Source organism: Heterodontus francisci, chromosome 12, assembly GCF_036365525.1.
Source record: "Heterodontus francisci isolate sHetFra1 chromosome 12, sHetFra1.hap1, whole genome shotgun sequence".
Classification (NCBI taxonomy): Eukaryota; Metazoa; Chordata; class Chondrichthyes; order Heterodontiformes; family Heterodontidae; genus Heterodontus; species Heterodontus francisci.
In genome coordinates, this window is record NC_090382.1 from 108,630,004 (window position 1) to 108,702,092 (window position 72,089).

The following is a 72,089-nucleotide window of genomic DNA, read 5'->3' on the forward strand; positions in this document are numbered from 1 at the left end:
ACTGCCTGTGTGGAGTTTGCAAGTTCTCCCTGTGACTGCGTGGGTTTTCGCCGGGTGCTCCAGTTTCCTCCCACAGCCGAAGACTTGCAGGTGGTCGGTAAATTGGCTGTTGTAAAGTGCCCTGAGTGTAGGTCGGTGGTAGGGAATATGGGATTACTGTAGGGTTAGTATAAATGGGTGGTTCTAGGTCGGCACAGACCCGAAGGGCCTGTTTCAGTGCTGTATCTCTAAATAAATAAAATACACTTCTCTGCTTTAAATTTCTTCTGCCGTGTGTCTTCCCATTTCACCAGTCTGTTTATATACTCCTGCAGTCTGTTACTATCCTCCTCACTGTTTATTGCAATTCTGAGTTTCATGCCATCCGCAAACTTTGAAATTATGCCTGTATACCCAAATCCAGTTCATTAATATTTATTGGAAAGAGCAGTTGTCCCAATACGGCCCCCTGGGGAAAACCACTGTATACTTCCCTCCAGTCTGATATATAACTGTTCATGAATACTCTTTCCCTGGGGTCCTGGTCAATATTTATCCCTCAACCAACATCACTAAAATGGATTATTGTCATTTGGTAGTACAGACTAACAATCAGAGTTCACAGCACTCTCTGCTCATACAGTTGTTGTTGTTGTTTTCCCTTACATTGGTTATTCTTGCAGTTTGTCCTGATGAGTGCAAGATGAAAAGCTCTGACAATATGTCTCTATTTTCAGCAATACTCAAAACAGGCTATCTGGTCATTATGATGTTTCTATTTTAGGGAGCTTGCTGTGTGCAAATTGCTGCTGTATTTCCTATTTACAACAGTGACTACACTTCAAAAATTGCTTCCTTGGCTTAAAGCGCTTTGGGTAATCCTGAGGCAGTGCAAGGTGCTATAGAAATGCAAATGATTTCCTTTCTCATATAAAGGTCTGAATAGAACCCAAACAGCTCCAGGCAGTGTTACCCGCTCGTTTTGTACACTTTACACATCTCTCGGCGATATCCTGAGTCCCCTGCACTCGCCCCTGACCTCAGGGTTTGTGGTCTCACCACAGTGCGGTGGCTCATCTTGGATATCAGAGAATCAGCACAGACGTGCGGGAGTCCTCCCAGGGAGATCGACATGCTGGTGAGGTGTACTTTCAGGGAAATGAAAATTCAAACAGAAATTTTAACCCGAAGCACTTTGAGGCAACAAAAACTTGCATTTATATAGCACCTTTTTAGATTAGAGATACAGCACTGAAACAGGCCCTTCGGCCCACCGAGTCTGTGCCGAACATCAACCACCCATTTATTCTAATCCTACACTAATCCCATATTCCTACCAAACATCCCCACCTGTCCCTATATTTCCCTACCACCTACCTATACTAGTGACAATTTATAATGGCCAATTTACCTATCAACCTGCAAGTCTTTTGGCTTGTGGGAGGAAACCGGAGCACCCGGAGAAAACCCACGCAGACACAGGGAGAACTTGCAAACTCCACACAGGCAGTACCCGGAATCGAACCCGAGTCCCTGGAGCTGTGAGGCTGCGGTGCTAACCACTGCGCCACTGTGCCGCCCTACCTTTAACATAGTAAAATGTCCTAGGGTGCTCCCAAGGAGCGTAATCGGATAAAATTTGACACCGAGCCAAAGAAGGAGATACTGGGACAGATAACCAAAGGCTTGGCCAAAGAGATAGGTTTTAAGGTGAGTCTTAGAGAAGAGCGGGAGGCAGAGAGGTTTAGGGAGGGAATTCCAGAGCTTAGGGCCTGGGCAGCTGAAGGCACGGCCGCCAATGGTGGAGCGATGAAAATCGGCGATGCTCAAGAGGCCAGAATTGGAGAAGTGTAGAGATCGCAGAGGATCTAAGACAGGGTTTGAGAGGCCAGTTAACAGTTCACAACTGATACTGAAACCATAAATAAGAGATTACATGGCCAGGCAGTGATAATAATCAAAAGCACTTGCAGCAAATCCACCGCTAATTGAAGACACACATTGTTTATAAAGAGTTTGATACTGTATATGTGCCGCTCCATTTTGCCCCAATATACTGCAAACAGAAAAAATCCCAGACTGATTGAAAACAGCCGACACAGAGGAAATTTGCTGAATTCGGAAGAAAACTGTTCACAAAAAAAAATCGAGAATAAAGGTTCTTTTTAAAAAGTAAAAACCTGAGAGTTCAGTCGGAGATTGGGAGGATCCCAGAATTTCAGGGTGCCCCCCTCCCCCATCCCCTCACTGCTCCTCTCGGAGTGGGTCACTCACATCGGGAACCCCCATGTTCAATGCCTGAGGCTGGGGTAAGGTGTGGTCCGTTGTGCTCAGCCACTATGGGTTAGGGGAGAGGTTTGTGGTGGGGTGGAGGGAAAATAATCCAGGAACCCCCACTCCTGCTCCTATAAAGGCCTAAGGAACAGCAGAATTCCCCTTAAGCTGTGTCCCTCAGCGGATTTGAGTTCCCATGCAGCTCTGGGAATTAATGGAGCCAAAACCTATGTAAGGAAAGGAGGGAGGGATGGTGAGAGAGGGAGAGGCACAGACAGAGGAAAAGAGAGCTGAGAGAGTGAGTGAGAGACACAGAGAGAGAGAGAGAGACAAAGACAGAGGGAGAGAGAGAGAGGCAGAGAGAGGGAGTGTGGAATTCGAGACAGAAACAGATCAGCCACGATCATATTGAATGGTGGAGCAGGCTCGAGGGGCCGAATGGCCTACTTCTGCTCCTAATTCGTATGGTCGTATTGTAGTATTTAATGTCCATTCCCCAGTTATCCCAAGAGCCAGTATTTATTGTCCATTCTCAGCTACCACAGTGTGGGACTGGAGTCAGGTATAGGCCTAGACTAGATGAGGAAGGCAGATTCCCTTCCCTGAATAACATCAGCGTCAGTTGAGTTTTTACAGCAGTTAAAAAAAAAATTCATTTATATAGTGCTTTTCACGAATACTGGGCGTCCCAAAGCGCTTTACAGCCAATAAAGTACGTTTTGAAGTGTAGTCAGTTGTAATGTAGAAAATGCAGCAGCCAATTTGTGCACAGCAAGCTCCCACAAACAGCAATGCGATATTGACCAGATAATCTACTTTGTGATGTTGATTGAGGGATAAATATTGGCCAGGACACTGGGGAGAGCTCCCCTGCTCTTCTTCAAAATAGTGCCATGGGATCATTTACATCGACATAAGCAGGCAGACAGGGCCTCGGTTTAACGTCTCATCCAAAAGCACTCCCTCAGTACTGCATTATTAACCTTCAGTTTCGTGCTCAAGTTCGTGGAGTCAGTGAGAGAGCTACCAACTGAGATACCGCTGACACTTGCTTAATTTCTTGCGCTAGCTCGCTTAATTAACTTTAAAAAAAAATCAATTTCACACCTGGTATAGTTGAACTTTTGCATTGAAATCTAGATGTACAGAGAAAGGTGAGAAACAGAGAGAAATACAGATGAAGTGAAGGTGACAGAGATAGAGGGACAGGGAGTGCTGCCCTGTCAGAGGTGCCATCTTTAAGATGAGATATTAAACTGAGAACATTCTCTTCAGGTGAACATAAAAGATCCCACAGCACTATTCGAGGGGATGGGTTTTTGTTGCTGGACTAGTAATCCAGGGGCTTGGACTAATCATCACAGTCCCAGGACATCACTGCAGGAGTTCCTCAGGGTAGTGTCCTAGGCCCAATCATCTTCAGCTGCTTCATCAATGATCTTCCATCAATCATAAAGTCAGAAGTGGGGATGTTTGCTGATGATTGCACAATGTTCAGCACCATTCGCAACTCCTCAGATACTGAAGCAGTCCGTGTCCAGATGCAGCAAGACCGGGACAATATTCAGGCTTGGGTTGATAAGTGGCAAGTAACATTCAGACCACACAATTGCCAGGCAATGACCATCTCCAATAAGAGAGAATCGAACCATCTCCCCTTGACATTCAACGGCATTACAATGGCTGAATCCCCCACTATCAACATCCTAGGAGTTACCATTGACCAGAAACGGAACTGGACCAGCCACCTAAATACTGTGGCTACAAGAGCAGGTCAGAGACTGGGAATTCTGTAGTGAGTAACTTACCTCCTGACTCCCCAAAGCATGTCTACCATCTACAAGGCACAAGTCAGGAGTGTGATGGAATACTCTCCACTTGCCTGGATGGGTGCAGCTCCAACAACACTCAAGAAGCTCGACACCATCCAGGACAAAGCAACCCACTTGATTGGCACCCCATACATCACCTTAAACTTTCACTCCCTCCACCATCGACACACAATGGCAGCAGTGTGTACCATCTACAAGACGCACTGCAGCAACTCACCAAGGCTGCTTCAACAGCACCTTCCAAACCCACGGCCCCTACCACCTAGAAGGACAAGGACAGCAGATGCCTGGGAACACCACCACCTGCAAGTTCCCCTCCAAGTCACACACCATCCTGACTTGGAACTATATCGCCGTTCCTTCACTGTCGCTGGGGAAAAATCCCAGAACTCCCTTCCTAACAACACTGTGGGTGTTCCTAAACCCCAAGTACTGCAGCAGTTCAAGAAGGCAGCTCACCACTACCTTCTCAAGGGCAATTAGGGATGGACAATAAATGCTGGCCTGGCCAGCGACGCCCACATCCCATGAATGAATAAAAAATAAACAAAAATATATGATCTGGTCATTGTTACATTTCTGTTTGTGGGAGCTTACTGTGCATAAATTGGCTGCATGTTTCCTACATTACCAACAGTGACTACACTTGAAAAGTACCTCATTGGGTGTAAAGCGCTTTGGGACATCATCAGACCGTGTTAGGTGTGATATAAATCCAATTTTTTTTTCTTGGATTGGATTGGATTATGTTAAAACACAGGCATCTGAAGCAGAAAAGGTTTATGAGGTGGCTCCCTGATCCTGGGCTCTGATTGCGAATAACACATCCATGCAAATCAGTTTGGGGAATTTCGGCTGCAATGTTGGAGGTTTACTCTGAGCCAGGTTTCCATCATGGTTTTCGGGAGTGGGGGAGGTGGGTGCTTTCCATTGACCTTCCACCAGAAGCAGCAGACAATGAGCAAGCCTGCAAAATTTCGGGGCAACTTAAAGCAACACCTCCCCATTCACTGGTCAGAGTCCTTAGGGACACAGAATCCATTAGAATCACAACCATTACCATCCACAGACAGATCCCAAAGGTTGTTAACCACTGAGGGGAGTGGGACCAATTGGAGAGCTTTTTAAGAACGCCAGCAGAGGAACGATGGGCCGAATGGCCTCCTTCTGTGCTGTATAATTCCACCATTCTAAAAGAAAAGCAGGAAAAAGAGAGAGCAAAAAAGTATTTTTTTTCCCACTGCACCTTTCATCTCAGGGTGCCCCCGTTTTCAGCCAATGTATTAATTTTGAAGAGTAGTCACTGTTCTAATTCTGAAATTTAGTCACTGCTGTTATGTTGAGAAATGGGCCTGATTTTAACTCTGCGGAATTGGATGGGTTTTGAATGGATTAAAATTGGGTCCACTGTAGATGAGCACAAGCCAGCACTTCAGGGGAGAAAATAGGGATAGGCAACAAAATACTGGCCTTGCCAGTAAGACCCACATCCCAAGAAACAATTAAAAAAAGACATGAGTGCTGAGCCCACCATGGCAGCTGGGGAATTTACATTCAGTTAATTAAATAAAGCTGCAATAAAAAGCTAGTCTCAGTAATGGTGACCACGAAACTATTGCATTCTCATAAAAACTCATCTGATTCACGAATGGCCTTCAGAGAAGGAAATCTGCTGTCCTTACCCGCTCTGGCCTAGATGTGACTCCACACCCACAGCAATGTGGGTTTCATTCACTCAAAAACTATTTGAGTAAAGTTCGGGGACGCCCAACTCAATAACCACCACAACGAATGGTTCAATTCCAAACTCAACTCATCCGTTTCGCGCTGGCATACAAGAACGTGTTGCGGAGGCTATGGAGATCCACCCAACATTGCACCATCTGCCATGACAGTGGCCCACTCATATCTGGCTACCCCAACTCAAGAAACACATCACCACCTGCAGCTAACATACCCCGACTAGAACAATAGCATGTATCCACTTACCAAGAGACACAGTCGCTGACCAATCATCAACAAGAACAATAGCATGTAACGACCTATCACGGAACACAATTAGCCGACCAATAGCAGCAAGAGCAAGAACATGTAATGACCTATCAGCAATAAGATCCCGCCCACATTCCCATTCTCCCCCACATATAAACTCACTGTTTCCACCTGGTCCAGCTTTTTCTTCAGGCAATTGGCAAGAGTAAGCTGCCTGAAACGTTGAGGTTTGCCTGTTCTTCTATGAGCTCCTTTTTCAAGGCAATGACTGCTCTTTTCAGAGCAAGTTCACATGGTGTAAAGCTGTAAAATCGTCTTACTCAATGTTACTGCTCTCACCATGAAAACCTTCAAACAACTTTTAAAGGTAGGGGAGTTGTCCGAGCCAATATCCCTCCCTAAATCAATAGCACTAAAAGCAAACTAACTGGTTTATCCCATTTTCAGCTTGCTGTGCTCAAATTATCTGTTGCATTTGCCTTTTTCACAACAGTGACCATGGCTAATTGGCTGTGAGATGCTTTCTGCTATAAATAGTCATTTAGTAGTACAGAACTTGAGTATTGCTGAAAATAGAGACATGTTGTCGAAGCTTTTCGCCTTGCATTCATCAGGACAACCCGCAAGACTAACCAATATAAGGGAAAACAACAATTGGTTAGTCTTGCGGGTTGTCCTGATGAGTGCAAGACGAAAAGCTTTGACAACATGTCTCTATTTTCAGCTCTGTGATTTCCGAAGGATGGGAAAGGCACCACAGAAATGCAGCTTAGTTCTAATCTTTGGACAAATGAAATGAACATCACCATATATATATACTGCCCTCTTGCTCTAATGGCACTGACTCCGTGCTGGCAGGAAGCTTTGAAATAGCTTCTCCTCATGTCGTGCTAAACCGTGCCGGTGACAATCCACACTGCTGCTCTAGACCCCAAAGTAAAGCAGGTAACTCCCCCCACTGTCCTCATCTTCCTGTCACATTTCCATCAACAACTTCCACTTAGATAGCATCTTTAACACAGTGAAACATCGCAAGACACAAATATCAGACAAATTCTGACACTGAGCCGCATACGGAGATATTAGGACAGGTGACCAAAAGCTTGGCCAGAGAGGTCAGTTTAAATGAGCATCTTAAAGGAGGAGAGAGAGGTTTAGGGGGGGAATTCCAAAGCTTAGGGCCCAGGCAGCTGAAGGACATGGAGGGATTTGAACACCAGAACACAAATTTTAAATTCGAGGCATTGGGGGACTGGGAGCCAAGATAGGTCAGCGAGCACGGGTGATGAGTGAAATAAACAGGAATTTGTCACTGTCCCAGGACCTTATACCTTCCACCCTCCAGGATCAGTAACACTGATCAGAGTCTCAATCGCAATCCCAGCTGAGATCAGTTACTTCAGTACAGCTTTCACAACGAGTGTCTGTGGACTTACAATAAACCTACAAGGCACAAGTCAGGAGTGTGATGGAATACTCTCCACTTTCCTGGATGGGTACAGCTCCAACAACACTCAAGAAACTCAACACCATCCAGAACAAAGGATTGGCACTTGATTGGCACCCCATCCACCAACTTCAACATTCTATCCCTCCACCATCGACACACAGTGGCAGCAATGTGTACCATCTACAAGATGCACTGCAGCAACGCACCAAGGCTCCTTAGACTGCACCTTCCAAACCTGCGACCTCTACCAACTAGAAGGACAAGGGCAGCAAATGCATGGGAACACCACCACCTGCAAGTTCCCCTGCAAGTCACACACCATCCTGACTTGGAACTATATCGGCCATTCCTTCACTGTCACTGGGTCAAAATCCTGGAACTCCCTTCCTAACAGCACTGTGGGTGTACCTACCTCACATGGACTGCAGCAGTTCAAGAAGGCAGCTCACTACCACCTTCTCAAGGGCAATTAGGGATGTGCAATAAATGCTGGCCTGGCCAGCGATGCCCACATCCCATGAATGACAAATAATGTTTTAACTGTGCTCACACCCCCTGTGATCCTGTGCAGTTATTTTTACTGAGAAATTAAAAGGGCTCACAACCTCTGCTTGACTTAATCAGAGAGAAAATGGTGTCATTATTGACTAAATAAATGTGGCGACAGTGAGAGGATCTTCAGGTTTTATTTTTAAAAACGGTAAGTGAAAAGATACAGAAGGGGAAAAAGAGAGAGAGAGAGGGAGAGAGGAAAGTGAAAGAACAAAAGAGAGGAAAAGAGTGAGAGTGAGAAAGATAGGAAAGAGAGACGAGAAAGAGGGAAAGAGAAAGGCAGGGGAAAGAGAGAGGGAACAGAGCAAGGGAGAGAAAGGGCAAGAGAGATGGAGAGAGAGAGAGATGGAACAAAAGTGAGAGAAGAAGGAGAAAATTAAGGAAAAAGTAGAACTGGTCAATGAGAATGAGGAGAATGTGAGGAAGAAGAAAGGGAGGTAATGGAGGGAGAGTGTGGTAGAAATCTGGAGACTCCAATCAATCCTTCTCTCTGAGATTTTGGTATATTGGAATTTTGAAATCCATTGCCTGTTCCGGGAATGGGTGAAGGTTTAATAAAAAGCAAAATACTGCGGATGCTGGAAATCTGAAATAAAAACAAGAACTCAGCAGGTCTGGCAGCATCTGTGGAAAGAGAAGCAGAGTTAACGTTTCAGGTCAGTGACCCTTCTTCGGAACTGACAAATATTAGAAATGTCAAGGGTTATAAGCAAGTGAGGCGGGGGTGGGGCAAGAGATAACAAAGGATAAGGTGTAGATTGGACAAGGCCACATAGCTGACCAAAAGGTCATGGAGCAAAGGCAAACAATATGTTAATAGTGTGTTGAAAGACAAAGCATTAGTACAGATAGGGTATTAACGGACTGAAGATTGAACAGCAGCAAGTACAAACATGAAAAAAAACAGTGGGTAAGCAAACTGAACAAACTAAGATGAAATGAAATAAACATTTTTTTTAAATTGTAAAAAATGTAAAAAAGAAAAATAGAAAAAATAACTAAAAATAAAAGTAAAATGGGGGGCCTGTCATGCTCTGAAATGATTAAACTCAATGTTCAGTCCAGCAGGCTGTAGTGTGCCTAATCGGGAAATGAGATGCTGTTCCTCGAGCTTGCATTGATGTTCACTGGAACACTGCAGCAAGCCCAGGATAGCGATGTGAGCATGAGAACAGGGGGGTGTGTTGAAATGGCAAGGAACCGGAAGCTCAGGGTCCTGCTTGCGGACTGAGCGGAGATGTTCCGCAAAGCGGTCACCCAGTCTGCGTTTGGTCTCCCCAATGTAGAGGAGACCACATTGTGAGCAGCGAATACAGTATACTACATTGAAAGAAGTACAAGTAAATCGCTGCTTCACCTGAAAGGAGTGTTTGGGGCCTGGGATAGTGAGGAGAGAGGAGGTAAATGGGCAGGTATTACACCACCTGTGATTGCAGGGGAAGGTGCCATGGGACGGGGACGAGGTGGTGGGGGTAATGGAGGAGTGGATCAGGGTGTCACGGAGGGAACGATCCCTTCGGAATGCTGACAGGGGAAGGGAGGGTAAGATGCGTTTGGTAGTGGCATCATGCTGGAGGTGGCGGAAATGGCGGACGATGATCCTTTGGATATGGAGGCTGATGGGGTGGAAAGGGAGGACAAGGGGAACCCTGTCACGGTTCTGGGAGGGAGGGGAAGGGGTGAGGGAAGAGGTGCGGGAAATGGGCTGGACACGGTTGAGGGCCCTGTCAACCACAGTGGGGGGAAATCCTCAGTTGAGGAAAAAGGAGGTCATATCAGAAGCGCCGTCATGGAAGGTAGCATCATCAGAGCAGATGCGTCGGAGACGGAGAAACTGTGAGAATGGAATGGAGTCCTTACAGGAGGCAGGGTGTGAAGAAGTGTAGTCGAGGTAGCTGTGGGAGTCGGTGGGCTTATAATAGATATTAGTAGACAATTATTAGTAGGGTGAAGATTTGGTTGGCAGACGTCTCCATCTAGTGTCCGGGAGAGTCAGTGCAGCACAGGTTGGGCTGGGAGGAAAACTTCACCCATACATCAGCAGCTATAACAACAAAAACTTATATTTATATAGTGCCTTTCATGTAATAAAACATCCCAAGGCGCTTCACAGGAACAAAGTATGACACTGAGCCACAAAAGAAGATATAGGGTTCAGATGACAAAAAGCTTGGTCAAAGAGGTAGGTTTTAAGGACTGCTTTAAAGGAGGAAAGTGAGGTGGAGAGGTGGAGAGGCATAGTGAGGGAATTCCAGAGCTTGGGGCCTGGGCAGCTGAAGGCATGGCTACCAATTGTCGAGCAATTAAAATCAGGGATGCACAAGAGGCCAGAATTAGAGGAGTGCAGATATCTAAGAAGGTTGTGGGGCTGGAGGAGATTACAGAGATAGGGAAGGGCAAGGCCATGGAGGGATTTGAAAACAAGGATGATAATTTTAAAATCAAGACATTGCTTGACTGGGAGCCAATGGAAGTGAGTGAGCACAGGAGTGATGTGGGAATGGGACGTGGTGTGAGTTAAGACGCAGGCAGCAGAGTTTTGTATGGCCAAGAGTTTACAGAGAGTAGAATGTGGGAGACCAGCCAGGAGTGTGCTGGAATTGTCAGGTCTAGAGGAATGAAAACACAAATGAGGGTTTCAGCAGCAGATGAGCTGATACAGGGGTGATGAAGGGCAACGTTCCGGAGGTGGAAATAGATGTTTCAGTGATAGCACGAATATGCAGTCGGAAGCTCATCTCAGGGTCAAAAATGACACTAATGTTGCGACAGACTGGTTCAATGTCAGACTGTTTCCAGGGAGAGGGATGGAATTGGTAGCTTGGTAGATAGGGAACAGATTATAAATTGCTGCTGATCCAGTACTGGATGTTGGATAAGCAGTCTGATAATTTAACAACAGTGGAGGAGTTGAGAGAGGTGGTGGTAAGGTAGAGCTGAATGTGGTCAGCGTACTTGTGAAAACTGATGTCTTTCTGGATGATGTCACCGAGGGACAGCATGTAGATGAGAAACAGGAGGGAACAAAGACTAGATCCGTGGGGGACACCAGAGGTAACAGTGCAGGAGCAGGAAGAGAAGCCATTGCAAGTGATTCTCTGACTATGATTAGATAGACAAGAATGGAACCAGGTGAGATCAGTCCCACCCAGCTGGATGACAGTGGAGAGGCGTTGGAGGAGGATGGTGTGGTCAACCATGTCAAAGGCTGCAGACAGGTCAAGAAGGACGAGGAAGGAAAGTTTATCTTTTTCACACTCACATAGGATGTCATTTGTGACTTGGATAAGAGCTGTTTTGGTATTGTGATAGGGGTGGAAACCTGATTGGAGGCATTCCAACATGGAATTGCGGGTAAGCTGAGTTCTGCAGTAATCTTCCTTTCTGTTCAAGAATAAAAGAAAAAACCTTTCAATTTTACAATGTGTGGTTCAGTGAGTAACACTGGTACCTCTCAGTCAAGAACTTATGAGTTCAAGTCCCATTCCAGAGACTGAAACAGAAAATCCAGGCGCAAACTCCCAGTGCAGTACTGAGGGTGCACTGCACTGTTGGAGGAGCTATACCAAGGGTGTGCTGCACTGTTGGAGGGGCAGTACTGCTGCAGTGTCGGAGGGGCAGTATGGAGCGAGTGCTGCACAGTCGGAGGGGCAGTACTGTGGGAGTGCCATGCTGTCAGGGGTAGTAGTGAGGGAGTGCTGCACTTTCAGATGGGCAGTACTGAGGGAGTTCTACGCTGTCAGGGGTAGCATTGAGGGAGGACTGCGTTGTTGGAGAGGGAGTGCTGCACTGTTGGAGGGGCAGTACTGAGGATGTGCCGCGGTGTTGGAGGTGCTAGTTTTTGGATGTAATGTTAAACCAAGGCCCTGTCTGCCCTTTCAGGTGAGTGTAAAAAAATCCCACAGACACTATTTTGAAAAAGTGCAGGGGAATAGGGTCTTCCTATCCACTCTATATCTAGACTCCCAGCTGAACCCTGATATGGGCGGCACAGTGGCGCAGTGGTTAGAACCGCAGCCTCACAGCTCCAGCGACCTGGGTTCGATTCTGGGTACTTCCTGTGCGGAGTTTGCAAGTTCTCCCTGTGTCTGCGTGAGTTTCTGCCGGGTGCTCCGGTTTCCTCCCACCTCCAAAAGACTTGCAGGTTGATAGGTAAATTGGCCATTGTAAATTGCCCCTAGCGTAGGTAGGTGGTAGGAGAATGGTGGGGATGTGGTAGAAAATATGGGTAGTGTAGGGTTAGTATAAATGGGTGGTTGTTGGTTGGCACAGACTCAGTGGGCCGCAGGGCCTGTTCCAGTGCTGTATCTCTAAATAAATAAAATAGAACAATATAGAGACAGACACATTTCGAGGTTGATACCAGGAAGAGACTGAACTCAAGATACAGTAATGGAGGTGAAATCGCAAGAATCCTATTTTATAAAGACAGCTGCTGTGAGACGGGGAAACTGTGGGATGTTTGCAGATGGCTGAAACCAGGAGGATTTGAATGCCACTGTCCCCACTCTCTGAATCTGTGAGCGCACTGCTTTGCATAAAGTTCAGCATGAATTTGATGGTTAGCATGTAAATTAGACCTAATTTGTTTATGGGCAGGCCATCTTGCAAATACAAAGTTGTTTTAACCAAGTGTAAGTCATCTGGGAATGGTTGCTATGTGTGCTGGGAATTTCAACCTTCCAGCTGGGAATGTCTGCTGCATGTGCTGGGCAATTTCATATTCCAGTTGGGAATGTCTGATGTGTGTGCTGGGGATTCTGATATTCCAGCTGGGAATGTCTGCTGTGTGTGCTGGGGATTTTTGATATTCCAGCTGGGAATGTCTGCTGTGTGTGCTGGGGATTTTTGATATTCCAGCTGGGAATGTCTGCTGTGTGTGCTGCAGATTTCGATGTTCCAGCTGGGAATGGCTGATGTGTGTGCTGGGGATTTTGATATTCCAGCAGAGGAACGTTTGCTGTGTGTGCTGGAGATTTCGATATTCCAGCTGGGAATGTCTGCTGTGTTTGCTGGGGATTTCGATATTCCAGCTGGGAATGTCTGCTGTGTGTGCTGGAGATTTCGATATTCCATGAATGGTGGTGGACAATCGTGAATGGTGGTGGACAATTAAACAACTAATTGGAGGAGGTGGCTCCACAAATATCCCCATCCTGAAAGATGGGGGAGCCCAGCGCATCAGTACGAAAGATAAGGCTGAAGCATTTGCAACAATCTTCAGCCAGAAGTGCCGAGTTGATGATCCATCTCAGCCTCCTCCTGAAGTCCCCAGCATCACAGATGCCAGACTTCAGCAAATTCGATTCACTCCGCGTGATATCAAGAAACGACTGAAGGCACTGGATACTGCAAAGGCTATGGGCCCTGACAATATTCCGGCAATAGTACTGAAGACCTGTGCTCCAAAACTTGCTGTGCCCCTAGCCAAGCTGTTTCAGTACAGCTACAACACTGGCAACTACCCTGCAATGTGGAAAATTGCCCAGGTATGTCCTGTACACAAAAAGCAGGACAAGTCCAACCCGGCCAATTACCGCCCCATCAGCCTACTCTCAATCATCAGTAAAGTGATAGAAGGTGTCATCAACATTGCCATCAAGCGGCACTTGCTTAGCAATAACCTGCTCAGTAATGCTCAGTTTTGGTTCCGCCAGGGCCACTCAGCTCCTGACCTCATTACAGCCTTGGTTCAAACATGGACAAAAGAGCTGAACTCAAGAGGAGAGGTGAGAGTGACTGCCGTTGACATCAAGGCAGCATTTGACCGAGTATGGCATCAAGGAGTCCTAACAAAACTGAGGTCAATGGGAATCAGGGGGAAAACCCTCCGCTGGCTGGAGTCATACCTAGCGCAAAGTAAGATGGTTGTGGTTGCTGGAGGTAAATCATCTGAGCTACAGTACGTCACTGCAGGAGTTCCTCAGGGTAGTGTCCTAGGCCCAACCATCTTCAGCTGCTTCATCAATGACCTTCCTTCAATCATAAGGTCAGAAGTGGGGATGTTCGCTGATGATTGCACAATGTTCAGCACCATTCGTGACTCCTCAGATACTGAAGCAGTCCGTGTAGAAATGCAGCAAGACCTGGACAATATCCAGGCTTGGATTGATAAGTGGCAAGTAACATTTGCGCCACACAAGTGCCAGACAATGACCATCTCCAACAAGAGAGAATCTAACCATCTCCCCTTGACATTCAACGGCATTACCATCACTGAATCCCCCATTATCAACATCCTAGGCGCTACCATTGACAGAAACTGAACTGGAGTAGCCATATAAATACCGTGGCTACAAGAGCAGGTCAGAGGCTAGGAATCCTGAGGCAAGTAACTCACCTCCTGACTCCCCAAAGCCTGTCCACCATCTACAAGGCACAAGTCAGGAGTGTGATGGCATACTCTTGCCTGGATGGGTGCAGCTCCAACAACACTCAAGAAGCTCGACACCATCCAGGACAAAGCAGCCCACTTGATTGGCACCCCATCCACAAGCATTCACTCCCTCCACCACCGACGCACAGCGGCAGCAGTGTGTACCATCTACAAGATGCACTGCAGCAATGCATCAAGGCTCCTTCGACAGCACCTTCCAAACCTCTACCACCTCGAAGGACAAGGGCAGCAAATGCATGGGAACACCACCACCTGCAAGTTCCCTTCCAAGTCACACACCATCCTGACTTGGAACTATATTGCCGTTCCTTCACTGTTGCTGGGTCAAAATCCTGGAACTCCCTTCCTAACAGCACTGTTGGTATACCTACCCCAAATGGACTGCAGCAGTTCAAGAAGGCAGCTCACCACCACCTTCTCAAGGGCAATAAGGGATGGGCAATAAATGCTGGCCTGGTCAGCAACGCCCACATCCCATGAATGAATAATAAAAAAAAAATTCCAGCTGGAAATGTCTGCTGTGTGTGCTGGGGATTTTGATATTCCTGCTGGGAATGGCTGATGTGTGTGCTGGGGATTTCGATATTCCCGCTGGGAATGGCTGATGTGTGTGCTGGGGATTTCGATATTCCAGCTGGGAATGGCTGTTGTGTGTGCTGGGGATTTTGATATTCCCGCTGGGAATGGCTGATGTGTGTGCTGGGGATTTTGATATTCCAGCTGGGAGTGGCTGATGTGTGTGCTGGGGATTTCGATATTCCAGCTGGGAATGGCTGATGTGTGTGCTGGGCTTCACAATGGCAGTGGGCAATGCCACTACGGCTGGAATCACAGTTGAGGCTGATTGTGGCCTTGGCAACATCTGCAAACTGGCACTTTGTCCATCGGCAATGATCAGGGGCTGGGATCCTGCCATATTTACTGCCCTCTGGGCAAATCTAATTGAAACTCCCCTACTGCCACCAAAGCTTAGATCAGGACACCCTGGGGAATATGTTTCCTGGGCTGCGAGAGTCAGATCCACACTGGAATTATTACTTACATAGAATTAAATAACAGCGACAACACAGTATCAGGCCATTCAGCCCATCAGTGTTTATGCTCCACTCAAGCCTTCTCCTATTCGTCTTCATCTCACCCCAGCATCAAATCCTTCTATGTCCTTTCTCCTTCTTGTACTTATCTAGCGCCCACTTAAATGCATCTCTCTGGTGGTGTGGATTGCTGTGTTGTGTGTGCCCATAAAACACTCCTACAGTTTAGGAGAAACCCCTCCAAACTGGCTGATATGAAGGTGGGCATGGCTAAGGAAGGAGTTTTTTTCATTTGTTCATGGGATGTGGGTGTTGCTGGCTAGACCAGCATTTATTGTCCTTAACCTGACTGCCTACTATTTCAGAGTCAACCATGTTGCTGTGTGTCTGGAGTCACATGTAGGCCAGACCAGCTAGGGGCAGCAGATTTCTTTCCTTAAAGGGCATTAGTGAACTAGATGGTTTTATGGTCACTGTTAAACTAATTTTTTTTAAAAATTGCAGATTTTTTCCTTTTGTATTAATTGCATTCCAATTTCATAATTTGCTGTGGTAGGATTTGAACCCATGTTCGCACAGCGCTAGCCTGGGTTTCTGCATTTCTATAACCAATGACATTAGCACTATGCCACTGCCTCATCCGAGTGATCCTGTCATAGGCTGTCAGACTCCTTCCAGTGCTACACCCAATTCCCGAAGGGGAGAGAGTGTGTCGAGCCCAAAACAACATCAGAACTCAGACAAAAAACCTGGAATTATAGAGAAATGCTTACAGAGATGCTGTTGACACCTGGACAACTTACAGTACTGTCAATTTGTGTACAGACGTATAATCCAACGAGTTAAATTTTGCCTGTTTCAGTTTGGCAAAATAACCTGCTGATGCTGGGAACTATAGGCAGAGGAAGGAATGTCAACAAACTCAGCCAGAAAACTATTTCACTGGCATCGGAAGTGGCCTCGGCATGACCCAAAGACCCATGACATTGATAGAAGATGTTGGAAAGGCCCTTGTTAGACATTAGTAAATAAACACATTTCCTCACTGAAGGAGTGCCACACTGTCAGAGGTGACGACTTATAACTGAGATGTTAAACCAAGGCACCGTCTACCCACTCAGGTCAAAGATTTGATGGCCACTATTTTGAAGAAATTCAAGAGGTCCTTCTGGGTTCCTGGCCACTATTTATCTGTCAACCAACATCAGCAGCTGGCTATCTGGTCAGCTGTGGTACATTTGGTAGCAGTCTTACCTCTGACTTATAAAGTTCTGGGATCAAATCCCACTCTAGCAGTTAATTATAAAAATCAAGGCTGATACTACAGAGAGGTGCTGTTTTCTGGATGAGATGATAAACTGAGGCTCCCTCTGTCTGCTTAGGTGAATTCTTTTTTATTCTTTCACGGGATGTGGACATCACTGGCTAGGCCAGCATTTATTGCCCATCCCTAATTGCACTTGAGAAGGTGGTGGTGAGCTGCCTTCTTGAACGGCTGCAGTCCACATGGTGTAGGTACACCCACAGTGCTGTTAGGAAGTTCCAGGATTTTGAGCCATTGACAGTGAAGGAATGGTGATATAATTCCAAGTCAGGATAGTGTGTTACTTGGAGGGGAACTTGCAGGTGGTGGTGTTCCCATGCATCTGCTGCCCTTGTCCTTCTAGGTGGTAAAGGTTGCAGGTTTGGAAGGTGCTGTTGAAGGAGCCTCAGTGAGTTGTTGCAGCGCATCTTGTAGATGGTACACACTGCTAAAAGATCCCATGGCACTATTTGAACAAAGAACAAAGAACAGTACAGCACAGGAACAGGCCATTCGGCCCTCCAAGCCTGCGCCGATCTTTGATGCCTGCCTAAACTAAAACCTTCTGCACTTCCGGGGACCGTATCCCTCTATTCCCATCCTATTCATGTATTTGTCAAGATGCCTCTTAAACGTCATTATCGTACCTGATTCCACCACCTCCCCCAGCAGCAAGTTCCAGGCACTCACCACCCTCTGTCAACATCATAAAAAACAGATTATCTGGTCATTACCACATTGCTGCTTGTGGGAGCTTGCTGTGCACAAACTGGCTGTTGCATTTCCTACATTACAACAGTGACTACACTTCAAAAGCACTTCATTGGCTGTAAAGCGCTTTGGGATGTTCTGAGGTTGTAAAACGCACGATAGAAATGCAAGTTCTTTTTTTCTTACTCGACCATGTGCCCTGTTAACTATTGATTGCTCTGCTCTGTAGTGCTCCCTGTGACACACCCCAGGGTGTTTTGACTGCCATGTAAAGGCTGCTCTCTGATACACATCTGGGTGAAATTATAAAAAGTAAGATGAAATAATTTGTTGCAGTAGCTGGAAGGCCCAGATCTCATGGGATTCATTTTCCAACCTGAGATATGCTCAATAAGTGAATATCAGCCTTAAAAAAAGGAGCACGATTTCTTCCCGATGCACTGGGTGTTTCGATAAGAACAGGAGGCAGAAAATATCCCACAATACCACATGAGAAAGCTTGGTGTGACATCGGAGTAGGAAGAGGCCATTCAGCCCCTCGAACCTATTCTGCCATTCAATTAAATCATGGCTGATCTGTATCTTAACTCTATCTATCCGCCTTGGTTCTGTAATCCTTAATACCCTCACCCAACAAAAATCTATCAATGGAGAGAGAAGCAGAGTTAACGTTTCAGGTCTGTGACCTTTCATCGGGACTGATATGAACTGAGTTCTGGTGAAAGGTCACTGACCTGAAACGTTAACTCTGCTTCTCTCTCCACAGATGCTGCCAGACCTGCTGAGTATTTCCAGCACTTTCTGTTTTTATTTCAGATTTCCAGCATCTGCAGTATTTTGCTTTTATAGAAATCTATTAATCTCAGTTTTGACATTATCAATTGACCCCCCCTCCAGCCTCAACAACTTTTTGGGGAGAGTGTTCCAGATTTCCACCAAACTTTGTGTGTGGTAGTGTGTGGCTCCAGAAGCTGGCCGAGCACGTCTACCCTGAGGCACAGTGTGGCTTTCGTGCAGAGAGATCGACCATTGACATGCTGTTCTCCCTTCGTCAGATACAAGAGAAATGCCGCGAACAACAGATGCCCCTCTACATTGCTTTCATTGATCTCACCAAAGCCTTTGACCTCATCAGCAGACGTGGTCTCTTCAGACTACTAGAAAAGATTGGATGACCACCAAAGCTACTAAGTATCATCACCTCATTCCATGACAATATGAAAGGCACAATTCAACATGGCAGCACCTCATCAGACCCCTTTCCTATCCTGAGTGGTGTGAAACAGGGCTGTGTTCTCGCACCCACACTCTTTGGGATTTTCTTCTCCCTGCTGCTCTCACATGCATTCAAGTCTTCTGAAGAAGGAATTTTCCTCCACACAAGATCAGGGGGCAGGTTGTTCAACCTTGCCCGTCTAAGAGCGAAGTCCAAAGTATGGAAAGTCCTCATCAGGGAACTCCTCTTTGCTGACGATGCTGCTTTAACATCTCACACTGAAGAGTGCCTGCAGAGTCTCATCGACAAGTTTGCGGCTGCCTGCAATGAATTTGGCCTAACCATCAGCCTCAAGAAAACGAACATCATGGGACAGGACGTCAGAAATGCTCCATCCATCAATATTGGCGACCACGCTCTGGAAGTGGTTCAAGAGTTCACCTACCTAGGCTCAACTATCACCAGTAACCTGTCTCTAGATGCAGAAATCAACAAGCGCATGGGAAAGGCTTCCACTGCTATGTCCAGACTGGCCAAGAGAGTGTGGGAAAATGGCGCACTGACATGGAACACAAAAGTCTGAGTGTATCAAGCCTGTGTCCTCAGTACCTTGCTCGATGGCAGCGAGGCCTGGACAACGTATGTCAGCCAAGAGCGACGTCTCAATTCATTCCATCTTTGCTGCCTCCGGAGAATACTTGGCATCAGGTGGCAGGACCGTATCTCCAACACAGAAGTCCTCGAGGCGGCCAACATCCCCAGCTTATACACACTACTGAGTCAGCGGCGCTTGAGATGGCTTGGCCATGTGAGCCGCATGGAAGATGGCAGGATCCCCAAAGACACATTGTACAGCGAGCTCGCCACTGGTATCAGACCCACCGGCCGTCCACGTCTCCGCTTCAAAAACGTCTGCAAACGCGACATGAAATCCTGGGACATTGATCACAAGTCGTGGGAGTCAGTTGCCAGCGTTCGCCAGAGCTGGCGGGCAGCCATAAAGACGGGGCTAAAGTGTGGCGAGTCGAAGAGACTTAGCAGTTGGCAGGAAAAAAGACAGAAGCACAAGGGGAGAGCCAACTGTGTAACAGCCCCGACAAACAAATTTCTCTGCAGCACCTGTGGAAGAGCCTGTCACTGTAGAATTGGCCTTTATAGCCACTCCAGGCGCTGCTCCACACACCACTGACCACCTCCAGGCACTTACCCATTGTCTCTCGAGATAAGGAGGCCAAAGAAGAGTGCTTCCTGACATCACCCCTGAATGGCCAAGCCCTAATTTTAAGGCTATTCTCTCTTGTTCTGGACTCCCCCCACCAGAGGAGATAGTTTCTCACTATTTACCCCATCAAGTCCTTTAATCCTTTTAAACACCTCAATTGGATCATCCCCTTAAACTTTCTCGACTCAGGTCCTCATCGGTGCAACCTGTCCTCATAATTTAACCCTCTTAATCCTAGTATCATTCTGGTTATCTGGTGTAGCACTGCAATAAGATTAAGAATATGAAGTAAAACTTTTTGGAACAGATTGAAATGAAGTAGACAAAGTTATCCTAAATATAGAGGAAACCGGCCAGAACCGGTGACAGGAACCATGTCATAGTCTCAAAGTCAGACTTTGAAGCTGCAGTCAGTTAGTTTGGTTCTGAAACCAGATTAAAGACACAGAGTCCGTGACCCTGACTGTCTCAGAGTGGATTGGAGACTTGTCCTTTCATCCAACATCAAATAACAACAACCTTTACTTGTATAGCACCTTTGACATTGTGAAACATCCCAAGACTCTTCACAGGAGGTTTATCGAACAAACCGAGCCACATCGGGAGATATTCGGGCAGGATGACCAAGAGCTTGGTCAAGGATGTCGTTTTTTTAAGCTGCAGTTTGAAGGAGGAACAACAAAGAACAAAGAACAGTACAGCACAGGAACAGGCCATTCGGCCCTCCAAGCCTGCACCGATGAGAGAGGCGAGAGAGGTGGAGAGGTTTAAGGAGGGAATTCCAGAGTTTAGGACATTTGCAGCTGAAGGCAAGGCCACAAATGATGGAGCAACCAAAACTAGGGCCCATAGATAGAAAACAATTGCTAATAAATTCAATAGGGAATTCAGGAGAAACTCCTTTATGCAGAGAGTGGTGAGAATGTGGAACTCACTGCCACAGAGAGTGGTTGAGGTGAATAGCAGAGATGGATTTTAAGGGGGGTTACGTAAACACATGAGGGAGAAAGAATATGTCAACACAGTTAAATGAAGGAAGTAAATAGAGTGGGAGTAGGTTCATGTGGAGCAGGATAGATCTGTTGCAACAAATACCTGTTTCTGTGTTGCAAGTTATAAGTGATAATTGGTGAGATGTTGTATAAATTCAAGTTCTTTCTTTATTTCTTTCTTTCAAGGCGATGGATTTAATACAGAAAGCTGAATCAATCGTTTAAACAGCCTCCTGGTGCTGAAACAACATTGACTGAGATATAGCAAACACAGCCAATCATCTCCCTTGGATCATCTCCCAGCAATCTGTGGGTTCCAGGAAACTGTGAAGGTAAATAAACTGTTACTGTTTAAAGGTCTCTCAGTGTAAATATTGAGAACAAATGTGAAAAGAGAAACATCCTGTCGCAAAATAACCCTACAGTCAGAAATTGAGGAATGTGCGATCTGCCCCTAATCGGGTAAAATCCCCACCCTAGTTGGGTAAAATCCCCACACTCTATCGGGTATAATCCCCACCTCTATTCGGGTAAAATCCCCACACTCTATCGGGTATAATCCCCACCTCTATTCGGGTAAAATCCCCACACTCTATCGGGTAAAATCCCCACCTCTATTCGGGTAAAATCCCCACACTCTATCGGGTATAATCCCCACCTCTATTCGGGTAAAATCCCCACACTCTATCGGGTAAAATCCCCACCTCTATTCGGGTAAAATCCCCACACTCTATCGGGTAAAATCCCCACACTATCGGGTATAATCCCCACCTCTATTCGGGTAAAATCCCCACACTCTATCGGGTAAAATCCCCACCTCTATTCGGGTAAAATCCCCACACTATCGGGTATAATCCCCACCTCTATTCGGGTAAAATCCCCACCTCTATTCGGGTAAAATCCCCATACTCTATCGGGTAAAAATCCCCACACTCTATCGGGTATAATCCCCACCCCTATTCGGGTAAAATCCCCATACTCTATCGGGTAAAATCCCCACACTCTATTGGATATAATCCCCACCTCTATTCGGGTAAAATCCCCACACTCTATCGGGTATAATCCCCACCTCTATTCGGGTAAAATCCCCACACTCTATCGGGTAAAATCCCCACCTTTATTTGGGTAAAATCCCCACAATCTATCGGGTAAAATCCCCACCTCTATTCGGGTAAAATCCCCATACTCTATTCGGGTACAATCCCCACACTCTATCGGGTATAATCCCCACCTCTATTCGAGTAAAATCCCCACACTCTATCGGGTATAATCCCCACCTCTATTCGGGTAAAATCCCCACACTCTATCGGGTAAAATCCCCACCTCTATTCGGGTAAAATCCCCATACTCTATCGGGTAAAAATCCCCACACTCTATCAGGTATAATCCCCACCCCTATTCAGGTAAAATCCCCATACTCTTTGGTAAAAATCCCCACACTCTATCAGGTATAATCCCCACCCCTATTCAGGTAAAATCCCCACACTCTATCGGGTATAATCCCCACCTCTATTCGGGTAAAATCCCCACACTCTATCGGGTAAAATCCCCACCTCTATTCGGGTAAAATCCCCATACTCTATCGGGTAAAAATCCCCACACTCTATCAGGTATAATCCCCACCCCTATTCAGGTAAAATCCCCACACTCTATCGGGTATAATCCCCACCTCTATTCGGGTAAAATCCCCACACTCTATCGGGTAAAATCCCCACCCCTATTCAGGTAAAATCCCCATACTCTTTGGTAAAAATCCCCACACTCTATCAGGTATAATCCCCACTCCTATTCAGGTAAAATCCCCATACTCTATCGGGTAAAAATCCCCACACTCTATCAGGTATAATCCCCACCCCTATTCGGGTAAAATCCCCACCTCTATTCGGGTAAAATCCCCATACTCTATCGGGTAAAATCCCCACACTCTATAGGATATAATCCCCACCTCTATTCGGATAAAATCCCCACACTCTATCGGGTATAATCCCCACCTCTATAGGATATAATCCCCACCTCTATTCGGGTAAAATCCCCACACTCTATAGGATATAATCCCCACCTCTATTCGGGTAAAATCCCCACACTCTATTGGGTAAAATCCCCACCTCTATTCGGGTAAAATCCCCACACTCTATTGGGTAAAATCCCCACCTCTATTCGGGTAAAATCCCCACACTCTATTGGGTAAAATCCCCACCTCTATTCGGGTAAAATCCCCACACTCTATCGGGTATAATCCCCACCCCTATTCGGGTAAAATCCCCACACTCTATCGGGTAAAATCCCCACCTCTATTCGGGTAAAATCCCCACACTCTATCGGGTAAAATCCCCACCTCTATTCGGGTAAAATCCCCATACTCTATCGGGTAAAATCCCCACACTCTATCGGGTAAAATCCCCACCTCTATTCGGGTAAAATCCCCACACTCTATCGGGTAAAATCCCCACCTCTATTCGGGTAAAATCCCCACACTCTATCGGGTAAAATCCCCATACTCTATCGGGTAAAATCCCCACACTCTATAGGATATAATCCCCACCTCTATTCGGGTAAAATCCCCACACTCTATTGGGTATAATCCCCACCCCTATTCGGGTAAAATCCCCACACTCTATCGGGTAAAATCCCCACCTCTATTCGGGTAAAATCCCCACACTCTATTGGGTATAATCCCCACCCCTATTCGGGTAAAATCCCCACACTCTATCGGGTATAATCCCCACCTCTATTCGGGTAAAATCCCCACCCCTATTCGGGTAAAATCCCCACACTCTATTGGGTATAATCCCCACCCCTATTCGGGTAAAATCCCCATACTCTATCGGGTATAATCCCCACACTCTATCGGGTATAATCCCCACCCCTATTCGGGTAAAATCCCCACACTCTATCGGGTATAATCCCCACCCCTATTCGGGTAAAATCCCCACACTCTATCGGGTATAATCCCCACCCCTATTTGGGTAAAATCCCCATCCTCTGTCAAGTATAATCCCCACCCCTATTCGGGTATAATCCCCACCCTCTGTCAAGTATAAACCCACCCCTAGTCAGGTTTAATCCCCACACTCAGTTGGGTATAATACCCAGTCCATGCCCTGTCCCCCACACAATGCCAGCTGTGGGTCAGTGCTTCATGGATTCCAGCCCCTAATTCAGAGAATCGAGCACAAAATGCAGGCTGACACTCCAGTTCAGTACTGAGGGAGTGTTTTGTTCAAGTGAATTTAGAAAGTTATGTAACAGCTGTGGTTAAGAAATTCTGTTAGTGTTGACGTGTGGGCAGCCCTTCTTTGGTTTGAGTCTAACTTTGCTGCCCACCAGGGAGTGGTCGGTGTCACAGTCCGCACTGTGGAAGCTGTGTGTGATTTGGACGCTGTTTAAAGAGGCTCACCGTGTGACGATGAGGTCCAGTTGGTGCCAATGACGTGATCTAGGGTGTCTCCATGAAACCTGGTGACAGGGTTTAGTATGAAAGAATGAGTTGGTGATGCAGAGGTTGTGATAGGTACACAACTCAAGCAGTCTCTGTCCATTCTCATTCATCCTTCCAATGCCATTGCGCCTAAGGCAGGAGGGCCATGAGTCATGGTCGGCCCCAACCCTGGCGTTAAAGTCCCCCAGCAGGAACAAATGCTCAGTATTGGGAATGCTACGAATGATATTATGGAGTTCCTCGTAGAACTGGTCCTAAACTTCAGATGGGGAGCAGAGTGTTGGAGCATAGATGCTGAGTAGGTGTACTGGGCCAGAGGCGGTGAGCAGTCGGATGGACAGTATGCGTTCCGAGCCATTTGAGGGTGGCTCTATCATGCTGAGCAAAGAGTTTCTGATGGATTACAATCACAAATTTTACAACCATCAATACATGAGATATTATCCTCATCCAAGAGTTTATTTCAATACTGGTTCCAATGCCCCACCATTGAAATTTCTGGGATATTTCTAATTGTCACCTACGTCTGATTGTTCACCTGTCATAACTGGTAATACACCTTTTGTGATCCCTTAACAAACCTGTCAACTGCTCGGGAAGTTGTGGTACGTCCCATCCAAACTTCTCCACATACATGCACAGCTGACCCTTTAGTTCATCTCTGACTTTAATTTCAGTGCTGTTGTGGTGGTAAATGTTTACAAGCTGCCTGTAAGCTATTCTTACAGGTAGTTCCGAGGAAAATCCAAAGGTTGCCTGGGGAATTGGATGCCAATTACCTCCCCCATACCTGTAGGCTTCTTCCTCTGCGGTGATACAGTATTCCCCTTCTCCCACATAAGCAGTCTGAGTGGGCTTCAAGCTGGCCTTTATGGCTTCTTTAGTACAATTGACCTCAGTGCCTCTGCACCCACATGTTGATTGGCAGTGTTTCTCCTGTGGGTAGGGTCACACAATGTTAATGAGGGGCTAAGGTAAAAAGGGAACTTTAATATTTCAATCTGTGTGTTTATGTTTTCTTCATTACTGGTTATGTCTTGTTTTATAATAAACTGATAATTTTGTTGTTTATTAAAGAAACCTGGTTGGTGTATTTTATTCTGGGATAAAAATAGATTCTATGATTAGTATCAGTAAATGGGAAAAAATTTAAATATATGTTGTGACCTGTGGAGAAATGGAATTAGAATAAACAGTGCACTCCTCCTGTCTCGGACATCACAATGGGGCCAGTGTGTAGCAGGAGACAGTGACTGGAGCAGTCTGTGGGAGTGATGTAGGGAATGTGACAGTGCTGATGTTTATCAGGGGCTGAGAATCTTTATTGCAAGTTTTATGAATCGGTTCTGATGTTTGTTTTACTGCTGTCAAAATCCATTCAGTAACTTTGACCTTAACATTGTGAGATGGTGACATATTTACATTTTAACTATAGAATTTTGTGCGGTACTACTCTCAAATATCCTTTTTCCCAGCTCTGTCCCCCATCTCCTCACCCCATCTAACTCACAGTAATAACCAAGCTATAAATTTAGTCCTTGCATGCCCTGTTTTAATTTAGGAAGCTCCTAGAACACCTGTCCTGCAGAGCTCTAAAGTGACAAAGGAGGTTGGGTGAGAGGGACGAGAGGTTGAAAATACGGGCAAGGAGGGCAGTTGCCATGTGGGGGTGAGGGGCGCAATTAGGTGAGGGGAAGAGAGGGGCAAGGAGATGAGGGGTGAGGGTGGGGTGGATGGGTGGTGAGGGGACAAGGGGCTGGAGGGGGAGGGCAATGAGAGGTGAGGGGCAGAGGAGATGAAGGGATAGAAGGGTGAGGGGTGAAGAAGCGAGGGGAGGTGAGTAGAGGTGTGGTGAGAGGTCAGCAGGGGTGGGTGGGTGTGGGAATGATGGCTCAGAGGAGGTGAGGGGGATGGGGGGTGAGGGGGATCAGGGGGTGGAGGGGGGTGGGGGATGGGGGGTTGAGGAGTTGAGGGGGTGGAGGGGGATGGGAGTGAGGGGGATGGGGGCGGTGAGGGGGTGACTAAGATGTAGGAAGAGCCCCAGGCTCCAGCTGGAGGACCTGGCACTCCTCCTATGCCAAAGATCACAGAGGCTGCAAGAGGGTAGAGCAGCTCCCCCTCTCAGACCCCCTAATAAGGGCTTGTGGGATACAGGAGGAACAGGGCATCGCAGGGCATCTGAACATTACCCCGGTAACCAGATTAGCACAGAATAACCTAGGGGACTGGCCTCCTAACGTAAATTATATTAGGAATTATAATTATAAATTATGTATATATATTTTACACATTTTTCCCATGTGTAAAAGTTGCTGCCTGGATTAGTTTTGTACAGAAATTACAAGATAGAAATAAGCCGTTCGGCCCATCTAGTCCATGCTGGTGATTGTCCTCCACATGAGCAGTTACCCTCATCCCAGCCACCTGCTTTCTGTCAGCTATAGCTCAGTGAGTCAATCTCTGTCATGTACCTCTGAGTCAGACGGTTGTGGGTTCAGTCCCCACTCCAGAAACTCAAGTGTAAACATCAGGCTGACACTCAAGTGTAGTAGTGAGAGAGTGCTGCTCTGTCAGAGGTGCTCGTTTTGATGTGATATTTAACCCTAACCGAGGTCCCATCTGCCCTTTCAGGTGGGTGTAAAGGATTTGAGGCATCCGTGGTTTAAAGGGGACAGTGTGTAAGGGTGTCGGGGGTTTATAGGGTGTCAGTGGGCTTATGTAGCTTGCAATAAAGGGAGCTAAATATAAGATTAGAATATATTATCATTAAGACTGCCACTATTGTGAAGAAGACCCAGGTAGTTCTCCCTGGGGCTGTTATTTATCCCATAATCAACATCACAAAAACAGATTGTCTACTCATTATCATATTGCTTTTTGTGGGAGCTTGCTGTGATCAAATTGGCTGCTGCGTCCCCTACATTACAGCAGCCATAAAACACTTTGGGACGTCATGAGGTTGTGAAAGTCGCTATAGAAATGCAGGTTTTAAAAAAATATTTAATTATCTCTGTTTCTATCATTAACTCCTGGAATGCAATCCACAGCCTCATAAGCCTGTGTGTAAATAGCTGCTCTCTGTCCTAAATCTCTTACATTTTATCTTATATTTATCCCCCTTCATTCTAAACTCCTAAATCACTGGACACAATGTGTTTCTATCTCCTCAATTGCAGCTCTTCATAATTTTAAACGTTTCTAACAAATCGCTCCTAATGTCCTTTGATGGATTGAAAACAGGCTCAATTTTTCAAACCTTGCATCATATGTGAATTTCCTCATACCGGGCAGCGTCTGAGTTAATCTACACTGTACCCTCCCTATTACCTCAACATTCGACCTATCATGTGGAGCTCAAAACTGAGCACAGTGCTTCAACTGTTGTCTTACCGATGTTTTAAATGAGTTCACAAGTCCGTGGATGTTATTGAGGAGGACTTTACAGGGCCGACTGAGCTGGGCATGCTTTTGCCATGTCTGAATCCAATGCCTCCAGTTTTATCAGTATTGTACTCAACCTCATTGTCCTTATTCTTATTGTAGTTCTTTGAAGGAGTAACATGCACTGTGGGTAAAGGGCAGCACAGTGGCGCAGTGGTTAGCACCGCAGCCTCATAGCTCCAGGGACCCGGGTTCAATTCTGGGTACTGCCTGTGTGGAGTTTGCAAGTTCTCCCTGTGACTGTGTGGGTTTTTGCTGGGTATTCTGGTTTCCTCCCACTGCCAAAGATTTGCAGGTGATAGGTAAATTGGCTGTTGTAAATTGCTCCTAGTGTAGGTCGGTGGTAGGGAATATGGGATTACTGTAGGGTTAGTATAAATGAGTGGTTGTTGGTCAGCACAGACTCGGTGGGCCGAAGGGCCTGTTTCAGTGCTGTATCTCTAAATAAATAAATACTGTACTTGGATTTCCAGAAGGCATTTGACAAGGTGCCACATAAAAGGTTATTGCACAAAGTAGGAGCTCATGGTATAGGGAGTAACATGGATGGATAGAAGATTGGGTGGCTGGCAGAAAACAGAGTGTGCATAAATGAGCCCTTTTCTGATTGGCAGCATGTGATGAGTAGAGTCCCACTGGGGCCTCAATTTTTTACAATTTATATCAATGACTTAGATGAGGGAAGCGATGGCATGGTAGCTAAATTTGCACATGACACAAAGAAAGGTAGGAAAGTATATTGTGAAGAGGCCATAAGGAGGTTGCAGACTGATATAGCTAGGTTGAGTGAGTGGGCAAAATCTGGCAGTAGGAGTATAATATGAGAAAATGTAAAGTTGTACACTTTGGCAGGAAGAATAAAAAAGAGTATTACTTAAACAAAGAATGACTACAGAATTCTGAGGTGCAGAGGGATCTAGATGTTCTAGTGCATGAGTCACAGAAAGTTAGTATGCAAGTACATTAAGTAATAAAGAAGGCTAATGGAATGCTATCCTTTATTACGAGAGGAGTTGAAAATAAAAATAAGGATGCTATGCTTCAATTATACAGGGCATTGGTGATACGACATGTCGAATACTGTGTGCAGTTTTGGTCTCCTTATTTAAGGAAGGATGTAAATGCGTTGGAGGCGGTTCAGAGGAAGTTTTCCAGATCGATACCTGGAATGAGCAGGTTGTCTTATGAGGAAAAGTTGGACAGACCGGACTTGTTTTCACTGGATTTTGAAGAGTGAGGGGAGACTTGATTGAAGTATATAAGATCCTGAATGGTCTTGACAAGGTGGATGTGGGAAGGATGTTTCCTCTTGTGAGTGAGTCCAGAACTAGGGGTCACCGCTTTAAAATTAGGGGTCGCCCTTTAAGGACAGAAATGAGGAGAAATTTTTTCTCTCAGAGGGTAGTGCAACTTTGGAACTCTCTGCCTCAGAAGCTGGTGGAGACGGGTCATTGAATATTTTTAAGGCAGAGGTAGATAGATTCCTGTTAGGCAAGGAAATCAAAGATTATCGGGGGTAGATGGGAGTGTGGAATTTGAGACACAAACTGATCAGCCATGATCTTATTGAATGACGGAGCAGGCTAAAGGGGCCGAATAGCTTACTTCTGCTCCTAATTCGTATGTTCGTAGTGTTGGAAGAGTCTGAGTAGTGAAGAAGGACAGAGAGATTTGGGCTTTTGAACTTGTAAAGAGGCTGAGGGGATATGTCTGAGGTGACTTTATCAATCGTAAATGGTACTGAAAAGGTTAATTCAAGGAGACAGAGGTTCAAGCAAGTAAATGGTAGCTTTAGGGTTGATGTCAGGAGGACCTTCACCACCTGGAGTGAACTTCTGGGCAGGGCAGAGTGATGGAGTCAAAGACCTTGGAATGATTTAAGAAACAACTCGATTAAGTATTTGGGGGTGGGTGGGGGAAGAGTTGCAATGTTGTTGTGAATGGGAGAATTAAGATGGGCCAAACGAAGTTCCTTTTTTTAATTCATTCATGGGGTGTGGGCGTCGCTAAAGAGGCCAGCATTTATTGCCCATCCCTAATTGCCCTTGAGAAGGTGGTGGTGAGCTGCCTTCTTGAACCGCTGCAGTCCATGTGAGGTAGGTACACCAACAGTGCTGTTAGGAAGGGAGTTCCAGGATTGTGACTCAGTGACAGTGAAGGAACGGCGATATAGTTCCAAATCAGGATGGTGTGTGACTTGGAGGGGAACTTACAGGTGGTGGTGTTCCCATGCATTTGCTGCCCTTGTCCTTCTAGTAGATAGAGGTCGCGGGTTTGGAAGGTGCTGTCTAAGGAGTCTTGGTGCGTTGCTGCAGTGCATCTTGTAGATGGTACATACTGCTGCCGCTGTGCATCGGTGGTGGAGGGAGTGAATGTTTGTAGATGGGGTGCCAATCAAGCGGGCTGCTTTGTCCTGGATGGTGTTGAGCTTCTTGAGTGTTGTTGGAGCCGCACCCATCCAGGCAAGTGGAGAGTATTCCATCACACTCCTGACTTGTGCCTTGTAGATGGTGGACAGGCTTTGGGGAGTCAGGAGGTGAGTGATGCAGGATTCCTAGCCTCTGACCTGCTCTTGTAGCCACGGTATTTATATGGCTACTCCAGTTCAGTTTCTGGTCAATGGTAGCCCCTAGGATGTTGATAGTGGGAGAATCAGTGATTGTAATATCATTGAATGCCAAGGGTAGATGGTTAGATTCTGTCTTGTTGGAGATGATCATTGCCTGGCATTAGTGTGGCGCGAATGTTATTTGCCACTTATCAGCCCAAGCCTGGATATTGTCCAGGTCTTGCTGCATTTCTACATGGATTGCTTCAGTAGCTGAGGAATTGCGAATGGTGCTGAACATTGTGCAATCATCAGCGAACATCCCCACTTCTGACCTTATTATCTTGAGAACTCAAAGTTTGACACCAATTTGCAATGTACCCAACATGTTACCATCTAGTTATAGACTTCAATCAAATCATATTCAAAAATAAAAGAGGCGAAGCATAGAGAGAACATGAATGCATTGTTTCAGGAGGCATTGCCAAAATTGGACTCAGTTGCCAACCACTCATGCATTTTCCACCCATGTTTTATGTTAGGTGGTCAGGACAGCATTGGAACAGTAAAGTCTTAAAATACATTTTAATCCTAATTCTAGAGACGATGTCTATTGAATCCTACATTAGGAAGGGCTTTCAACAATGTCCCTTGGCTCAGTTTGTAATTGACTGAATTTCAAAATATATTGCGGAGGAGGTGATAAAATATTTGATCCAATTACAGAAACCAGGTCAAGAAGAGCAGGATTTCAAAATAAAGAGATGCTTCTTCTAAGAGTTCCTGCTTAATGATCTAAAGATTCCTGCACCATTCATACTTTCAGCCAGCTGAGAAGAATCAAGTGCTGTGGGTTATGTCTTGTCAGCAGGTGCTCAAACAAGGTGCACGTTAAAAAAAAAATTACTGGCAATAGCTCGAATCTAAATTTCGAGTGTAAGTGGATGTTTGCACGTCCAAAGCGATGCGTGTAATTTGGGCTGTTGAAGTACCCACTGTTACTATATCGATGACATGTGCTATGGAACGGAAGGAGTCTGTGTTTTGAATCTCCTGTATGAAAGGAGGAAACCTAGACCACACTTGCCCAGTCACTTCATTGGCGTATTTCTCAAAATTCATTCTCGGGAAATGGGCATTGCTGGAAACCTGGAACTCTGTCCTCCATGTTGGTGTGGGACTGGAGTCACATAAGCCCAAACAGGGTGAGAAAGGCTGGTTTCCTTCCCTAATGGGGGACATTAGTGAACCGGTTGGGTTTTTACGACAATCAGATAGCAGCTTTTTATTTTCAGCTTCTTAAACTGAATTTTAACTGAAATTGGTGGGATTTAAACTCATGTTCTCTGGATTATCATTCCAGCAGCTTAACCACCATACCGCACCCTTCATAGTATCTGTTCTGTCGACAGGAAAGTGGCTATTTGACTACAGCGGGAAGCACAGCCAAGCCCAAGCGTGATGGAGAAAGCACAGTGAAAAAACAGAAATAAACAGACCAGGAAAGGAATCACATCTAACTCAAAGGTGGGAATGCTACCATTGCCGGGAATGTTCACTCCTTATAGCTCGATACAAGATATTAAATAGCTCCAGTAAGATTAATAAAAGACTTGCATTTCAATAGCGCCTTTCACAACCTTAATGTCCCAAAGCGCTTTACAGGCAATGAAATGCTTTTGAAGTGTTGTGAACACCAACTTGTTCACTCAATCACTCACTCAGTCACTTTGTTCAATTGCTGACCGACTTATTCTTTCACTCACCCACTGTCCCACAGGCATAGAGTGCATCACGACCGTGAATATATTGCATGTATTTCCTGGTTGAAGGGGTGGTGCAGTTCACATTCCATCACATTTTCCTCTTCTATCTGTATATGTAGCCCCTAAAAACTGCTGAGACTCATAGTGACAGAACCAAGCCTGTATGTCACAGCGACCTGGGTCACTCAGGTGTATCTGCTGCAGGCTCCAGCACAGGTAAATTAAAAAGAAATCTCGGAATGTGGGCGTCATTGGCATGGCCAGTATTTATTGCCCATCCCTAATTTCCTTTGAGAATGTGGTGGTGAGCCGCCTCTATAACTGCTGCAGTCCATGTAGTGTAGGTACACCCACATTACTGTTAGGGAGGGAGTTCCAGGATTTTGACCCAGCGACAGTGAAGGAACAGCAATATATTTCTACATCAGGATGGTTGTGAGTTGGAGGGGAATTAGCAGATGATGGTGTTCCCATATACCCGCTGCCTTGATCATATAGGTGGCACTGGTCCTGAGTTTGGGAGTTTCACTTCAGGGGTTTATATAGTTGGTGGAGGTGGGGGACAGGCAAAAGGCAGGGCATCAGCAAGAAGGAACAAGCAGAGTGGCATTAGAGGAACAGGAAACCTTTGGTTATTGGTCACCAGGTGAGGGATTGGTACCTCACAAGATCCTCATTTAAAATCACATGGCTGCAGGCCAACATCTAACAGTGTGTCAGTATTTACAGGGGGGTCCCCAGGAGTGTGTCAGTATTTACAGGGGGGTCCCCAGGAGTGTGTCAGTATTTACAGGGGGGTCCCCAGGAGTGTGTCAGTATTTACAGGGGGTCCCCGGGAGTGTGTCAGTATTTACAGGGGGTCCCCAGGAGTGTATCAGTATTTACAGGGGGTCCCCAGGAGTGTGTCAGTATTTACAGGGGGACCCTGGGAGTGTGTCAGTATTTACAGGTGGTCCCCAGGAGTGTGTCAGTATTTACAGGGGGTCCCCGGGAGTGTGTCAGTATTTACAGGGGGTCCCCAGGAGTGTGTCAGTATTTACAGGGGGTCCCCAGGAGTGTGTCAGTATTTACAGGGGGACCCCGGGAGTGTGTCAGTATTTACAGGGGGACCCCAGGAGTGTGTCAGTATTTACAGGGGGTCCCCGGGAGTGTGTCAGTATTTACAGGGGGACCCTGGGAGTGTGTCAGTATTTACAGGGGGTCCCCGGGAGTGTGTCAGTATTTACAGGGGGTCCTCGGGAGTGTGTCAGTATTTACAGGGGGACCCCGGGAGTGTGTCAGTATTTACAGGGGGACCCCGGGAGTGTGTCAGTATTTACAGGGGGTCCTCGGGAGTGTGTCAGTATTTACAGGGGGACCCCGGGAGTGTGTCACTATTTACAGGGGGTCCTCAGGAGTGTGTCAGTATTTACAGGGGGACCCCGGGAGTGTGTCAGTATTTACAGGGGGTCCCTGGGAGTGTGTCAGTATTTACAGGGGGACCCCGGGCAGTGTGTCAGTATTTACAGGGGGTCCTGGGGAGTGTGTCAGTATTTACAGGGGGTCCCAGGGAGTGTGTCAGTATTTACAGGGAGTCCTGGGGAGTGTGTCAGTATTTACACGGGGTCCCAGGGAGTGTGTCAGTATTTACAGGGGGTCCTGGGGAGTGTGTCAGTATTTACAGGGGGTCCCAGGGAGTGTGTCAGTATTTACAGGGGGTCCTGGGGAGTGTGTCAGTATTTACAGGGGGTCCCAGGGAGTGTGTCAGTATTTACAGGGAGTCCTGGGGAGTGTGTCAGTATTTACAGGGGGTCCCAGGGAGTGTGTCAGTATTTACAGGGAGTCCTGGGGAGTGTGTCAGTATTTACACGGGGTCCAGGCAGTGTGTCAGTATTTATAGGGGGTCCCAGGGAGTGTGTCAGTATTTACAGGGAGTCCTGGGGAGTGTGTCAGTATTTACAGGGCGTCCCTGGGAGTGTGTCAGTATTTACGGGGGTTCCTAGGAGTGTGTCAGTATTTACAGGGCGTCCCTGGGAGTATGTCAGTATTTACAGGGGGTTCCTGGGAGTGTGTCAGTATTTACAGGGCGTCCCTGAGAGTGTGTCAGTATTTACAGGGGGTTCCTGGGAGTGTGTCAGTATTTACAGGGCGTCCCTGGGAGTGTGTCAGTATTTACAGGGAGTCCTGGGGAGTGTGTCAGTATTTATAGGGGGTCCCAGGGAGTGTGTCAGTATTTACAGGGAGTCCTGGGGAGTGTGTCAGTATTTACAGGGCGTCCCTGGGAGTGTGTCAGTATTTACAGGGCGTCCCTGGGAGTGTGTCAGTATTTACAGGGAGTCCTGGGGAGTGTGTCAGTATTTACAGGGAGTCCTGGCGAGTGTGTCAGTATTTACACGAGGTCCCGGGGAATGTGTCAGTATTTACAGGGGGTCCCGGGGAGTGTGTCCGTGTTTACAGGGAGGTTTGACAAACATCAGTTCAAAGCGCTACATGAAGGCCCTGTAATTCTGCATTGAAAGGGTTACATCAAATACGGAGCCTATGCTTCTCCTTTTTGAGTGTGATTGGCTGCTCCAGCCCTGACTCACTTTGCTTTGTGTTTAAATAGGACGATATTTCTCAAATCACTCAGACTCCTGAGTGACTAAAGCGGGACCAGTGACTGGGACGTGACCGCTGTGTGTGCATGATGGAGGGCTTCTCCAAGCACTGGCTCCTGCTGTCAGTCCTAGTCGGATGGATTCAGGCAGGAGCCGGACAGGTAAAGGCGATTTTAACTAGGCACTGAGTAGGGAGCTTATTTACCTTTCACATCAACTGAAAGCAACAGTTTCAATAGAGAAAAAAGGTCCTTAAAATGCTTTATCTGCCATTTCAATTGGAAATCTCCTTCTTGATTTTTGTATGTCATATTAATATGAGTTATTGCGACCTTTTGTTACACCCTAAGGTTATTAATGTTTTGTTCTGGATTCACTAGGAATATGTATCTCTGCTTTAAATAAATTACAGAATATTATCAGTAAATGCAAATTGTTTTCTGTATCTTATTTTCCATCCACTCCTCTCCTCCCTGCTCAATTACCCCGCACGTACCTCGTCCCCAGAAGGCCATGTAAGGTTCCACAAGCCCCGTTCCCTTCCCTCCCCTCTGCCCTGCTCCAAATGGCCATTCTTCATGTCGACGGTACAGGTTGGCTGGTTGTTTGACTGTGGTAGGCATCCTAACTTTGAACCCTGCACGACAGAGTGGCTGGAGAAGGATTGGGAGTGAGAACCCTGGGCAACCTAATTTTTCTTCAATTAGGTGCCTTCTGGCCCCAACAGAGGCACTGTACAGGCACTGAGCTCAGCTGACAGCACAGACTGTGGCAGTCAAACCCAGAATCTCCCTGGTATGTGGGGCTCAGTTAAACCCTTACCAGCTGGCGTGAGTTAGTGAGAATGTGTGCCTGGTGATCGCTGGTATGTAAATTCTTTAATTGTGGGAGAAACTGGTGCTGATCCATCGGAGAGTGTTGCTCTGCAGACTGGTTGTAACCTGCGCAATTTTTATTCCATGTTTGTACGTCTGTGTTTCTGTCACTCAGTCAGAGCTGAGGACAGGGCACATTATAAACATGAGAACAGTATCTCCATAGAAATCTTTTTCTGGCTCACCCACTGCTCCCAGTTGGCCCAACCAGTCTATGCCGGTGTTTATTCTCGACACGAGCCTCCTCCCACACTATTGACTTCATCTCATCCCATCAGCATAACCTTCTATTCCTTTCTCTGTCATGTGCATATCTAGCCTCCCCTTAATTGCATCTCTGCTATTCACCTCATCCACTCCCTGTGGTAAAGAGTTCCACATTCTAACCACTCTTTGCATAAAGAAATTTCTCCCTATTGCATTTATTAGTGACTATCTTATATTTATGACACCTAGTTCTGGAAACATCTTCTTTACATCTAACTTACCAAACCCTTTAATAACTTTAAAGACCTCCATCAGATCATCCCTCAGCCTCTCTTTTCTAAAGAGCCCCAGCCATTTCAATCTTTCCTAATAGGCATAACCTCTTAGTTCTGCTATCATCCTTGTGAATCTTTTTTGCACCTTCCTCAGTGCCTCTATATTCCTGTTCCAATAGCTGCTCTGTCAACACATATATGTGGGTATATTGCCTGTGCAGTCGATGGCAATGTTGTAGGAGTCAAGATTTGTAATTCCTCTCATCATCTGCTGTATTCTGTGCCATTCTGACATGATTATAATTCATCAGTATTTAACAAAGAGAAATCAGCTTCTAGGTTGCATACAAGATAAATTTATTAACTATTAACAATCCTCTCCATCACTAAGACTGCAAACTTCCACCTCATTAGCATTGTACATTTCTGCCCCTGTCTCATCTGCGCTTTTGTTACTTTTAGACTTGACTATTCCCATGCTCTCCTCCCACATTCTACCCTTCATAAACTTGAGGTCTATCCAAAACTCTGCTGCCCGTGTCTTAATTTGCATCAAGTCCCAATCCCCTATCACCCCTGTGCTCGCTGGGTTACATTGGCTCCGAGTCTGACAACGCCCCGATTTTAAATTTCTCTTCCTTGTTTTCAAATCCCTCCATGGCCTCACCCCTCCCTATCCCTATAATCTCCTCCAGCCCTACAATCCTCCAAGGTGTCTGTGCTCCTCCAATTGTGGCCTCTTTTTACATCTCGAATATTTCCTTACATGGTTTGGTGTAACATTTTGTTTGATAACGCTTCTGTGAAGCACCTTGGGCTGTTTTATTACATTATGGGTCCTATAAAAACACAAGTTGTGTTTGGATGGTCAGTAAATGGCAAAGCGAGAATGTGCATGTCAGGAGACCAGTGGCAGATGAGTGGGTGGGTGGGATAAGCTGGGAGGTCACATGACAAAACCTCTCGTGAATACAGCGAACCAGAGTTGCGACATGCTTCTGGGTTTTAGATACAGAAATGGTTTGATGACACATGCAGCAGAAGCATGTCAACCTGACTATTTCTTCATATGCCAGCCTGGTTGCCAGGCAACCAGACAGGAGGATCGAGATGGTTTAGGCACTGTTGTTTCACTGAATTACATTCTGTCTTGTCGTCCAGTCCACTGCTGTTTTCAGCCTGTGACAGACGTGGCTGTGTGAGGAAATAATTTTTTTAAAAAACTAGATCTGGTGTCAATGACAAAACAAACAGAAAGAAAATACATTCTGGCTTCCAGTTTGTGCCAACTGTTTAATGATAAGTTCATATTATCAGCAGTGTGCAAACAAGCCCAGCACGTTTGCTTTGTACAGCCAGGCTCAATGCATCTCTCTATCTCTGTTTTACTTCTCCCCCTCTCTCTCCCCCTCTCTCTCTTACTCCCCCTATTTCCTCTCATTCTTTCCCATTCCCTCTTTCTGTCCCCCGTCTCTCTCCCCCCTTCATCTCCCTCCCTCCTTTCCCTCTCTACCCCTCCTCTCACTCCCAACCCCCCTCCTCTCTCTGCCCTCTCTTTCTCTGCCCTTTCTCTCTCTGCCCTTCTCTCAGTCCCCTTCCTCTTTCGTCTCCTGTCTACGACTCTCTCCCCCACTCTCTCCCCTCTTCCCTTTCCTTCTCTCTCACTTTCTCCTCCCCTCTCCTTCTCTCTTCTCCCTCACTCTTTCTCTACCTCTTCCCTCCTCTTTTCCTCCCCTCTTCCCCTGCCCTTCCTCTCTCACCCCCCTCACCCTCTCTCCCCCTCTCTATCTCGCCCCCTTTCTCTCTGCCTCTCTCTCCCTGTCTCAACCGCCCCCTCTCCCTCCCTCTTTTTCTCTCTCTCCATCTCTCTCTCCCTGTCCTTTTTCTCTCCAGTGATGGCCGGTGAATAGTATATTTGTCAGTGGCTGAGGTTTGTTGTGGGGAGTTTTAAACTGGATTCCTCACTGTAATTGCTTTTTTCATTAAATTCACTGATTTTCTTGTGAGAAGAGTTTGCATGGAATTGAATACTTTCCTATGTAAGGCATTGAAAGGAAGTGAAGTCCTTGTTAGGAGAATGTCCGCCTATCTTCACAATTTAGGATGTGATGATGAAAATCCATTTCTGTGCATTCCTGGCAGTAACCAGACCATTTCCAGTCATTAATCATGGACTAAATCAGGTATTCTCCCATGTTTTCTTAAGGAATCATTACTGTCAAATGTCCTGATCAACTACTTCCAGGTTATTTCGAAGCCCCTTCCAATCTGATTCAACAGGATGCCTTAATCATCAACTTAGAGGGTCACTAGAGTCTACAGTGCCCTTGGCTGGAATACCCCTTTGCAGGCCTGAGACCCAATATCATTTGAACCTTGGGACTCTCTATTCAGGAGCAGGGTCCTGTGATAATCTTGAGATTGAAGCAAGGCTTAGCCGAGCTTAGTTGGAAATATGAGGCAGAAACTGAGACAGAGGCAGCAAGCTGGTGAACACAAGAAGTCTTCTTTATTCTGTTTTACTTTCACTTTCTCTTTCAGCTCCCTCTGCTGGCTCATGAGTAAATGGTAGCCACAAGTGAACAATATGTACAATGCAATTCTCAAAACACTACAGGACTGTTTGACTCACTGGTGAGCACTCTTGCCTCAGACTCAGTAGGTTGTGGGTTCAACTCCTAGTCAAGAGACTTGAGCACATAATCCAGACTGACACTCCCAGTACAGTACTGAGGGAATGCTGCACTGTCAAGGGTGCCATCTTTCAGATGAGGCGTTAAAACTAAGATCCCGTCTGCCTTGGCGGGAATAAAAGACCCCATGGCTACTGTTGGAAGAGGGGCATTGTCCCTGGTGTTTTGGGACAATATTTGTCCCTCAGCCTTCATCTCTGAAAGCAGAAGAACTGGGCAATACCACAGTGCTGTTTGTGGGAGCTTGCTATGCACAGTTGGAAACCCCGTTTCTCGCATTGAAACAGTGACTCCAATTCAAAAAGGTACTTAATTGGCTGTAAAGCACTCTGGGTTTGGAACAGGTTCTATAGAAATGCTAGCTTTTTTTTAGGCCCAGGTCTGTGGACAGTGACGCCCAATTGATTTCCATTTGCTGTTCCTTTGCATTTGTTCCATCCATACCCAACATGTAGTTTGACTACAGTGACTGATGGGATGATCCCCAGAATCTGAGAAATCTGGATTCACTGGCTTAAACAAAGAACTTGCATTGTTATAGCACCTTTCACATCCTCTGCACCTCACAAAGTGCTTGATGACCAAGGAAGTACATTTGAAGTGTAATAACTGTTGTAATGTAAGAAACAAGGTCGTTAGGAAGGCATATGGGATACTTGCCTTTATTAGCCAAGGCATAGAATATTAGAGCAGGGAGGTTATGATGGAGCTGTATAAAACGCTAGTTAGGCCACAGCTGGAGTACTGTGTACAATTCTGGGCACCACACTATAGGAAGGATGTGATTGCACTGGAGACAGTGCAGTGGAGATTCACCAGGATGTTGCCTGGGCTGGAGCATTTCAGCTATGAAGAGAGACTGGATAGGCTAGGGTTGTTTTCCTTAGAGCAGGAAAGGCTGAGGGGGGACCTGACTGAGGAGCATTGATAGGATCGATAGGAAGAAACTTTTTCCCTAAGTGGAGGGGCCAATAACCAGGGGGCATAGATTTAAGACAAAAACAAGAAATGCTGGAACCACTCAGCAGGTCTGGCAGGATCTGTGGAAAGAGAAGCAGAGTTAAAGTTTCGGGTCAGTGACCCTTCTTCGGAACTTCGGGCATAGATTTAAGGTAAGGGGCAGGAGGTTTAGAGGGGATTTGAGGAAAAAAAAATTCACCCGGAGGGTGGTTGGAATCTGGACAGGTGGTAGAGGCAGGAACCCTCACAACATTTAAGAAGTATTTAGATGAGCACTTGAAATGCTGGAAAATAAGATTAGGATAGGTGCTTGATGACCGGCACAAACATGATGGGCTGAAGGGCCTGTTTCTGTGCTGTATAACTCTATGACTCTATTTTCAGCAGCCAATTTGTTCACAGCAAGATCCCACAAAAAGCAATCAAATAATGATCAGATGATCTGTTTCTTTTAATGATGTTGGTTGAGGGATAAATAGAGGCCCCAGGACACACAGGATCAGGAGAGAAGGGAACATTACAATCACATGTGATTAAATTTTCCTCTTTGGTTCCAGGTTTCACACTGCAACATCTCAGCCCCTGGCTCCATCTATGACTATGGAGCAACTACTATAGACGGGAGCAGATACCTCTCCTTTAAGGAATACGCTGGGAAAACTGTCCTGGTCCTCAACGTAGCCACGTTCTGAGGGCTAACACACCAATATATAGGTATGGATGTTTTGCAGGTCCTGCTCTGTGGTGAGATTACATCGAACATACAGCACAGAAACAGGTCTGTGCATGAGCCCCCTGCGATCCTACTTCTGACCATGCTATCAGCTTATCCTTCTATTCCTTTCTCCCTCATATGCTTATCTAGCTTCCCCTTAGTAGCACCTATAATATTCACCTCAACCACTCCATCTGATAGCACGGTACTCCAACTGTGATTTTATTGTGACACCCCATATGTAAAGCACATTGCTATTCGACAGTTCTTACACCTAGGTAAGAGATAGACTCAAACCAAATATCGCAGATAATGGAATCATATTGCACAGGAGGGCATTTGGCCCGTCAAGCCTGTGCTGGCTCTTTGAAAGAACTATCCGATTAGTCCTACTTCCCAGTCTTTCCCCAAAGTCCTGAAAACATTTCAGTTTCAAATACTTATTCAATTCCCTTTTGAAAGTTACTATTGAATCTGCTGTCACCGCCCTTTCAGGCAGCACATTCCAGATCACCACAACTCACTGCTTTAAGAAAAAAATTCTCCTCATCTCCTCCTCTGGTTATATTATCTTAAATCTGTGTCCTCTGGTTACCGACCCTCCCGCCAGTGAGAACAGTATCTCTTTAATTACTATATCAAAACCCCTTCAAATGCTAGAGCTCTGAGGTGAGACTGCATGGAACTCTGAGCAGGTCAGTCATCATCTGTGGAGCAAACAGAGGTCTTCAAGTTTCAGGTGTGGACCCTTCCTCAGAGCAGAAGCGTTTACAAAATAAGGAGCAAGGCCAATAATGTGTTGTTTTCCACCTCCCTCTTCCCTTTAGCTCTGCTCATTCTCAAATCTTTCTTTCTCGTACATTAGCTGAAATCCCATCACAACAAATGTGAAACTGAAACTCGAGCATTTGGCAAGTGGTGTCGAACTCGCACTAGATAAAACTGATAGTGAAGCTACCAGATTGTGTAAAAACCCGACTGGATCACTTGGGGAAGGGCAGCTGCATCTCTACCCAGTCTGGAGCAACACGTCACACCAGTCCTACACCATGTGGTTGACATTCAATGCACTCAGAACCCATTAAGACTCACAAGGATGATTCCGAACTGAGAAGTTGTAACTATCAGGAAAGGCTGAACAGGCTGGGTCTTTTTTCTCCAGAAAAGACAAGGTTGAGGGTGACGCGACAGAGGTTTTTAAGGTAATTAAAGGGTTTGATAGCGTAGATTTAGAGAAAATGTTTCCACTTGTGGGAGCGTCCAAAACTAAGAGTCATCAATATAAGATAGTCATGAATAAATCCAACAGGGAATTCAGGAGAAACTTCTTTACCCAGTGAGTTGTGAGGATGTGGATCTCGCTACCACAAGGAGTGGATGACGTGAATAGATGCATTTAAGGGGAAGCTAGATAAACTCATGAGGGAAGAGAAGGATATGTTGATGTTGTTTAGATGCAATAAGATGGGAGAAGACAGGTGGAGCATAGAGCTGTTGGCCGAATGGCCTGTTTCAGTGCTGTACTTTCTATGTAAGGAGGGATGTTATTTTTCCATTGTGAACCACATCCAAATAACAAATTAAAAGGCAGTAACTTCACCAGAATTGGCCAAGGTGAGAGAATTTGTGTTGGGGGAATTGAGAGTGATGGGTGCCGTCGCAGAGAGGGGAAAGGAGATTTTAACGTTTCAAAAACACTTTGCACTGAAATGTTCTTGGAATAAAAGTACTTTTCCTCTCCAGAACTGAATGCACTACATGAGGAGCTGAGTCCGTACGGCTTCACAGTCCTCGGATTTCCGAGCAACCAGTTTGGCAAACAAGAACCAGCGGAAAACAAGGAGATCATCCCCTTGTTGAAGTGAGTAGGAGGTCCCCACTGCGCCCCGGTTCCTGAGCTGGCATTGTTTGACCTCAGAAACACCAACACGGAACCAGCCATTGCCTGTTGTCATTGTCGAGTGGTGGGATGGGGGCGGGGTGCATCCCAGCAGAAAGTCCAGGAGATGGCAAGTTGAAGCCAAGCACAGGCAGTAGGAATATCTCAGGCAATGTACATCACCGTCATTACTGTCGCAGCAACACTAGAAGACCCGTGTGTGACCCTAGCATCCCAACTCATTTAATCTCCTTCCACAGCCCATGTACACTCCACCCAATCACTCACTCTACCCATCCATTTAATCTCCTCCCACAACCCATGTCCACTCTACCCTATCAAAGACTCTACGCATCCAAAAGAACAACAAAGAACAAAGAACAGTACAGCACAGGAACAGGCCATTCGGCCCTCCAAGCCTGCGCCGATCTTGATGCCTGCCTAAACTAAAACCTTCTGCACTTCCGGGGACCGTATCCCTCTATTCCCATCCTATTCATGTATTTGTCAAGATGCCTCTTAATTTAATCTCCTTCCACAGCCAATGCACACTCTACCCTATTATAGACTCTACCCACCCATTTAATCACCTCCCACAACCCATGTCCACTCTACCCTATTACAGACTCTACCCAACCATTTAATCTCCTCCCAAAGCCCATGTCCACTCTACCCTATCAAAAATTCTACCCACCCATTTAATCTCCTGAGAGAAAGTTCAGTGTAAATACTCACTGATCCTTGAAATAATGTAGATTATTAATTCCTCACCATTATTCACCCCTCTCCTGGGTTTCATAGCACAATGCAGATTTCTCCAACTTACCTCGTTCCTCAAAGTGTTAGAGGACGGGTCTGTGATGGCTCAGTTGGAAGGGGCAGCATCTGGTGTGACTCCATGTTAATGACCTTCCCTGTGTTACCTGGACGCAGTGACCCTGTATTAGGGAGAGGAATGAATCATCCCACGTTTCTCTCCCAGGTCATTATCCAAACAAAATGCTGAGTGTGTGTTAGTGCAGAAGGCAAGGTACCGGCTGCAATATGATGAATCCCCCAGGACCGAACAGCCTCAGGGTGGTCTTGAGCGAAGGTGCTGAAGGACAGCCTCACCCATCAGGAAGCAGTGCCTTTTAGACAGGGGCGAGAGATGGGATCTGTGAAGGGAGCTGGGCGTGACTGGCCGATGCCATAGCTTCGAGCTCCAGGCACCAGTGTTTCTTTTTGCCTCTACAACTAATCTGTTGCTGTTTGACCAAAGGTATGTCCGGCCTGGCAAAGGGTTTGCACCAAACTTCCAGCTGTTCGAGAAAGGGGACGTGAATGGTTACAATGAGCAGCAGCTGTTCACGTACTTGAAGGTAAGTGGGACACAAACTTAGTTCAGGGGACCAAGAATCACCTCTTATCCACCATGAACAGATTCAGAACACCCCACCCCCATGCACTATACTGTATTGCCAGTACTGAGGGAGCACTGCACTGGCGGAGGGCTAGTACTGAGGGAGCGCTGCACTGTTAGAGGGGCAGTACTGAGGGAGTGCTGAAATAAAAACAAAAAATGCTGGAAATACTCAGCAGGTCTGGCAGCATCTGTGGCGAGAGAAGCAGAGTTAACGTTTCAGGTCAGTGACCTTTCATCAGAACTGGCAAAGGTTAGAAATGTAATAGGTTTTAAGCATTTAAGCAAATAAAGTTAGGGTGGGGCAAAAGATTACAAAAGGGAAGATGTCGATATGACAGAGAGTCACAGAGAGTAACTGACCAGAAGGTCATGGAGCAAAGGCAAAGAGTGTGTTAATGGTGTGGGGAAAGACAAAGCGTTAGTGCAGAGAGGGTGTTAAATGACAGAATAATAAACAGCCCTGGCCAAAAGCACAAACATGAAAAAAACACAGTGGGCAGGAACATGGTAAAAAAATGAATGATGAAACAAACTAAAATAAAATAAAAAGAAAAAATAGAGAAAAAGTAAAACAGGGTGCCCGCATGGGTCCTAGTTATGCCTATCTTTTTGTAGGATATGTCGAACATTCCTTGTTCCAGTCCTACTCAGGCCCCCTCCCCTAACTCGTTTTCCGGTACATTGATGACTGTATTGGTGCCGTTTCCTGCTCCTGCCCAGAACTGGAAAACCTTATCAACTTTGCTTCTAATTTCTACCCATCTCTTACCTTAACATGGTCCATCTCCTACAGTTCCCTTCCCTTCCTCGACTTCTCTGTCTACTAGGCTGTCTACTAATATTCATTATAAGCCCACCAACTCCAACAGCTGCATCTGCTCTGATGATACAACCATTCTGATATGTCTTCCTTTTTCCTCAACAGAGGATTCCCCCCTCACTGTGGTTGACAGGGCCCTCAAGCATGTCCGGCCCACTTCCCGCACCTCTGCTCTCACCCCTTCCCCTCCCTCTCATAAACGCGACAGGGTTCCCCTTGTCCTCACTTTCCACCCCACCTGTCTTAACAGCCAAAGGATCATTCTCCGCCATTTCCACCACATCCTGTGTGATGCCACTATCAAACGCATCTTCCCCTCCCCTCCCCTGTCAGCATTCTGAAGGGATCGTTCCCTCTGCGACACCCTGGTCCACCCTGGACAATATCCAGGCTTGGGCTGATAAGTGGCAAATAACATTCGTGCCACACAAGTGCCAGGCAATGACAATCTCCAACAAGAGAGAATCTAACCATCTCCCCTTGACATTCAACGGCATTATGATCGCTGAATCCCCCACTATCAACATCCTGGGGGTTACCATTGACCAGAAACTGAACTGGAGTAGCCATATAAATACTGTGGCTACAAGAGCAGGTCAGAGGCTAGGAATCCTGTGGCGAGTAACTCACCTCCTGACTCCCCAAAGCCTGTCCACCATCTACAAGGCACAGTCAGGAGTGTGATGGAATACTCTCCACTTGCCTGGATGGGTGCAGCTCCAACAACACTCAAGAAGCTCGACACCATCCAGAACAAAGCAGCCCGCTTGATTGGCACTCCATCCACAAACATTCACTCCCTCCACCACCGACACACAGTGGCAGCAGTGTGTACCATCTACAAGATGCACTGCAGCAACGCACCAAGACTCCTTAGACAGCACCTTCCAAACCCATGACCTCTACCAACTAGAAGGACAAGGGCAGCAAATGCATGAGAACACCCATCACTTGCAAGTTCCCCTCCAAGTCTCACACCATCCTGACTTTGAACTATATCGCCGTTCATTCACTGTCCCTGGGTCAAAATCCTGGAACTCCCTTCCTAACAGCACTGGGTGTACCTACCTCCCATGGACTGCAGCGGTTTTCAAGAAGGCAGCTCACCACCACCTTCTCAAGGGCAATTAGGGATGGGCAATAAATGCTGGTCTAGCCAGTGACGCCCACATCCCATGAATGAACACAAAAAGAACTCTGGTCCACTCCTCCATTACCCCCGACACCTCGTCCCCTTCCCATGGCACCTGCCCATGCAATCGCAGGAGGTGTAGTACCTGCCGCTTTACCTCCTCTCTCCTCACTATCCAAGGCCCCAAACACTCCTTTCAGGTGAAGCAGCAATTTACTTGTACTTCTTTCAATGTAGTGTACTGTATTCCTGCTCACAATGTGTTCTCCTCTACACTGGGGAGACCAAATGCAGATTGGGTGACCGCTTTTTGGTACACCTCCGCTCAGTCTAAAAGCATGACCCCGAGCTTCCGGTTACTTGCATTTCAACACTCCCCCCTGTTCTCATGCCCACATGTCTGTCCTGGGATTGCTGCAGTGTTCCAATGGACATCAACGCAAGCTCAAGGAACAGCGTCTCATTTACCGATTAGGCACACTACAGCCTGACGGACTGAACATTGAGTTCAATTATTTCACAGCATGACTGCACCCAACCCCATTCCACCCCACCCCCAACTTTTTTTTTTAGTTTTTTTTCCCTTTTATTTTATTTTAGTTTGTTTCATCATTCATTTTTCTTACTATGTGCCTGCCCACTTTTTTTTTTCGATGTTTGTGCTTTTGGCCAGGGCTGTTCATTATTCTGTCATTTAATACCCTCTCTGCACTAATGCTTTGTCTTTCAGCACACCATTAACACCCCCATTGCCTTTGCTCCATGACCTTCTGGTCAGTTATTCTCTGTGATCTTGTCCTATCAACACCTTCCCTTTTGTTATCTTTTGCCCCACCCCTGTTTTTTTCAGAGGGGCAGTACTGAGGGAGCACTCCACTGGCGGAGGGGCAGTACTGAGGGAGCACTGCACTGTTAGAGGGGCAGTACTGAGGGAGTGTTGCACTGTCTAAGGGTCACCTCTATCACAACTGCCTTTGACCTGCTGAATTTTCTACTTCAAGCAACATTTTAGTACCTCCTATTTATCTATTTATATCCCATGGCCATGTGAGCCGCATGGAAGATGGCAGGATCCCCAAAGACACATTGTGCAGCGAGCTCGCCACTGGTATCAGACCCACCGGCCGTCCATGTCTCCGTTATAAAGACGTCTGCAAACGCGACATGAAATCGTGTGACATTGATCACAAGTCGTGGGAGTCAGTTGCCAGCATTCGCCAGAGCTGGCGGGCAGCCATAAAGACAGGGCTAAATTGTGGCGAGTCGAAGAGACTTAGTAGTTGGCAGGAAAAAAGACAGAGGCGCAAGGGGAGAGCCAACTGTGCAACAGCCCCAACAAACAAATTTCTCTGCAGCACCTGTGGAAGAGCCTGTCACTCCGGAATTGGCCTTTGTGGCCACTCCAGGCGCTGCTTCACAGACCACTGACCACCTCCAGGCGCGTATCCATTGTCTCTCGAGATAAGGAGGCCCAAAAGAATCCCATCCAATTTCTCTACTCCTTTCTCCTTTGCTATGACATTGGCAGCCTCCTCTTCTTCAGTGAAAACAGATGCAAAGTACTCATTCAGTACCTCAGCTACACCCTTTGATCCACAAGAAGATCTTCTCTTTGGTCCCACCCTTCCTTTGACTACCTTTTTACTATTTATATTTTTATAAAAGACTTTTGCGTTCCCTTTTATACTAGCTGTGAATTTATTCTCATCCTCTCCCTTTGTTCCTTTTATTTCCTTGTCCCGTTCTCCCTTGTACTTTTCGCATTCTGTCTGATTCTCTACTGAATTATGAACCTGACATTTATCAGAAGACTCTTCATTCTGTTTCATTTTAATCTCTATATCCATTGTCATCTAGGAAGCTCTAGCTGTTGATATCCTTCCTTTCCACCTCATGGGAATGTGTCTAGTCTGTACCTGAACAATCTCCTTGTTGCTCATTTACTACTTTATCTGCCGTTCTTTGATTCCAGTCCACCCAGGTCATATCCCTGATTTCACTGAAATTAGTCCTCCTCCAGTTGAGTTTTTTCTTATTTAGTTGTTCCTTGTCTGTTCCATGACTTGTGCTATAGCTAATGATATTGTGATCACTATTCCCCAAACGCACCCCACTGAAACATGCTCCACATGCCCCACTTTATAGAATACGAATAGTACAGCACAGAAGGAGGCCATTCAGCCCATCAACTCTGCACCAGCTCTTTCAAAGGGCTGTCTAGTCAATCCCACTCTCCCGTGCCTCCCCATATCCTTGCAATTTTTTCTCTGTGAAGTATTTATCCAATTCCCTTTTGAAAGGCTACTATTGAATCTGATTCTAATTCCCTATCAGGCAGCACATTCCAAATCCTACCCACTCCTTACCTTAAAAAGCTTTTCCTCATGTCACCTCTGGTTCTTTTGCCAATCACCAAAAATTCATACCCTCTGCTTGTCGACCCTTTTGCCAGTGGAAACAGTTTCTCCTTATCAACTCTATCAAAAACCGTCAGGATTTTGATCACCTCTATTAAATCTCCTGTTAACTTTCTCTGCTGTAAGGAGAACAATCCCAGAATCAGGTCCAGCACTGTTTCCTTCCTCATTAGGCTGCAAACACACTGATCAAGAAATGTCTCGTATGTATTTCAGGAGTTCCTCCTATACTTTGACCTTTACACTGTTACCATTCCAGTCTATATAGTGTTAACTGAAGTCCTCCATTATCACTACTCTGTAGTTATCATAGTCATTTACGGCACAGAAGGAGGTCATTTGGCCCATTGAGTCCATGCATCTTTTTGCAGTTTGCCTGCAAATTTGCTGCTCGATCTCCTTTACACTATTTATTGGTCTATAATATACACCCAGCAGCATAATAACTCCTCTATTATTCCTTAACAAATTCTGTCTTTGAACCCCCAAGTACATCATCCCTTTCTAGTGCTCTAACAGTACCTTTGATCAATACTGCTAATCCCCACATAACCTAATGGTTCCCTGGGAATGAAGCAGATGGAAACCAGACCTTCACCATTCAATCTTAAAAACAAGACCAACTGTGAATAATCCTGTAACTCTCCAGAGGTTATGTACAGGCAATGACAAAATATAATCTCACCTGATAGGCACAGGTTAAACCTCTTCCAATCTTCAAAATGACTGCAGAAGGGACTCCCTTGCAAAAATTTTTTTATTCATTCTCTGGATATGGGCACCGCTGGCAAGGTCAGCATTTACTGTCCATTTGTGAAGGTGGTGGTGAGCTGCTTTCTTGAACCGCTGCAGTCCATGTGGTGCGGGTACTCCCATAGTGCTGTTAGGGAGGGAGTTCCAGGATTTTGACCCAGCGACAGTGAAGGAAGGGTGATGTAGTTCCAAATCAGCATGGTGTGTGACTTGGAGGGGAACTCGCAGGTGGTGTTCCCATATATCTGCTGCCCTTGTTCTTTCAGGTGGTAGAGGTCGCAGGTTTGGAAGGTGCTACTAAAGAAATATTAGTGATTTGCAGCATGTCTTGCAGATGGTACACACTGCAGTCAGAGTGCACTGCTGGAGGGAGTAAATAGTTAAGATGGTGGATGGGCTGATGAACAGACTGTTCTTGAGAATGTCATGGTGAGCATTCTTCTTGAATTGCTGAAGTCCGTGTGTTGGAAATGCTCCCACCGTGCTATTCGAGAGGATATTTGACTCAGTGACAATGAAGAAACGGGTGTTATATGTTAAGTTGGGACCTGGAGGGGCGTTTGGGAGGTAATTGTGATTCCATGATGTTGCCTTCTTGGGGGGTGGTGAGTTAGAGGTCACAGAGCACAGGACTGCGGGTGAGGGAAGTTTGGCGAGTGCCTGATAACTTTTAATACTCTAATTATAATTCCTTTTTGTTATTGTTGCTTTGAGCAGAATGCCTGCCCTCCAGTGGGAGACAGTTTTGGAAACACCAACAGGCTGTTCTGGGATCCCCTCAAAATCTCCGACATCAAGTGGAACTTTGAAAAGTTTCTCATTGGCCCTGATGGCAAAGTCATCCAGCGCTGGTTCTCTCAGGTCCCCATGACCGCGGTCAAGGAGGATATCGTTCGGTACATGAGCTCTCTGCCCGTACAACAAAATCTGGCGAAATGATGTTTGCAAACCTTTATTTGTTCACACATATAATTATGGATGGTTCAAATTACCTAAGTGAGGTTTGTCCATGTTACTCCCCTCTCCTTTTATACCCTCACTCCCCCTTTGCTCTCCTCTCCTTTCATACCCTCACTCCTTCCCCTTCACTCCTCCTCCTCTCATTCCCCTGCTCCTTCACCCTTTCTCTCTCCCTTCACTCCCTTTTTCCACCTTCACTCCAGTATCTTTCCCCTTCTCTCCTCTTCACTCCCCTTCTCCACCCCCCCACCCCCGCCATCACACACACTGCCAGGAGAAATAAAAACCAAGGCTGCCAGAAATTCTCAGCAGCCCATCGGTGAAGAAGCAAGGCTCAGTGTTCCACCTGCGTTAGGACCCAGTTGCTTTTAGAAGATTCCTAACCAAAATGTTAAATCTGTGTCTTTCTCACTCACTTACCTAACTGAACCATCATTACACATGCCGAAACCATATATATATATTATAGTTAATCACTTTCACTCTTGAGTTCTGGGATATCCCATACGTAGCAGGAGGAGGGTTGGGGAAATCAGATGGGAAGAGAACTGCAGCGTGACGATCAGGTCTAAAAGCAGGCATTCCCTGCTAGGTCTGGTCTGAAACTGTGCGAAGACAGGCTCAGCACTTCAGTGCATTCAGGCTGTCCTGTCATCTCACATAGAGCAAGTTGTCTTTCCCTGTATAGCAGTTCCTGCCTGCTCGGCGGGATATCGACAAGTCATCGAATACAAATAATAAACCAACTTTCGCTAACTGTGCCTCACCTGGAGAGTTTTTCTTTGAAGCTGCAGGTTCCTGATTGATCGCACACTTCCACAGGCACTGACCATCCTCTGGTATTCTGTTTAAGCATCTATGTGGGAATTCTGACAGTGTATCTGTTTATTCTTTCATGGGATGTGGGCATCACTGGCAAGGCTAGCATTTGTTACCCATCCCTAATTGCTCTTGAACTAAATGGCTTGCTAGGCCATTTCAGAGGGAAGTTCAGGGTCAGCCTCATTCCTGTGGGTCTGGAGTTGCATGTAGGCCAGACCAGGTAAGGACAGCAGATTTCCTTCTCTAAAGGATATGAATGAACCAGCTGGGTTTTTACCACAATCGATGATAGTCTCAGTAATATTGCCATGAAACCAACTTTCAATTCCAAGTTTTTTTTTTATTTGACTGAGGAAGACGTCACATAATCACATTTATCAGTAGCAGCCTCTGGGTAGCAATCAGATTTAGGAAACTTGGCTGGAATTTTACAGCCCCCCCCACAACCCAACAGGTGCTGGCTGGTGGCAGGGTGGGGGGGTGGGGGCCATAAAATTGCATGGGAGACTGGAGGGGGGCTGTTCCCGATGCCTTCCCACTGCAATTTTACAAGGGGCGGTGGCAAAAAAGAGCCTGTCTTCCAGGGCCATCGTCCATCTTGCTGCTGTGGCTGAGTTGTAATCTCAGCAGTGGCCACCACTCTCAGTGGCACTGCTGGGACTGAGAGCTGCCAGCCCGCTGATTGTCCGGCAGCTCCATTAGGTGGGACCTCCTGCCTCACGGAGTTGGGAGTCCTGCCCAAGGCCAATTAAGGGTGTGGGGAGCATAAAATCCCGGCTTGGCTCCCCAGGCCCAACATTTTGAACATAAAACCTACGAATTAGGAGCAGGAGCAGGCCACACAGCCCCTAGAGCCTGCTCCGCCATTCAATAATTTCATGGCTAATCTGATTGTAACCTCAACTCCACATTTCCACCTACCCGCAATAACATTTCACCCCCTTGCTTATCAAGAAACTATCTATCTCTGCATTAAAAATATTCAAAGACTGCTTCCACTGCCTTTTGAGGAAGAGAGTTCCAAAGACTCAGGGCCCTCTGTGAGAAAACAATTCTCATCTTTGTCTTAAATGGGCGACCTCTTATTTTTAAATCGTGACCCCTAGTTCTAGATTCTCCCACAAGAGGAAACATCCTTTCCACATCCACCCAGTCAAGACCCCTCAGGATCTTATATGTTTCAATCAAGTCACCTCTTACTCTTCTAAACTCCAGTAGATACAAGCCTAGCCAACCTTTTGCCATAAGACAGCCCGCCCATTCCAGGTATTAGTCTAGTAAACCTTCTCTGAAATGCTTCCAATGCATTTACATCCTTCCTTAAATAAGGAGACCAATACTGTACACAGTACTCCAGATGTAGTCTCACAAATGCCTTGTATAACTGAAGCATAACCTCCCTACTTTTGTATTTAATTCCCCTCGCCATAAATAATAACATTCTATTAGCTTTCCTAATTACTTGCTGTACCTGCATACTAACCTTACGCGATTCATGCTGTTGGAGAAAATCCAGTTAAAGCCCAATTATTCAACAAATTCTCCGGACTCAGACTTTGAGAATAAACACTTTATTCATGATATCATGGAGAGCACACCTTACCTAAAAGCGGTCCAGTGTTGCTCTCCAGAACAAAGGAAATCCACAATGGATATACAGTTACTCAGCCCATCCCGGCTGGACACAATCCAATCAGAATGGTTATTGATTACATACATTACATATCTTTCTTTCTTTCCTTTCTTTTGGGCCTCCTTATCTCGAGAGACAATGGATACGCGCCTGGAGGTGGTCAGTGGTTTGTGAAGCAGCGCCTGGAGTGGCTATAAAGGCCAATTCTGGAGTGACAGGCTCTTCCACAGGTGCTGCAGAGAAATTTGTTTGTTGGGGCTGTTACACAGTTGGCTCTCCCCTTGCGCCTCTGTCTTTTTTCCTGCCAACTACTAAGTCTCTTCGACTCGCCACAATTTAGCCCTGTCTTTATGGCTGCCCGCCAGCTCTGGCGAATGCTGGTAACTGACTCCCACGACTTGTGATCAATGTCACACGATTTCATGTCGCATTTGCAGACGTCTTTATAACGGAGACATGGACGGCCGGTGGGTCTGATACCAGTGGCGAGCTCGCTGTACAATGTGTCTTTGGGGATCCTGCCATCTTCCATGCGGCTCACATGGCCAAGCCATCTCAAGCGCCGCTGACTCAGTAGTGTGTATAAGCTGGGGATGTTGGCCGCTTCAAGGACTTCTGTGTTGGAGATATAGTCCTGCCACCTGATGCCAAGTATTCTCCGAAGGCAGCGAAGATGGAATGAATTGAGACGTCGCTCTTGGCTGGCATACGTTGTCCAGGCCTCGCTGCCGTAGAGCAAGGTACTGAGGACACAGGCCTGATACACTCGGACTTTTGTGTTCCGTGTCAGTGCGCCATTTTCCCACACTCTCTTGGCCAGTCTGAACATAGCAGTGGAAGCCTTACCCATGCGCTTGTTGATTTCTGCATCTAGAGACAGGTTACTGGTGATAGTTGAGCCTAGGTAGGTGAACTCTTGAACCACTTCCAGAGCGTGGTCGCCAATATTGATGGATGGAGCATTTCTGACATCCTGCCCCATGATGTTCGTTTTCTTGAGGCTGATGGTTAGGCCAAATTCATTGCAGGCAGACGCAAACCTGTCGATGAGACTCTGCAGGCATTCTTCAGTGTGAGATGTTAAAGCAGCATCGTCAGCAAAGAGGAGTTCTCTGATGAGGACTTTCCGTACTTTGGACTTCGCTCTTAGACGGGCAAGGTTGAACAACCTGCCCCCTGATCTTGTGTGGAGGAAAATTCCTTCTTCAGAGGATTTGAACGCATGTGAAAGCAGCAGGGAGAAGAAAATCCCAAAAAGTGTGGGTGCGAGAACACAGCCCTGTTTCACACCACTCAGGATAGGAAAGGGCTCTGATGAGGAGCCACCATGTTGAATTGTGCCTTTCATATTGTCATGGAATGAGGTGATGATACTTAGTAGCTTTGGTGGACATCCGATCTTTTCTAGTAGTCTGAAGAGACCACGTCTGCTGACGAGGTCAAAGGCTTTGGTGAGATCAATGAAAGCAATGTAGAGGGGCATCTGTTGTTCACGGCATTTCTCCTGTATCTGACGAAGGGAGAACAGCATGTCAATAGTCGATCTCTCTGCACGAAAGCCACACTGTGCCTCAGAGTAGACGCGCTCGGCCAGCTTCTGGAGCCTGTTCAGAGCGACTCGAGCAAAGACTTTCCCCACTATGCTGAGCAGGGAGATTCCACGGTAGTTGTTGCAGTCACCGCGGTCACCTTTGTTTTTATAGAGGGTGATGATGTTGGCATCGCGCATGTCCTGGGGTACTGCTCCCTCGTCCCAGCACAGGCATAGCAGTTCATGTAGTGCTGAGAGTATAGCAGGCTTGGCACTCTTGATTATTTCAGGGGTAATGCTGTCCTTCCCAGGGGCTTTTCCGCTGGCTAGGGAATCAATGGCATCACTGAGTTCCGATTTGGTTGGCTGTATGTCCAGCTCATCCATGACTGGTAGAGGCTGGGCTGCATTGAGGGCAGTCTCAGTGACAGCATTCTCCCTGGAGTACAGTTCTAGGTAGTGCTCAACCCAGCGGTACATTACACATAGTACCAATTAAATTACTGATTAGGCATCATGTGGCAACGTGATCAGCTCATGCCGGCCCTGATCATCAATTGATGAGCTCAGGTCCCATCCATTATCCTGAAGTCTCCCAACTGTCACTTTTAAATGGGCCTGCATTCCTGAAGGTGCCGGGCAGTCTGCAGTTTCACTGATAAGAGGGGCCCCCTCTCGTTATCTGTGTTATGCTATACCAAGCTCCAACTGTGAGCTCACTAAATCTGTCCCACAGTGCCTCGGTCTAAAACTCCATTTTGTATCAATATGTGGCTATACTTTCAACTCATATATGAAAGAATATGTGTATACGTTTTCACTAGGATTATATTAATCTACTTACAAAATAATAGTTATAGAAGCAAAAACTCAGCAAAATTGCTCCCACCCAGATCCCTCTGCATCTCAGAGCTCTGCAATCTCTCACCATTTAGATAATATGCATCTTTTTTATTCTTCCTGCCAAAGTGGACAATTTCACATTTTACTCCATGTGCCAGATCTTTTCCCACTTAACCTATCTATATCCCCTTGTAGCCTCCTTATGTCCTCTTCACAACTTACTTTCTTATCTTTGTGTCATCACCAAATTTAGCAACCAAACCTTCGGTCCCTTCATCCAAGTCATTTATATAAATTGTAAAACGTTGAGGCCCCAGCACAGATCCCTGTGGCACATCACTTGTTATATCTTACCAACATTTTGGCCGGTGGGCGAGGCCTCCCGCCCAATGTAAAATTCCAGCCCTTGATTCAATGAAAGTCAGCACAGATTTGTTAAAGGCAAATCGTGTTTGACTAACTTGATTGGGTTCTTTGATGAAGTAACGGAGAGGTTGATGAGGGTAGTGTAGTTGATGATGTGTATATGGACTTTCAAAAGGCATTTGACAAATTACCAAATAGACTGTTAACAAAGTTGAAGCCCATGTGATTAAAGGGACAGTGGCAGTGTGCATACATAACTGACTAAGAGACAGAAAACAGAAAGTGGCGGTGATTGCTTATTTTTCAGACTGGAGGGAAGTATACAGTGGTTTACCCCAAGTGTCCGTATTAGGACCACTGCTCCTTTTGATTTATTAATGACCTGGGTGTACAGCGTATAATTTCAATATTTGCAGATTCATATTCAGAAACTTAGCCAACAGTGAGGAGACTTTAAGAGGATGTAGACAGACTGGTGAAATGGGCAGACACATAGCAGATGAAGTTTAACATACAGAAGTGTGGAGTAATGCATTATGGTAGGAAGAATGAGGAGAGGCAATATAAACTAAATAGTATATTTTAAAGACGGTGCTGGAACAGAAGGACCTGGGGTTGCATGTATACAAATTTTTCAAGGTGGCAGGCTAAGTTGAAAAGACTATTTAAAAAAGCAAACAGGCTTTATAAATAGAGGCATAGAGTACAAAAGTTATACTAAAACTTTATAAAACACTGGTTCGGCCTCAACTGGAGTATTGTGTCCAATTCTTTAGGAAGGATGTGAAGGCCTTGAAGAGAGTGCAGAAATGTTACCAGAATGAGGTGCAGAAGAGATTTCCTAGAATGGTACCAGGTCTTATGCGGAGAGAATAGAAAAGTAGGACTGTTCTCCTTAGAGCAGAGAAGGTTAAGTGGAGATTTGATAGAGGTCTTGAAGTGTTTTGATAGAGTGAATTAGGAGAAACTGGTTCCCTTGGCAGATGGGTCGGTAACCAGGGGATGCTGATTTAAGGTGATTGGCGAAAGAAGCAGGGTGGTGGGGTTGGGGGGTGGGGGGTAGAGCAGGGGGGCAGTAAGGAGAATTTCATTTCTTTTACACGGGTTGTTGTGATCTGAAATGTGCTGCCTGAAAGAGCGGTGGAAATAGATTCAATAGTATTTTTCAAAAGAGAATTGGATACTTGAAAACAAAAATTTGCAGAACTATGGGGCAAGAGCAGGAGTGGGACTAATGGGCTAGCTCTTTCAAAGAGTCAGCACAGGCATGCTGGGCTGAATAGCCTCCTGTGTTGGAGCAAAGGAACAGGAGGAGGCCATTTAGCCCCTCGAGCCTGTTCTGCCATTCAATGAGATCATGGCTGATCAGTGACCTAACTCCATACACCCACCTTTGCCCCATATCCCTTAATACCTTTGGTTAACAAAAATCTAACAGATATAAAATTAACAATTGATCTAACATTGCTTGCCATTTGCAAAAGAGAGTTCCAAACTTCTATCATACACCAAGAAAGTTAAGTGGAGATTTGATAGAAGTCTTGAAGTGTTTTGATAGAGTTAATTAGGAGGGTAGCTAATGAGAGGTAGAGAGAAAGCAAGGAATTATAGATCAGTCAGCCCATGTGAGCCACATGGAAGATGGCAGGATCCCCAAAGACACGTTGTACAGCGAGCTCGCCACTGGTATCAGACCCACCGGCCGTCCATGTCTCCGCTTTAAAGACGTCTGCAAACGCGACATGAAGTCCTGTGACATTGATCACAAGTCGTGGGAGTCAGTTGCCAGCGATCGCCAGAGCTGGCGGGCAGCCATAAAGGTGGGGCTAAAGTGTGGCGAGTCGAAGAGACTTAGCAGTTGGCAGGAAAAAAGACAGAAGCGCAAGGGGAGAGCCAACTGTGTAGCAGCCCCGACAAACAATTTTTTCTGCAGCACCTGTGGAAGAGTCTGTCACTGTAGAATTGGCCTTTATAGCCACTCCAGGCGCTGCTCCACAAACCACTGACCAGCTCCAGGCGCTTACCCATTGTCTCTCGAGACAAGGAGGCCAAAGAAGAAGAAGAAGAAGCCTGATGTCAGTAGTGGGGAAAATTCTAGAGTCCATCATCAAAGATTTGATTGCAGAGCACTTGGAGAACAGTGGTAGAATTGGACAGAGTCAGCATGGATTTACGAAAGGGAAATTATGCTTGACAAATCGACTAGAGTTCTTCGAGGATGTAACTAGTAGAGTTGATGAGGGGGAGCCAGTGGATGTGGTTAATTTGGACTTTCAGAAGGCTTTCAACAAAGTCCCACATAAGAGGTTAGCGTGTAAAATTAAAGCGCATGGGATTGGGGGGTAGTGTATTACCCCGATGGATAGAAAATTGGTTGGCACACAGGAAACAAAGAGTAGGGATAAATGGGTCTTTTTCCAAATGGCGGGCAGTGACTTGTGGGGTACCGCAGGGATCGGTGCTCGGACCCCAGCTATTCACAATATATATTAATGATTTAGATGAGGGAACTAAATGCAATATCTCCAAATTTGCAGATGACACAAAAGTGGGTGAGAGGGTGAGTTGTGAGGAGGATGCAGAGAGGCTTCAGGGTGATTTGGACAATTTGAGTGAGTGGGCAAATGCATGGCAGATGCAGTATAATGTGGATACATGTGAGGTTATCCACTTTGGTAGCAAAAACAGGAAGGCAGAACGGCTATAAACTGAGAGAGAGGAATATGCAACAAGACCTAAGTGTTCTCGTACACCAGTCGCTGAAGGTAAACATGCAGGTCCAATAGGCGGTAAAAAAGGCAAATGGTATGTTGGCCTTCATAGCGAGAGGATTCGAGTACAGGAGCAGGGTTGTCTTGCTGCAATTATACAGGGCCTTGGTGAGGCCACACCTGGAATATTGTGTGCAGTTTTGGTCTCCTTATCTGAGGAAGGATCTTCTTGCTATAGAGGGAGTGCAGCGAAGGTTTACCAGACTGATTCCTGGGATGGCGGGACTGACGTATGAGGAGAGTTTGAGTCGGTCAGGATTATATTCTCTGGAGTTCAGAAGAGTGAGGGGGGATCTCATAGAAACCTATAAAATTCTAACAGGACTTGACAGGGTAGATGCAGGAAGGATGTTCCCGATGGTGGAGGAGTCCAGAACCAAGGATCATAGTCGACGGATACGGGGTAAACCTTTCAGGTTTGAGATGAGGGGAAATTTCTTCATCCAGAGAGTGGTGAACCTGTAGAATTCGCTACCACAGAAAGCAGTTGAGGCCAAAACATTGTATGTTTTCAAGAAGGAGTTAGGTATATCTCTTGGGTTTAAAGGGATCAAAGGATATGAGGCGAAAGCGGGAACAGGCTACTGAGTTGGATGATCAGCCATGATCATAATGAATGGCAGAGCAGGCTCGAAGGGCCAAATGCCCTACTCCTGCTCCTATTTTCTATGTTTGTGTGAAGAAGTGTTTCCTAATTTCACACCAAAGAGATCTGGCTCTAATTTTTTGACCATGTTCCCTAGTCCTACACTCCCAACCAGTGGAATACTTTCTCTCTACCCTCTCTGAACCCCTTAATATCTTGATTAGTTCAATCAAATCACACATTAACCTTCTGAATTCCAGGAAATACAACCTTAGTTTGTTTCATCTATCCTTGTAGCTTAACCCTTGGAGTCCAGGTATTGTTCTATTAAATCTACACTGCCTTCCTAAGGTGTGGTGCTCGGAACTGCTCACTGTAACTCCTAGTGTGGTCTAACCAGGACTTTTTATAGTTGAAGTATGACTTCTACCCCCTCGTAATTCTAATACTTCAGATATAAATGTCAGCATTCTATTAGCCCTTTTGATTATTTTCTGTACCTGCTCATGACATTTTAATGATCTGCCTGGATCCGCCACTCTCTGGACTTCCATTGCTTCTAGCTTTTCCCCATTTTCAAAGTACCCTGTTGTATCTTTTTCAGGACCAAAGTAAAAGACCTCACATTTTCCGACATTGGGCAAAACTGTGGCAAATGAAATTAATTCACTTAATCTATCAATATCTCTTTATAACTTTACACTTCCATTTACACTGCTTACACTACCACCTATATTTGTGTCATTGGCAAATTTGGATTTGTGGCTCTCTATCCCATCATCTAAGTCATTAATAAATACGGTGAATATTTAAGAGGCCCCAACACAGATGCTTGCGTGACGCCCACAAGTCATATTTTGCCAATTAGAGTACCTGCTCATTATCCCTACCCCCTGTCACTCAGCCAATTTCCTAACCAGGTCAATAATTTGCCTTTATCTAATGGTCTCTTAATGAGGGACTTTATCAAATGCTTTCTGAAAGTCTATATAATTAACATCTGTAGACAATCCCCTGTGCACTACTTTAGTCGCCTCTTCAAAAAATTCATTCAGGTTTGTCAGGCTTGACCTAGACTTTACAAATCCATGCTGGCTCTCTCCGATCAGCTGAAAATTTTCAAGGTGTTCAGTCACTCTGTCCTTAATTATAGACTCGAGCAATTTTCTGACAACAGCTGTTAGGCTAACTGGTCTATAATTCCCTAGCTTCCCCCTCTCACCTTTCTTAATCATTCTATGAATTAGCCCAATGTTTATTAAACATGGGTCAGGATGCCTCACTCACACTCAGTGGCCCCACCCCTGAGAGAATGATGTCTGGAGGAGAGATTAACATTATGTTGCGTCCACATAATGGCCAGAGCTCCCTCCGTTCCCACCCAGCAACATCCTACCTTTGCTGATTTGCCAGCAGACTGAGGCTTGCTACAGGCAGTGAAGGAGGCCTACTGCAACTTGCAACGTCATAGCCCCATGATGTCATCGCTTCCACAACCTCAAGACAGAGTAAGGCCCAGCCCAATGTTAAACCTGACATTCCAACCACAACTGGCCAGAAGAGGCCATGCTAAAAGCTTTTAACATATTACTTTTGTGGGAACGCCCTGTGGGACCCAGAGCCGTACGCCCTGTGCTCACCCACTTTCCCCCATCCAGGCCCCCAAACAGAATCCATGGGCCTCCCCAGTCTCCAGCCTTGCCTCTCCGTATCGCCAAAGCTTATTCCCAGCGCTGAGGTTATTCAGAGAATTGTTCCCTTTGGGGCCTGGGCAGCCAACCCTATTTCCCACTCCCTCTCTCATGTCTCCAACATCAATCCTGGCAGGGTACTGTCCTGCGGTATTAAAATGATGCTTGGGGGCTTAAATATCTTGGTCCCTCACGCTGAGCACCCTGTGGGTATCACCCCCACTGCCTCCCCAAACCACCACCTGTCCCAAACACGGTCCCCACGCAGTAAACTTTAGGGCCAATGTATCAGTGGAAATTGTCACTTTGAAATGCAATAGGGAACAGCTCAGTTCCTTTTTACCCTGTATTTCCACGGAGGGATCAGAAAGCATTTACATCCAGGAATTTGTGAACTCTGCGGAATGTCATTAGCGAGAATCATACTTCCTTACACTCTTATGGCTTTCAAAGACCGACATCAAGCCCCTGGTCAAATCCTAAAGCACACCATCAAGCAGAAATGAAATGCTGACTCCAGAATTCTGGTTTCCCAGGTCACCAAACACACCATGAAATCTCAATGCAGCCACATTGCAACTAGAAAGGACCATTTGTCCCATCGAGCCTGCTGCTTTTACACAGCAAATGCACTCCATCATGGACTCAGCCCCAGCCGTTCAACCTCCGTCCACAGCCTACAATGGGTGAGACCATCAGAGCCGAACTTATCCAACACTCAAACTTGCGTGAAGTAGTCTCTGGCTAGCATCAGGAGTAGGAACCCTGACTGATCTTTTCCCCCCGCTTCCTCAAAAAAGCTGGTTGGAGATAGGCAATTACAGCTCTTTTTTTATTCGGTCATGAGATATGAGCGGCACTGGCTAGGCCAGCATTTATTGCCCATCCCTAATTGCCCTTCAGAAGGTGGTGGTGAACAGCCTTTTTGAACCACTGCAGTCCATGTGAGGTAGGTACACCCACAGTGTTGTTAGGACGGGAGTTCCGGGATTTGGACCCAATGACAGTGAAGGAACTGTGATATAGTTCCAAGTCAGGATGGTGTGTGGCTTGGCGGGGAACTTGCAGGTGGTGGTGTTCCCATGCATCTGCTGCCCTTGTCCTTCTAGTTGGCAGAGATCGCGAGTTTGGAAGGTGCTGTCTAAGGAGCTTTGGTGCATTGCTGCACTGCATCTTGTAGATGGTACACACTGCTGCCACTGTGCATTGGTGGTGGAGGGAGTGAATGTTTGTGGATGGGGTGCCAATCAAGCAGGCTGCTTTGTCCTGGATGGTGTCAAGCTGTTGTTGGAGCTGCATTCATCCAGGCAAGAGGAGAGTATTCCATCACACTCCTGACTTGGGCCTTGTAGATAGTGGATATGCTTTGGGGAGTCAGGTGTTGAGTTACTCGCCGTGGGATTCCTACCCTTTTACTGCAGTCTCCTTCATGCAGTCCTGGTTGAGTGAGTACAGGGTAAAGGAATCAAACCCTGTCAATTTCCTAGTCATTGCATTGTTTTGACCAGGTGAGAAAGAGGTCTAGGGTTCCCTTTCAGCCTTTACCTGGTCTTACTGTAACAGGCTTTAATTTTAAACACGTCAAATGGTGGGGATGTGGTAGGGAATATGGAATTAATGTAGGAATAGTATAAATGGGTGGTTGCTGGTCAGCACAGATTCGGTGGGCCAAAGGGCCTGTTTCAGTGCTGTATCACTATGACTATAAGGCAAAGAAACCAGCACAAACAGGCTTTCTTAAGTTTAAAGAAGGTGAAATTTTATTAAACTCTAATTCGGTTAACACCTACGGATACATGATGCACCCGAGCCAGCATGCATACGTGATACACATATGCAAATAGAGACAGAAAAGAGCAGAAGAAAAATGAAATGGAAAGGTTTGAGGCAATATCTGAAGAGTTGTTGTTATGGTTCTTCGAGCTCACTGTAGAGTCCTGGTTTGTCGGGAGATCTTGCTTTTCGTTGGGGCCCACTATTCTTCTTAAACATTGTTCACTGTAGGAGACTTTTTTCTCTTGGGGTTCATGTGTCTTCAGCCAGATTTTGGAGTTCCATGAGAAAGAATGGGAGCAGACAGGAGAGGCTGTGGTGAGCCAACCAGGAGAGGTCTTTTCAATCCAGGAGCAAACAGTTTTCTGCCAGCTCTCAATTCAAAACTATACAATTCAGAAAAAAAAACCCAGACTGCCAAGCAGGTTAGTCATGTGACTAACTGGTCTGACTACGTCTGTTTGTGGATTGTATTGGAGCCGGGGATAGCTCCGTTGTTCCCAAACACTGTCTGTTAATATGCAAAAATGTCTTTCCAACCAGGGGCCTGGCAACTCCTTGTAACAGGCCTTCTCTTCGTCCCAGCAACAATGTGAAGTTTAATGTCCATGTGGTGAAATTAATGTGCCTCATTCTTGGCAAGTGGGGGCCTGCATGACAGCGCGGACTAGGTGAGAACGGGTGAGATATTCACCAGCATTGGCCCTGTCCCCTCAAAAATAATTAACAAGAAAATCTCTCGAGTGTAAGTGCTGCTACACCCAGTGTTCAATTCTGAGGAAAAGAAACACACACCAGGTTCAGTCATAGTTTATTATAAGACATCAAAAAGTTGAATTTAACATTAAGGTACAAACCCAGGCCTATCCTCCTTAAAGTGAAGCCCATCACACTTGCATCATCTGTAGTCCTTCACTGGAAGTAGAAACAGGAAAATTCCAGAAACAGATTCAGCTTGGGAGAGGTGAAGGCAGATGAGAGACAGTTGGTGATCCACAAGGTGAGGTTGGACAAGCTACTTAATAAAACTCATCTGTCCTTTTAATAGGGACACATCCAGGAGAACAGGTTGCAGAGAACAAGAAGGGAGAAAAAGGAAGAACTTGCATTTCTATATCGCCTTTGACCATCTCAGGACATCCCAAACTGCTTTACAGCCAATTAAATCCTTTTGAAATGTAGTCACTATTGTAATGTAGGAAGCACAGCAAGCTCCCACAAACTGCAATGCGATAATGACCAGATCTTCTGTCTTTTTAAAGAGATGCAGATTGAGGGATAAATACATTGGAGGAGGAGGATAAAATCATAGCACTGAACAGAACAGAAGGCGACCATTCGGCCCATCCCCCTGTTCTTGATCCACTTCCTTTTGAAAGTGATCATGGATTTCAACCTCCACATATTAACATATTACTGAGTGATGGGGTGTCAATGAGGGGGAAGGGATTTAGAAGAAAGGGCACTAGGGAGGGGGGTGGGATGTAAGAGTGTAGGGGTTATGGAGGGGGGAGATCCACTATTTCATGAATTACGAAAAATATTGACAATCAGCCCACATTTAAAATACACAAAAATGAGGCACCACAAGAAGTCTTAATAGAGGCAGAGAAAAAAAAAAATAAAACAGCAAGTGTGCACTGAGAGATGCCAGGCTTGGGTTTTTGAAGTTTATGCGGGTCAAAGGAAGGCAAGGAGATGGAGTGAGGGGAGGAGTTTCACAGTTTGGAGATCCTTGTGAAGATATGAGTCAAGATTACAACACTCAAAGGATCGATTCGGGATGGAACGTGGTCGGACTCAATTCATATTTTTGAGCATTTAAACAGAAATCCCAATCAGGTCATTCTCTACGTTAAAACAAAGATGCTGGCTGGGGGGATATGTTAAAGAACCCTGGGTCCACATTATACCATTATAGTGGTCCTTACCATGAATGGCTCCACTTTGTCTTTATAATATGGTATCGGAATTCTATACATATCTTTTTAAACTTCCTGTTGTGTTTAGGGGATAGTAAGCCATTCAGCCCCTCTAGTCTGTTCCTTATTGTCTTATAGGCTGCCTGGCTGGAGGAGCAGTACCTCAAAGGGAAAGGTTTATACTTTTAGCCATGCTGGGAATCGGAGCCCCTTGAAAATGCTGACAGAATATTCCAACATTTTTAAGCGAATTATCTGGAAGTCAAGAGCAGCTACTTGGCCATGGGACAAGAGACAAACTCTGAATAGAGCGGAGAAGATATCACCATTGTCGCATTGTTAGAGAGCGTCCGTATGAGCAGCTGCCAGGGCAACAATCAAAATGTATTTAAACTGACTTTCCCTCGTCTCTTTAAACTGTAAAAAATTAAGAGCAAGTTTGCCAACTCCTTCCTCTGCATTTTGGATAACTATCTGTCCATACAAAATGGAGGCAACATAGAAGACAAGATGGAGGTCAGGCTGCCCCATCTGAAATGGGGGGGTGGGGGGTGGAAGGGCTGCCCGAGATTAGCCAAAAGACCATCACACACCCCTCCCTCCTCCCAGCCCCCACTTACTGGGTTTATGCAATAATGTCTTGTAATATATACAAGACACAGAATACATCAGAAAGCGATCTCTAATGCAGAAGCCTTTGCAAGCTGCTCCACGAGGAAGGAAGGCGAAATCTTGCTGCCTTGGGACTTGGAAATCGCTTTGGAATGTTGCCTGCGTCTTGCTGGATAATCAGGATCCTCTTCCCTCAATGCTGCCCTTTGCCAAGCCCCGGAGACGTAGGTTCTAGGGAAAAGGGGAGATCAAATCTATTCACCAATACATAACATCTCTGAATTTATAGCAGGCCGTTTGGCCCAACTGGTTCCTGCCAGCATTTAGAATTACAGAATCATACTGCACAGAAGGCCCTTCAGCCCAACAAGCCTGTACCAGCTCTTTGAAAGAGCTGTCTAATTTATTCCACATCCCAGCATTTCCCTTCTATAACCCTGAAAATTAATCCTCTTCCAATAACATGTCCAATTGCCTTTTGGAATTTCCCATGGAATCTGATTCCACAACACTTTGTCGTACAGAATTTGAGTATTGCTGAAAATGAGAGACATGTTGTCAAAGCTTTTCCTCTTGCACTCATCAGGACAATCCGCAAGAATAACCAATGTAAGGGAAAACAGCAGCATATACTGCATGAGAAGAGAGTGAACCCAACTGACAATCTTAAATTGGTTGTCAGCATAATTCTTAGCACACTGTGGATTATTTAGCAAATGTTGTCCAATCGCAGAATCACATCTAATGTTGGACACTGTGTTTTGAATTTTGCAAGCACGGGCTGGTTGAGTTTTCAGCAATACAGAATTTCTCACTTCCCCTCTGGTTCTTTTGCCAATTACTTTACATCTAGAACATCTGGTTACAGACCCCCTTGCCAGAGGAAACAGTTTCTCTCTACTTGCTCTATCAGAACCCCTCTTAATTTTTACACCTTTATTGTCTGTGCTCAGAGGAGGACAATCCCAGCATCTCCAATCTCTCCACACAACTGAGCCCTCTCATCCCTGCTAAACCTCCTCTGTACCCGCTCCAGGGCCTTGACCTCCTTCCTAAAGTGTGGGGCCCAGAATTGGACACAATACACCAGCTGAGGCTTATCCAGTGGTTTGTAAAGGTTTAGCATGACTTCCTTGGTTTTTTTTATTCAATGCCTCGATTTACAAAGCCAAGTATCCCATATGCCTTCATAACCACTTTATCAACATTCCCTACTATCTCCAAGGATTTTTGAATATGCAGTCCCAGGTCCGTCTGCTTTTGCACCCCCTCAATATAGGACCATTTAGGATTATGTTGCCTCTCCATGTTGTTCCTTACAAAGTGTACCATTTCACACTTAGCCACATTAAACTGTATCTGCCATGTGTCTGTCCATTTAACTTGTCTGCTTATATTCTACACAGGCCTCCCGCCACCCTACTTCATCTCACCCCATCAACATATTCTTATATTCCTGTCTCCCTCATGTGTTTATCTAGCTTCCCTTTAAATGTATCTATACTATTCACATCAACCATGCCCTGTGGTAGTGAGTTCCACATTCTCACCACTCTCTGGGTAAAGACGTTTCTCCTGAATTTCTTACCAGATTTATTAGCGACTATCTTATATTTATGGCCCCCAGCTCTGGTCTCCCTCCACAAATGGAAATACTTTCTCTACGTCTACCCTATCAAACCCCTTCATCATTTTAAAGACCTCTATCAGGTCACCCCTCAGCTTTCTCTTTTCCAGAGATAAGAGCAACAGTGTGTTCAATACATAGCTAAATATGACAGACATCTCTATGTTGGTGAACACATTATTTGTGTGCAGAAATTATTCACTCTCCCTTGCCAAGCTCCCCTGTTATGCCCATGTAAGTGTGATGCCCTGTGTGGTACTAACTGGGATATCGAGCTTCAGAAGGGGCTCGGGTTTACAGCCTGGGATTGGGACTAGTTGGATAGCTCTTTCAAGGAGCCAGTACAGACATGATGAGCTGAAGGGTCTCCTTCTCTTCGATTCCATCAGAGAGCTTTAACTGCAGCTGGGCGAGGATCAGCAGCCTCAACTTCAGCATCAACTGAGATGATTCACAGACGTGTCTTTCTCAGAATAACAGGCAGGCCACTTAAGACTGACTTGAGGAGGAATTTCTTTACTCAGAGGGTGGTGAATCTGTGGAATTCTCTATCCCAGAGGGCTGTGGAAGCTCAATCTTTGAGCACGTTCAAGGCAGAAATAGACAGATGACTGGATACTAATGACATGAAGGGATATGGGGATAGTGGAGAAAAATGGCGTAGTGGTAGACAAACAGCCATGATCTGTTTGAATGGCAGAGCAGGCTCAACAGGCTGAATGGTCTACTCCTGCTCCTAGTTCTCACCATCCCAAACTGGAGCCTGAATCTTTGGGGATTCCAACTAGATCTTCTAGGAGAGCCTGGCTCAGTGGGTAGATATCACCCTCTTGCCTGGTTCAGTGGGTAGCTCTCGCCCTCTTGCCTGGTTCAGTGGGTAGCTCTCGCCCTCTTGCCTGGTTCAGTGGGTAGCTCTCGCCCTCTCTCACCCTCTGGTTCAGAGGTTTGAGAGTTCAAGCTGCACTCCAAAGACTTGAGTACAAAATTCAGACTGACACATCCAGTGCAGTACTGAGGGAGCACTGCAGTGTTGTAGGTGCCGTCTTTCAAACGAGACGTTAAACCGAGGCCAGGTCTGCCCTCTCAGGTGGATGTAAAAAATCCCTCGGCCACGATTGGAAGACGAGCAGGGGGAGTTCTCCCCGGTGCCCTGGGCCAATAGTTACCCCCTGAACCAACATCACTAAAACAGATGATCTGGTCATTCTTGCATTGCTGTTTGTGGGATCCTGCTGTGTGCAAAATGGCAGCTGCATTTCCTACATTACAACAGTGACTACCACTTCAAAGAGTACTGCATTGGGACATCCGGAGGTGGTGAAAGGCGCTACATAAATGCAAGTTCTTTCTTTCTTTATTGAACCTTGGCTCTTCCAATGCTGTACTGCTCACTCAGCAGTGCATTTACCAATGAAATGTGGCAGATTAAACATTAAAATATATTTTACAACTAGGGGAGGCACAGGGAATTGTAAAAATCAATCTTTGCTCGATTGATGCAACAGTGACGTGCCATTGAGATTGTAGGGTGAAGCAGTCTGATTGGGGACTTTATGTTTGGAACCAGTCACTCCCCAGGTCAGGTCAACCAGTTACAAAGTACAACGAGCAATCTATTTATCTAAATTCCTCTCCACTCTGTGCACAGAGTGCTGGTGTCTTGTTTACCATCCCTGATCTGACTCCTGCGCAATAACTCTGTAAAAGTTCATTATATCAGTTATCGATCAGCAAGTCAAGAGCCACTTTCCAGCAGTTTTAAACCAGTGGCTTTCAAGTTTCTCCATGCAGCACTCAACTCGTGCAAATATCCTCACACTCCCTCCCAACGAGTCCCCAAATAATCCACACACTTCCACCCAATGGACCCCCTCCAAATATTGGCCCATTCCCAGGGATTCTCCTTCTAAAACTCCAGAAAGACAGTGTCTTTGCATCAGTGATAAAGGCGTCGCCACTACAGGAAGGGTTCTGTTGCTGTCAGCAATGTGTCTTTTTACACTGCAACTTTCATGGCTACAGGACGTCCCAAAGTGCTTTACAGGCAATGAGGTATTTTTTGTACTGTGGTCCCTGATGTAACGTAGGAAACGCAACAAACCATTTGCACAAACCAAGCTCCCAATGGCCAGAGAATCTTATTGTGATGTCGATTGAGGGATTAAATTTGGCCCAGGACACCGAAGAGGACTCTGCACCTCCTCCAATAACGTTACGGGATTTGTATGATCCATCCAGACAGCGAAAAAGATGGGGATGGCACCTCCGACAGCTCTGCGCTCCCTCAGTACTGCCCCTCCGACAGTGCAGCGCTCCCTCAGTACTGCCCCTCCGACAGTGCAGCGCTCCCTCAGTACTGCCCCTCCGACAGCGCAGCGCTCCCTCAGTACTGCCCCTCCGACAGCGCAGCGCTCCCTCAGTACTGCCCCTCCGACAGCGCAGCACTCCCTCAGCACTGCCCCTCCGACAGCGCAGCACTCCCTCAGCACTGCCCCTCCGACAGCGCAGCACTCCCTCAGCACTGCCCCTCCGACAGCGCAGCACTCCCTCAGTACTGCCCCTCCGACAGCGCAGCACTCCCTCAGTACTGCCCCTCCGACAGTGCAGCACTCCCTCAGTACTGCCCCTCCGACAGTGCAGCACTCCCTCAGTACTGCCCCTCCGACAGTGCAGCACTCCCTCAGTACTGCCCCTCCGACAGTGCAGCACTCCCTCAGTACTGCCCCTCCGACAGTGCAGCACTCCCTCAGTACTGCCCCTCCGACAGTGCAGCACTCCCTCAGTACTGCCCCTCCGACAGTGCAGCACTCCCTCAGTACTGCCCCTCCGACAGTGCAGCACTCCCTCAGTACTGCCCCTCCGACAGTGCAGCACTCCCTCAGTACTGCCCCTCCGACAGTGCAGCACTCCCTCAGTACTGCCCCCCGACAGTGCAGCACTCCCTCAGTACTGCCCCCCGACAGTGCAGCACTCCCTCAGCACTGACCCTCCGACAGTGCAGCACTCCCTCGATATTGCATTGGGCGTCAGTACAGATTGTGGGCTGAGGTTTTGAAGGGGGGGGTTGAACCCAGGTTCTGTGCTAAGCGAGGGTATGGATTCCATCCAACTGTTGTTAAGGTTAGACTCACCTTTCCCATCTGCCTTGGGCCGGTCTGGTTCAGCAGGGTGCTGACTCCGTGAGACGGGGTACGGGGCGTTCCAAGGATGCTCCATCTGGAGAGTGGGGTCGTAAGAAAAAGAAAGATTAATAGCATTATAGGGGAAGGAGAGAGAGTGCACTCGTGAGAGAGAGTGAGTGCGACAGTGGGGACGAGCGCGCGAGAGGGAGAGCAGGCGCAAATGATGGAGATCAGGAATATGCATGGGAGAGTGATCATATGCAAGCAAGATCATGTGAGGGACAGGGAGAGCGAGAGCGAGGGATTTGGATACAGAAGCAGGATTACATTTAACAATAAACACAACACAGCAGATGTGAAGTTAATAAAATGCAGCAGAGGAATGCAAGGGCATGTGGAGAGGAGGTGGGGGAGGGATGGGGGAGGGGATGGGGGCTGTGATGCGGAGGGAGCGGAGGATTAAACTGAAGCGACAATGGTGTCAATGAAAGGGTTTAATGTGTGTCTCATTTTAAACCACGTTTGCAAGAATAAAAGCTGGGACGAGGAATGTGGGTGTAAATTGGGGAGAAACAGGAAATCATGTTAAAAGATCAACGTCAGCAGAACTTGTTACAGCTTTTGACAGAAAACAAAGTGCGGCTGGAATCTCTGTGGAAGGTTTGGTTATCCTGTACATACCGGTCGGTAATGCCCGTGTGCGGCATTGGGTCCAGCTGGCGGGTAGCGGATCTGCCAGTCATAGCCCCCGTACACGTTGCCAGGGTGAGCGAGGGGAGGGTATTGCAGCTGGTAAGGAGGTGGACAGTAAGGCCCAATGGCCCCAGGGGGTGGGTCGGACGACCTTCTCTCACTCGGAACCTGTAGAACAACAAAACTGATGTTAACAGGAGATTACACTGCACCCAAGAAACAGTCTGATGGCTAAACAGTCATTGCAACAAGAATGAAAAAGAAATGAGAACTGAAAGTGCCGGAAATACTCAGCAGGTCTGGCAGCATCTGTGGAGAGAGAAGCAGAGTTAACATTTCAGGTTTGTGACCCTTCAGCAGAACTGGCAAAAGTTAGAAATCTAACAGTCTTTGAGCAAGTGAAAGGCAGGGGAGAGGATGGGAGGGGGCGGGGGAGGGGGAGAAGAACAAGGAAGGAAGGACTGTGATAGGACAGAGTAAGGAAGAGTTTAAATGACAGATGCCATGGAACAGAATGCAAATGGAGTGTTAAATAGTTATAGTGAAAGTTAAAGCACGAGTCCAGTGAGAGTGCTAATGGCAGAATAATGAACAGCTCTGTCCGAAAGCAAAAACATCAGCTGTTTTAATTTAGTATACCGTATTCGCTGCTCACAGTGCGGTCTCCTCTACACTGGGGAGACCAAACGCAGATCGGGTGACCGCTTTGCAGAATACCTCCACTCGGTCAGCAAGCGAGATCCCGAGCTTCCGGTTGCTTGCCGTTTTAATTCTCCACCTGGTTCCCATGCCCACATTTCTGTCCTGGGATTGCTGCAGTGTTCCAGAGAACATCAACGCAAGCTCGAGGAAATGCATCTCATTTTCCGATTAGGCACCCTACAGCCTTCTGGACTCAATATTGAGTTCAATAATTTCAGACCATGAGCCCCATTATTTTTGTTATATATATTCTTTTTTAATTTTATTTATTTTTTAACCATTTGCTAGTCCTAAACTTATTTTTCATGTTTTTGCTTTCATACGGACTTGTTCATTATTCTGCCATTAGCGCTCTCTCTGAACTCGTGCTTTGTCTTTCACTATAACTATTTAACACTCCATTTGCATTCTGTTCCATGACATCTGTCATTTAGCCTCTCCCCCCTCCGTCCTATCACAGTACTTCCTTCCTTGTTCTACTTCCCCCCTCTTATTTGCTCAAAGACTGATACATTTCTAACTTTTGCCAGTTCTGATGAAGGGTCACAGACCTGAAACATTAACTCTGTTTCGCTCTCCACAGATGCTACCAGGCCTGCTGAATATTTCCGGCACTTTCTGTCCTCCTTTCAGAGTTCCAGCATCCATAGTATTTTGCTCTTACCAAGAAAGAAAAAGACTTTCATTTCTATAGCGCCTTTCACCAGCCCAGCATGTCCTCAAGCACTGTACACCCAATGAAATACTTAGTGAAGTGGAGTCACTGTTGTAATATTGGAAACAGCCCTGCACAGCAAGCTCCCACAATCAATCAACAACTGGGTAAGTGACCAGATAATTTTCTTATACAATGTTGGTTGAGGGATAAACATTGTGACAGGGGAAGTTTTTACACTCACCTGAGACGCATCGGTTTTAATGCCTCATCCGAGGAACGGCACCTCTGACAGTGCAGCACTCCCTCACTGAGAGTGGCAGCCTGGATTTTATGCTGGAGTCGCTGGTGGGACTCAAAACCACAAAGTTCTGACTCAAAAGCGAGAATGCTAGCCATTGAGCCATGACTGAAGCCCAAGGGGTTCCCACCGTCGGGAATCCCACAGGATTTTACTCTGTTGATGTCGGTTACCGGGCAGCTGGTAAAAGCAGCATTCCTCCCCATCCCATGTTAATTCCAACCCGGAGAGAGGTTAAAATTAACTCCCACAGAGACTAGAAGGATCATCAACAACACAGGATCTCTTACTATCTGCGTTATCTTAAACAGGCATGTGAAACTGCTCCCTCATACACTGTCAAACTCTCAGGAACAGCTCGGACAATGTTTGTGACACATTTACTTCATATTTCTGATTCGTCTCATTGATGGCACCTTCCTCTCGCTAGCAACTTGTGCAAATAAGGTGACCGAGAGTACGATGTGTGGTTTGCAGTGTAGAGAAATTTAGATTCAAGAGCTAGCCCTTTTAGGAATTAAATTAGGAAACACGCCTTTGCTCAAGGGATGGTAGACGTTTGGAACTCTCCTCTGCAAACTGCAATTGATGCTAAGTGGTGCAATTGCTAATTTTAAATTT

General features: G+C 46.2%; 2 protein-coding genes across 2 annotated transcripts in view; one reads left to right on the plus strand and one right to left on the minus strand.

Moving 5' to 3' along the window:
* Window positions 1–34,746: 34,746 nt before the first annotated feature.
* gpx3 (glutathione peroxidase 3) lies at window positions 34,747–50,574 on the plus strand. The gene is made up of 5 exons (XM_068044066.1): window positions 34,747–34,888; window positions 40,295–40,451; window positions 42,196–42,313; window positions 43,593–43,692; window positions 49,576–50,574. Exons 1-5 carry the CDS (start codon window positions 34,814–34,816, stop codon window positions 49,795–49,797), a joined length of 672 nt encoding a protein of 223 aa, XP_067900167.1. The 5' UTR covers window positions 34,747–34,813; the 3' UTR covers window positions 49,798–50,574.
* Window positions 50,575–62,633: 12,059 nt separating this feature from the next.
* The window catches only part of tnip1 (TNFAIP3 interacting protein 1), a 72,207-nt gene continuing 62,751 nt past the window's right edge, over window positions 62,634–72,089 (minus strand). The window contains 3 exon segments of the mRNA XM_068043109.1: window positions 62,634–64,599; window positions 69,127–69,211; window positions 69,799–69,978. Of these exon segments, the coding sequence (XP_067899210.1) occupies window positions 64,562–64,599; window positions 69,127–69,211; window positions 69,799–69,978 (303 nt within the window). The 3' untranslated portion in view covers window positions 62,634–64,561.